Source organism: Mustela nivalis, assembly GCF_964662115.1.
Source record: "Mustela nivalis genome assembly, chromosome: 1".
In the NCBI taxonomy this organism is placed as follows: domain Eukaryota; kingdom Metazoa; phylum Chordata; class Mammalia; order Carnivora; family Mustelidae; genus Mustela; species Mustela nivalis.
Genome location: NC_139020.1, coordinates 117573953 through 117644327, shown reverse-complemented (window position 1 = coordinate 117644327; position 70375 = coordinate 117573953). Strand labels below are relative to the sequence as shown.

At 42.1% G+C, this 70375-nt stretch overlaps 2 protein-coding genes across 8 annotated transcripts; one reads left to right on the top strand and one right to left on the bottom strand.

Annotated features, from left to right (window-relative positions):
* Nucleotides 1–10356: 10356 nt before the first annotated feature.
* ROPN1 (rhophilin associated tail protein 1) lies at nucleotides 10357–38926 on the bottom strand. Of its 5 annotated transcripts, none has more exons than XM_082698244.1 (7): nucleotides 38704–38890; nucleotides 38142–38282; nucleotides 22583–22710; nucleotides 18245–18362; nucleotides 16780–16941; nucleotides 11043–11218; nucleotides 10357–10554 (listed from the first exon to the last, which is right to left on the bottom strand). In XM_082698244.1, exons 3-7 carry the CDS (start codon nucleotides 22696–22698, stop codon nucleotides 10488–10490), a joined length of 639 nt encoding a protein of 212 aa, XP_082554370.1. In that variant the 5' UTR covers nucleotides 22699–22710; nucleotides 38142–38282; nucleotides 38704–38890; the 3' UTR covers nucleotides 10357–10487. The 5 variants fall into 5 exon arrangements, with proteins under 5 accessions (XP_082554370.1, XP_082554369.1, XP_082554371.1 ...); XM_082698243.1 differs by having other exon boundaries at nucleotides 38138–38282; nucleotides 38704–38853; XM_082698245.1 differs by lacking the exon at nucleotides 38142–38282 and having other exon boundaries at nucleotides 11039–11218; nucleotides 38704–38926.
* A 126-nt stretch (nucleotides 38927–39052) lies between these two features.
* Nucleotides 39053–64379, top strand: LOC309856988 (uncharacterized protein). 3 transcript variants are annotated; one of them, XM_082718808.1, is made up of 5 exons: nucleotides 39053–39162; nucleotides 39574–39679; nucleotides 50792–50919; nucleotides 63449–63500; nucleotides 64184–64379. In XM_082718808.1, the coding sequence occupies exons 1-5, from the start codon at nucleotides 39092–39094 to the stop codon at nucleotides 64352–64354; spliced, it is 528 nt and encodes a 175-aa protein (XP_082574934.1). In that variant the 5' UTR covers nucleotides 39053–39091; the 3' UTR covers nucleotides 64355–64379. The 3 variants fall into 3 exon arrangements, 1 of the variants encoding a protein (XP_082574934.1); XR_014307429.1 differs by lacking the exons at nucleotides 50792–50919; nucleotides 63449–63500; nucleotides 64184–64379 and adding exons at nucleotides 42742–42895; nucleotides 48599–48879; XR_014307430.1 differs by lacking the exons at nucleotides 50792–50919; nucleotides 63449–63500; nucleotides 64184–64379 and adding an exon at nucleotides 48599–48873.
* The last annotated feature ends 5996 nt before the right edge of the window (nucleotides 64380–70375 follow it).

Here is a 70375-nt window from a genome sequence, read left to right as displayed (position 1 = left end):
CCATTTCTTTGGAAAAAATGGATGGGATTTTGATAGGGATTGCATTAAATGTATAGATTGCTTTAGGTAGAATAAACATTTTCACAATATTTGTTCTTCCAATCCAGGAGCATGGAACATTTTTCCATTTCTTCGTGTCTTCCTCAATTTTTTTTATGAGTATTTTATAGTTTTCTGAGTATAGATTCTTTACCTCTTTGGTTAGGTTTATTCCTAGGTATTTTATAGTTTTGGGTGCAATTGTAAATGGGATTGACTCCTTAATTTCTCTTTCTTCTGTACTGTTGGTTTAAAGAAATGCAACTGATTTCTGTGCATTGATTTCAGATCCTGACACTTTACTAAATTCCTGTACAAGTTCTAGCAGTTTTGGAGTGGAGTCTTTTGGATTTCCACACATAGTATCATATAATCTGCAAGGAGTGATAGTTTGACTTCTTCTTTGCTGATTTGGATTCCTTTAATTTCTTTTTGTTTTCTGATTGCTGAGGCTAGGACTTCTAGTACTATGTTGAATAGTAGTGGTGATAATGGACATTCCTGCCGTGTTCCCGACCTTGGTGGAAAAGCTCTCAGTTTTTCTCCATTGAGAATGATATTTGTGGTGGGTTTTTCATAGATGGCTTTGATGTTATTGAGTATGTACCCTCTATCCCTATACTTTGCAGAGTTTTGATCAGGAAAGGATGCTGTACTTTGTCAAATGATTTTTCAACATCTATTGAGAGTATCATATGGTTCTTGTTCTTTCTTTTCTTAATGTATTGTATCACATTGATTGATTCACAGATGTTGAACCAAACTTGCAGCCCTGGAATAAATCCCACTTGGTCGTGGTGAATAATCCTTTTCATGTACTGTTGGATCCTATTGGCCAGTATTTTGGTGAGAATTTTTGCATTTATGTTCATCAAGGATATTGGTCTGTAATTCTTTTTTTGATGGGATCCTTGTCTGATTTTGGGATCAAGGTAATGCTGGCCTCATAAAATGAGTTTGGAAGTTTTCCTTCCATTTCTATTTTTTGTAACAGTTTCTGGAGAATAGGAACTAATTCTTCTTTAAATGTTTGGTAGAATTTCCCTGTGAAGCCATCTGGCCCTGGGCTCTTGTTTGTTGGGAGATTTTTGATGACAGCTTCAATCTCCTTAGTGCTAATGGGGCTGTTCAGGTTTTCTTTTTCTTCCTGGTCCAGTTTTGGTAGTTTATATGGCTCTAGGAATGCATCCATTTCTTCCAGATTGTCAAATTTGATGACATATAGTTGCTCATAATATGTTCTTTTTTTTTTTAAGATTTTATTTATTTATTTGACAGGCAGAGATCACAAGTAGGCAGAGAGGCAGGCAGAGAGAGAGGAGGAGGAAGCAGGCTCCCCACTGAGCAGAGAGCCTGACGTGGGGCTCGATCCCAGGACCCTGGGATCATGACCTGAGCCGAAGGCAGAGGTTTTAACCCACTGAGCCACCCAGGCGCCCCAACTCATAATATGTTCTTATCATTGTTTCCATTTCTTTGGTGTTGGTTGTGATCTCTCCTCTTTAATTCATGATTTTATTTGTTTGGGTCCTTTCTCTTTTCTTTTTGATAAGTCTGGCCAGGGGGTTATCAATCTTATTAATTCTTTCAAAGAACCAACTCCTAGATTCCTTGATTTGTTCTATTGTTTTTTTGGTTTCTATTTCATTGATTTCTGCACTGATCTTTATAATTTCTCTTCTCCTGCTGGTTTTAACTTTCTTTGTTGTTCTTACTCCAGCTCCTTTAGGTGTAGGCTTAGGTTGACCCTTTGAGACCTTTCTTGTTTCCCTTTTTTTTTTTTTTAAGATTTTATTTATCTATTTGACAGACAGAGATTACAAGTAGGCAGAGAGGCAGGGAGAGAGAGGAGGAAGCAGGCTCCCTGCTGAGCAGAGAGCCCAATGCGTGGCTTGATCCCAGGACGCTGGGGTTCAATCCCAGGATGCTGGGATCATGACCTGAGTCGGGATCATGACCTGAACCATGATCATGATCATGACCTAACCCACTGAGCCACCCAGGCACCCCGACCTTTCTAGTTTCTTGAGAGAGGCTTGGATTGCTATATATTTTCCTCTCCAGAGCTCCTTTGTTGTGTCCCACAGATTTTGAACCATTGTGTTTTCATTATCACTTGTTTCCATGAATTTTTTCAATTCTTCTTTAATTTCCTGATTGACCCATTTATTCTTTAGAAGGATGCTCTTTAGTCTCCATGTATTTGGGCTCTTTCCAAATTTCCTCTTGTGATTGAGTTCTAGTTTCAGAGCATTGTGGTCTGAAAATATGCAGGGAATCATCCCAATATTTTGATACTGGTTGAGACCTGATTTATGACTCAGGATGTGATCTATTCTGGAGAATGTTCCATGTGCACTAGAGAAGAATGTGTATTCTGTTGCTTTGGGATGGAATGTTCTGTATATATCTGTGATGTCCATCTGGTCCAGTATGTCATTTAAGGCCTTTATTTCCTTGTTGATCTTTTGCTTAAATGATCTGTCCATTTCACTGAGGGGAGTGTTAAAGTTCCCTACTATTATTGTGTTATTGTCCATGTGTTTCTTTGATTGTTATTAATTGGTTTATATAGTTGTCTGCTCCCATGTTAGGGGCATAGGTATTTAAAGTTGTTATATCTTCTTGTTAGACAGACCCTTTGAGTATGATATAGTGTCCTTCCTCATCTCTGATTAGAGTCTTTGGCTTAAAATCTAATTGATCTGATATAAAAATTGTCACCTCAGCTCTCTTTTGGTGTCCATTAGCATGGTAAATTGTTTTCCACCCCCTCACTTTAAATCCGGAGGTGTCTTTGGGTCTAAAATGAGTTTCTTGTAGACAGCATATTGATGGTCTTTTTTTTTTATCCATTCTAATACCGTGTATCTTTTGATTGGGGCATTTAGCCCATTTACATTCAGGGTAACTATTGAGAGAGATGAATTTAGTGCCATTATATTGCCTGTAAGGTGACTGTTACTGTATATTGTCTCTGTTCCTTTCTGATCTACTACTTTTAGGGTCTCTCTTTGCTTAGAGGACCCCTTTCAATATTTCCTGTAGGGCTGGTTTGGTGTTTGCAAATTCTTTTTGTTTTTGTTTTTCCTGGAAGCTTTTTATCTCTCCTTCTATTTTCAATGATAGCCTAGCTGGATATAGTATTCTTGGTTGCATGTTTTTCTCATTTACTGCTCTGAATATATCATGCCAGTCCTTTCTGGCCTCCCAGGTCTCTGTGGATAAATCTGTTGCCAATATAATATTTTTACCATTGTATGTTACAGACTTCTTGTCCCGGGCTGCTTTCAGGATTTTCTCTCTGTTGCTAAGACTTATAAATTTTACTATTAGATGACAGGGTGTGGACCTATTCTTAATTGATTTTGAAGGGGGTTTTTCACACCTCCTGGATTTTGATGCTTGTTTCCTTTGCCATATTAGGGAAATTCTCTACAATAATTCTCTCCAATATATCTTCTGCTCCCCCCCCCTTCTTCTTCTGGAATCCCAATTATTCTAATGTTGTTTAATCCTATAGTATCACTTATCTCTTGAATTCTCCCCTTGTGGTCCAGTAGTTATTTGTCTCTCTTTTGCTCAGCTTCTCTATTCTCTGTCATTTGGTCTTCTATATCACTAATTCTCTCTTCTGCCTCATTTAGCCTAGCAGTAAGAGCCTCCGTTTTTTATTGCACCTCATTAATAGATTTTTTTATTTCAACTTGGTTAGATTTTAGTTCTTTTATTTCTCCAGGAAGGGCTTTTATTTCTCCAGACAGGATTTCTCTAATATCTTCCATGGCTTTTTCGAGCCCAGCTAGCACCTTGAGAATTGTCACTCTGAATTCTAGATCTAACATATTACCAATGTCTGTATTGATTAGGTCCCTGGCCTTTGGTTTTGCCTCTTGTTCTTTTTTTTTTTTTTTTTTTTTTGGAGAGTTTTGTCACCTTGTTATTTTATCCAGATAAGAATACATGAAGGAGAGAATAAAATACTAAAAGGGTGGTAAAGACCCTAGGAAAATGTGCTTTAACCAAATCAGAAGAGACCCCAAATTGTGGGGGGAAGAAAGGGAGTAAAAAGAAGTTCAGAGAAAAAAATTCAGAAAAGAAAAAAAATAAAGAGAAAATATAAAAAAGAAAATATATATATATATATATTAGACTGGTGAATAGAACGGGGTCACCCACTTAATTCTGGGAGTATTTTGGTCTCTTAGAAGAAACTGCCTCCCCAAATTATAAGAATGAAAAACATACATAAGGGTAAACATGATGAAGGGATGGAATATGACTATAAAGATGAAAAAAAAATTTTTTTTAATTTCTAAAAAAGGAGTTGAAAAGATAAGTTCGTTGGGAGAATAAAGAAAAAGAACGTGGAGAGAATTTGCTCAGGCTAGAGACTAGAACAAAGCCCTATGCTAGATTTAGGTTATATTTTGATCTATTAGAGGAAGTTGTATCCCAAATTTTTTTAGAAGAAAAAACCCTATATCTATACAAAAAATAAAGTTAGATACAATGAAGGATAAATTAGGACTATAATAATGAAGGTTCAAAAAGATTTTATTTTGAAAGGTATTGTTAAGATAAAATAGTTAAAAAATGTTAAAAGAGGAAAGGGTAAAAGTTAAAAAAAATTTAGCGGAAGAAAAAAAATAAAATTAAAAAAAATTAATTAACTTCACCAGACTAAAGAATCATGGGGAGAAAGCCATAAATTCCATGCTTTGCTTTCTCCTCCTCTGGAATTTCACTGTTCTCCTTCGTAAGTGAACTTAGTCATGGCTGGATTTCTTGCTGATCTTCTGGGGGAGGGGCCTGTTGTAGTGATTCTCAAGTGTCTTTGCCTGAGGCGGAATTGCACCACCCTTACCAGGGACTGGGCTAAGTAATCTGCTCAGGTTCACTTTCGGGAGCTTTTGTTTCCTGAGCACTTTTCCATAGATTTCCAGAGGACTGGAATGAAAATGGTGGCCTCCCAGTCTCTGGCCTGGATGACCCAAGAGCTCAGGGCCCCACTCCTCAGTGCGCCCTCGGAGAAAAGCACTCAACCACTCCCATCTCCCTGACCTCTGGCCGTGCTCCAAGCTCACCCAGCCTGTGACCAAGCATCTCTGTCTCTGACACACAGCCCTGCCTGGAGTCTCCAAACCCCACAGATCCCTGTGCTCTTCCAGGGGGGGTCTCCCCAGATCTTGTGGGATCCCTGCTCACAGAACAGTGGCCTGTGCCACAGATCACAATTTAAGGTAACTCTGAGCTGAGAGCTCAGTCCTTGGATCCGTCTCTGTAGCCGGCTTCCCTGCTATAATACCTGTGAGCTCTGCAACACTCAGACACTCCCAATCCTTCTGTGACCCCGCGGGACCTGAGTGCACGTTGACCCTGTGTGGGCTTCACCCTGGTTTAGCCTCTGGAGCGATGTCCTTCAGTGGCGCAGACTTTTTTTTTTTTAAAGATTTTATTTATTTATTTGACAGACAGAGACCACAAGTAGGCAGAGAGGCAGGAAGAGAGAGAGGAGGAAGCAGGCTCCCCACTGAACAGAGAGCCCGATGCGGGGCTCGATCCCAGGACCCTGGGATCATGACCTGAGCCGAAGGCAAAGGCATTAACCCACTGATCACCCAGGTGCCCCAGTGGAGCAGACTTTTAAAAGTTCTGATTTTGTGCTCCATTGCTCCACTGCTTGCCAGGAGCCAGCCCCTCCCTGCGGGGTCTATATTCCCGTTGCTTTGGATTCACTTCTCCATTGGTCCTACCTTTCAGAAAGTGGTCGATTTCCTATTTCTAGAATTGCTGTGCTTCTTCTCTTCAATCTCCTGTTGGATTTTTAGGTGTTTGGAATGGTTTGATAAGCTATCTAGCTGATCTCCTACTACCTGATGTCATCTCAGCCTGCTACTTCTCTGCCATCTTGACTCCTCCTCTCTTGTGATTTCTTTTTTGGTCCATTGGTTAAGAGTATGTTACTTGATTTCCACCTATTTGTGACCTTTCCAGTTTTATTTTTTTAAAGATTTTATCTATTTATTTGATAGACAGAGATCACAGGTAGGCAGAGAGGCAGTCAGAGAGAGAGAGAGAGAGGAGGAAGCAGACTCCCCACCGAGCAGAGCACCCAATGCAGGGCTCGATTCCGGGACCCTGGGATCATGACCTGAGCTGAAGGCAGAGGCTTTAACCCACTGAGCCACCCAGGTGCCCCTTATTGTTGATTTCTAACTTCATCCTGTTGTGGTTGGAGAAGATATTTTGGATGATAGTCTATTTTTTCATATTTATTGAGACCTAATTCATGGTCTAACATCTGGTCTTTTCTGCAAAATGTCCTGTGTGCATTTGAAAAGAATGCATATGCTGTTGTTGGTTAGAATGTTCTGTATATGTGTTAGATTTACTTGGTTTATTGTGTTACTTAAGTCCTGTATTTATCTTCTAATTGTTGTATCCATTATTGAAAGTGTAGTATTTATGTCTCCAACTATTATTATATGGCTGTTTATTTCTCCCTTCAGTTCTGTCAGTTTTGCTTTATATATTTTGATGGTCTGTTATTAGGATTATTCAGGACTCAGCCCTCTGAGCCTGATTGGAGCTTTAGGTCCCTCTAGTGTCATGGTTAGTGACTTTGCTTGGTCTAGGCAAGTGTTTCATAATTTAGAGTATTGGGCCAATGACTTTTCCCATTGGTTCTCTTCTGAAGTATGAAAGACTCTATTCCTGTTAACCAAGCTCCAGTTTATAGAAAACAACCAAAATTGCAAAGTATATGAAAATGTAAAAACACAATTAAGATATATAGCCATGATACAAGATTCAAAAAGAAAAAAGCTGTGGACTGGATTATAAATTAAATATTGGAAGAATGAACTTAGTTCTGCTTATGAAGATTTGAGGCTGCCCTGTTGTTTTTCCTCAAGCCATTCTGTGCCTTCTGGAATTATTTCTAATCCAAGGGTTCTTAACCTTTTTTGATCATATACAATTTTGAGTATTTGCTAAAAACTTTCTATTTTTCCCCAGAAGAATGCTAATGTGCTCATTTCATATATATATGTATATATATATATACACACATATATATATTTAACTAAGGACAGTTACAGAAACTACATGATTGAACAATATCAAGGAGAGAGGGGGCATGCAGAACAGAGAACATGGAATTGAGCCATAATCTTTGCATTTCCCAACGAAGTTTTAAATGTATCTGTAGTCTTCACTTTAATCAAAATAGTTTAATTTAGGAAAGAAAGAGCCCACTTCGTTTTCTTTATAAAATCTTGATTTTATTTCTTCCTGAATGTTTTTTTCTTTTTAAAGGAAAAAATATAAACCATATCTTTCCGGGGTCTCAGACTGACAGCTTAACTGAGGTCATGCTAGGATTCAAATATTTCTTTCTGGTCATGATAGGATGGCCAATGGGATGGATCTGACAAGGGTCTATTAGCAGCAAGGATGAAGAAAGTCCCTTTGGAATGATCTCATCATGGGGAAGAAACTGCTGGTTTGGGACAATGTGTCAGGTTTGAGGGTTAAGTGTGATTTCAACACACATATGTCACTTATTGCCCTGAAGGCCCTACTGACTTGAGTCTGACCCAAGGAAAGAAACAATTGTGATGAAAATGCTAAAATTTTGTTTTATTAAACTCTCTGTAAGGCGTTGTAGCAGATGTTTGTGGTACCCTATGCCAATGCCTTCAAAGGTTCAAAGGTTGGTTTTGGTAAACACCTATGACTTTGAAACTGAGAGCATTTCTTCTGCCTCAAAAGGAGAAAGCTCGCACTTTCAGCTGGGCAAGCTGGAAATGCCAGTAAATTAATGCCTCTGGAAACAACCCTCAGTCAATGACAGATGGGAACTTGGTGAGGAAGCAGCCCTTAGCCGATGATGAAGAGCTTCCTCATCCCTCTGGTTGGGATAATTCTTAGATGTGTTTTACCCTGTCTCCCAGATTCCTCCAGCACGACTGGGCTTTATGGATAAGTGGCTTGATAACACACTGTTTATTGGTTTCCTTTCCATCATTATCTTACTTTTCCTTCTCTCTTTCCACTCTTCCTGCTATTGTCTCCTGTATAAACTACTTGCACTTAAATCCTTATCTCAGAGGCTGTTTCTGGGGAGAAACTACTAAAAAGTGCACTGAGCAAACAAGGCAGCCCAAGCTTGGAGTCAGACAGACCTGGATTCAAACTCCTCTTACCAGTGCTTGTGAACAACTTAATTTCTCTAAGGCTGTTTCTTCATCTATAAAATAGGGACAATAACATTGACTTTGCAAGGTCAGGTTGTAAAGGTTATTTTTGACCATGTATAGAGAGCCTTGTGCATAGGGGTTGCACATAGTAAGTGCTTCATACATGCTGGTGACGATCATTAATACCATCTTTATAATACTGTGGATATAGAACAGCATAGGTGGAGGCCAAAGCTGGTTTTCACCTTCGGGATGACCTCTGAAGTAGGCTAATTTGGCAGCTGTGCTCTAGGAGCTGTTTCTAATGAGCATCTGGGGTTTAACAATCTCAGTAGCTTAGAGGAAGCAAGATAGAAAGATAGACAGCAGACAGAAAGATAGCAGACATCACGTGATGTGTTAGAAGCCAAAGAGGTAGCACCACCAGTTATGCTGAGTTTCAACCAGTGGCCACAGTGTCATCAGTGACTTTGTATCTGGGTCCTCTATTCACTTTGATGGATGTGGTTTCATTAGCCTCACTCTTGAGGGATTATGCTCAGGGCTACTGAGGTTTGGTTTCTAGTTTAATTTGTTTTCTCAAACATAAAAAGGCCCCTTCTGCTTCTATTATGATCATGACCTTGTTTTAGAGCCTTTCAAATTGGGGCTATTCCCTCTGCTCCCCTTCACTCCTCACCCCCAGACAAGATCATATTGGAATTCTTTGATCATAGTGAAAGAAATGGAGAGACTGGCGCAGGTTGAAGGGTTTCACTCATTCTTTAACCCCAATTTATTCCAGTGCCAGGATTTGCCTGCAGGGCTGCAGCCTTTTCACAGCCGAAGGTGCCAGGGTGGATATAAATGATAGACTGCTTTGGCTAAATGACAGACAGCTGGGGGAATTGGTTGTTGCTCGCCCCCTGCAGGTGTAACTGGACAGCCATGGCGGGTAGAATGTGTTTCAGTTCTTTTTCGTACTTCACTCTAAGCCAAATTAAAGGACCTATGGTGATGTCCCTTCATAATATCCTTTTACTGATTTAGACACTAACAGATGAATTTCTCGCCAGTTCAGAAGGAAGATAATGTGTAAAGGAAAAGGCACACTAACATGATTCTTATACCAAAACAACTTAAAAAAAAAAAAAAAACTTTCAAGAGAGAAGAGTATGGCAGAGAGAAGGAATCCAGCAACCTTGGTACACCTGACCTTAAGAACAATAACCCCACAGACTGTTCATCTCATCTGCTTCCTGGAAGAAAGAAAAATCTTTCAGAGACCTTGTCAGAGGTCTTAACCTCATGCAGGGCAATTCCCAAGAGGGTCCCATTACATCTGTATATAGTGTCAGAAAAATTTGGAGACATTGCTCCTTTAATACCAATCTCTGTAACACATAATGGTACCTCTCAGAGTGACTTGCTTTAAAATGATTTGTGTTCAGGGGTGCTTTGGTGGCTAAGTCAGTTAAGGGCCCCAGGTCAGGCTTTATGCTGTACATGGAGCCTGCTTAAGATTCTCTCTTTCCCTCTCCCTCTGTCTCTCCCCACCCCTATGTGTGCTCTCTTGTGTGAAAAAAAAAAAAAAAAAAGGTGATTTGAGTTCATGTCTTGCGTTCATGTAAGACGGTGTGAGCTCATTGAGGGCAGAATTCAGATATGATTCATTTTTGTAGGTCCAGAAGCCAGCATAGTTCCTAGGTGGGGTTGCCAGATTTAGCATGAAAACAAAACAAAACAATACTGAAAAGCTATTCGCTTATTCAAAATTCAAACTTAACAGGGTGTCCTATATTTATTATCCTATTCCTTGCACATAGCTAACCTTGACAAACATTAGTGAGTGTGTGAGTGACTAGCACCATACCGACAAATGGAGAGCCAAACTGGTGAAAATGTGGATTGACTACGTAGAAGATCCTTCATAATCACAAAACATCAGAACTGTGTCTGGTTAACATGCTACCTGTGAAAATCTTGACAGCCTGGGTTTGACTTGAGACACATTTTCTACCCTGCTTAGTTAGCCATTCTCAGTGTCCATGTGGGAAGGATACGCATCTTCTGTTCATTTAAGTGTTTTGTTCCAACAATTTTACATCTTAATTCCACACATTTCTTGAGTTCATAGGTTTGCTTAATTGTTTATTGGTGTGGACCAGTTGTACAAGAAAATTGACATTAGATGGTGCGTGGGGCTCAGTCATTCTGAAGCACAATCAACTCTGTTATCTTCCTTTAAAATGGCCAAAACTGCTTTTACTCCAGCCGAACCCTGGGGTTTTGGGTAAAGTCATTGACTTTGATTAAACCATCAGGACCAATTCTGTTTGGGGAAAATATATATCTGGGGTTAGTTCGTTGAACAATCAGTTTTAAGAAAGACAGTATATTAACTCTCTCCTTCCAAATGAATTCTTTGTGGATCCTGCCCTCAATGCCTTTCTTTTTCTTTGACTTTGGCAGCCTGCTCCTCCTCCCCCACTCTTACCTTACTACCTAAAACCGGAGTGTGAGTCAGTCACCTGAAGGGCCTGCTAAGATGCAGACATCTGGGTCCTGCCCCTGAGCTTGTGACTGGGTATTTTCAGGTGGCAGCCTGAGAACTAGCATTTCCAATTCATCACTGGAATCACTGTCCTACACCGTTCTTCCCTGGCCTTTCCCTTTCTCTTTTGGGTCTTTAGTTCTTTTTCTTCATCACATTTCTCTGTGCCTAGAGCAGTATAATATAGTAACCTTGCTATATCATGGCCTGCTAGATTTGTTTTCCCCTCTGATTCTTTCCCCTCTGATGGGTAAAAGTTTACTTACATTTCCTGTTCAATGTAGTTCAGCATTCGGCTGACATGTGAGGCAGAGATCTCCCCGTCCACCTCAGCAATATACGTGTAGAGAAACTGGAAGGTGCTAAATGGGATCCGGGGAGGTCCACTGTCATGGTCAGATGATAACACCTCGCACACTATCTTGAGAGTTTTGGCAATGGTCTATAAAGGCATAAGATAAAATGAGAAAGTCATTATTTCAAACTAAATTCCTAAGATTCAGTTTAAAGGTTTTATTTATTTATCTGAGAGGAAGAAAGAGAGTGTGTGCACCCACACGCAGGAGTGGTAGGGAGGGGTGGCAGAAGGAGAGGGAGAAAAGGACCCCCCTCTGAGCAGGGAGCATAGGTGGGGCTCAATCCCAGGACCCCAAGATCATGACCTGAATGGAAGGCAGAAGCTTAACAGACTGAGCCACCCAGGCACCCCCTGCAAGATCAGTTTAGATAAAAGAAAACAAATAAAAATACTGCTCTCATAAAATGAGGTGAGAATAATGTAATATTCTGGAAAGCTTGAACTTTTTACACCCAAACATCAATGAATTCCATCTGGTTTCTTTCTTTTTTTCCTTTCCTTTCTTTGTTGGAGGGTTACTCTCAAGGAATTAAGTTTATGAACTGAATATTTTAAGATATTTATTATTTTCATCAAAATAACCTCACTAAATAAGAATTTGATTTTACATTCTAAAAAATTAAAATTATTTCTTCTTATTGCTCTCTAATCTTACTTCAGTCTGAAGAGTTGAGGTAATTAGTCTAGCCCATATGCTCCTGTGGGACTTGGAGCAATGCTACAGTGGTGGGGGTGGGGGAGAAGGGTCAATCCCTGGGAAGACAGGAGTCCCAGATACAGGAAAAGTGACACTGAACATCAAAACCAGTTCTTCTAAAACATGTAGATCCATCTAATCAAAACACCTTGGTTGTTTTTTGTTTTACACCTTGTATTTTATATGACATGACATTCACCTCGTTGTTGCCGGGGAAGAACTAGGAGATGATGGATGCCCAAAGGTTTACAGTATAGGAGCAAACCAATGAAACTTCCAACATCAAAAGGTCATGTTCAGAATTAGCTTTTACTCACCTGTGTCTTTCCATAAACCTATTCTTTACATAAATTTCCCAAGTGAATGAGTTGGGAAATTACAGGGGTAAAGAAAAATGATTTGAAGAAAGGATTGTTTAGTTCTGAATTAGCAAACATAGGTCAGCGTGTCTACCAGGGCAATTCACCAAAACAGATGATGTGTAGATTGTCCTTAAACACCTTCCAGGGACCAGTGAACAGTGATTCCTGAGTGATGAACTGGGTGTGCCTGGGAGAAGGAAAAGGCAGCTGCTGTTATCTCCCTAGAAGGCTGGCTGGCACTGCCCTTCCTCTGCAGCTGCTGCGGGCTGCTCCGTTCCCTTCCTTCCCCTGAATATAACGGATGTCTACAGGATGCCTCTTTAACTTGTGTGTGTTACCCAGGGGTGTACACGGGGAGGTATCAGGAAGTATATGAGGGCGCTGAATCAACTTGGTCATCTTCCTAGAGAGACAGTTTTACCTGATGACAAGTGATTTAAACATTGTTTGCATTAATTATTAACTTTAATTGATTTAATATTTACATTTTGTTTCTTTATGTTGATAAACATTGCCACCTTATGAACTGGAATCATCAGGGTACACAAATTTTAGAATGGTAAAACGCATGATGTCAAAGAGATTTGGGGTTTGCAGCAGGCCCCTTTCATTGACCCTCCCCTGCCCTTGGGAGCCCTGCCCTGGAAACTGCTGCGAAGCACCATCTGTGGCAATGTGCCACACGCTTCCAGGGAGGAGGGTGAGTGGCAGGCAGACCAGAGGCTGGGGAAGAGGCTGTCAGTGAGATGGTGGGGCATGTGCGGGATGCGAGGTCAGCATGACGGGGGGGGGGGGGGGGGAGGTTGGGTAGATTTGCAAGCTTATATGCAAAGAACTCCATCATCTCCACTCATAGCTCATCCTCTCTCCTTCCTTTTCTTCAAAAACTCCCCTCCTGCCTTTGTTCTGCTGTCCTCTTCCTGCAGGCTCATCCATGTTGGGGTGCTGTTAAGGACTGAATTGTGTTCACCCCAAATTCATATGCTGAAGCCCTAACCCCAGGACCTCAGAATGTGATTCTATTTGGAGATAGGGCCATTTTAGAGGTAATTAAGTTAAAATCAAGTCTGTGGAGTGGGCCTTAAACAAATAAGACTGCTATCCTCATAAGAGGAGATTAGGACATAGACATGTTAGATACATACATATGCAGAGAGACAGCTGTATAAAGCAGCAGGTAAGGGCGCCTGGGTGACTCAGCCCATTAAGTGTCTGACTCTTGGTTTCTGCTCAGGTCATGATCTCAGGGTCTTGTGCTTAACCCCCCACATCGGGCTCAGAGCTCAGCAAGGAGTCTACTGAAGTTTTTCTCTTCCCCTCCTCCTCCCTCCAGTCACTCATCCTCTCTCTCAAATAAATAAATGAATCAAGAAGAGAAAGAAAGAGAAACAGGAAGACAATGGCCATTTACAAACCAAGGACAATGGCCTCAGACACCTTAATCTCAGACTTCCAGCCTCTTGGACTGTGAGAAAATAAATTTCTAGTGTTTAAGCCACCCAGTCTGGGGTACTTTGTTCCATCAGCCCTACAAGCTAATACAGGTGCTTTTTACCCCAAACAGTATCTTGTTAATCAAACACAAGCCTTTAAGTTTTATTGTCCTCTTAACATTTTAAAATATTTCATACATGGATGAATGGATAAAGAATTCTCTGGACTAGAACTTAAATAAATCTAAAGTAAACAAGGACCTGCGTTTTGTTGCCCAAGATTTTTTGATCAGATGGGGATCCGCTTGATAAAGGGAGCCTTAAAGCATCTTCTGAGAGTCACAAACCCAGAGGAGAAAGGCTCAGAAAGTGAATTATTTGCTAACAAAACACATCCTTCCTTCCAATGAACACAGTCTTCCTTTTCTACAATCAGTCCCCGTGGAACAGGAGGGAATAGAGGCTAGTCTAGAGGAAGGAGTGCTGATAGGGAAGAGAAATATAGGTCTGCATGCCACAGTCTTTTGAATCCTGGGTATAGATTGGGAGAGCTCAAGAAAGTCCCTGTCATTAGATGAAAGGAGGGAACTGGTTTTTCTACGTGGCACCAAGATCATGTCTGACTGGTGAATTGGCAAAGGAAGGAGGAATTCCTGCGCTTGTCTCTAAGAGTATATGTATATATATGGAGATTTTATTCATTTATTTGAGAGAGAGAGAGAGAGAGAGCGCATGAGCAGGGGGAGGGGCAGAGGGAGAGGGAGAAGCAGACTCCCTGCTGAGCAGAGAGCCCAGAGCAGGGCTCCATCCCAGGACCCTGAGATCACCACCCGAGCCAAAGGCAGATGCTTAAGTGACTGAGCCACCCAGGCACCCTAAGGATAAATGGTTTAACTAGACTGCAAAGCCTCTGCCAGATGTTGACACCCTCACACCTCCACATTTAAGTTCCCAGCAATAGTCCAATATGAAACAGATGGGTATAATGGGTCTGGTTCCTAGATTCACAAGGCACCCTTTATTTACAGACTAGCCCTTCAGGCTGACTTCACCTCAAGGTGTTCTGTGATGTTGGGGTGATGAGGGGCAGTTAGATACTTGAAGACCTCACTGTTATCCAAAGTCAGACCTGAGGATATCTCAGTAGAAGTAGAGAAAGCAGACTAGAATCATAGTCTGTCAGAGATGAAGGAACTTTTGGAACATCTAATCCAATCTCCCTGTTTTGGAAGGGAGGTAGAAAGATACAATTCACCTCATGGTTTCCCCCTCCCCAGTGCGGGAGGGAGACATACCAAAGGAAACCTACAGCTGCACTGTGAGCTCAGCAGAGGGAAGAGTGGAATTTAATATTCTGTAGTCACTTTTGTTACCGCAAGGCATGTGGAAGGAGAGGACTCACACATCTCACAAGGTGGTGAGGGTCTGTGAAGTAGACCACCGGAGCCAGGGAGCCGATGAAGGCAACCTGAAAGGGTTCAGAGAGGTCCTCAGAACCCACCAGAATGATGACGAGCTAGGGATGGGGGGTGGGAAGGAGCACTGTGCTGTGAGAGAGAAGAGACCTAGGACTTAGGCCACAAGCCCCTGAGACCACACGGACAGTGTTTATTCCCATGGATTTCCAAGGACCAAGACATGTAGGAAATCCTTTGCTTGGTGGTTGTGTGATCCTGGAGTTACCATTTCCCTGTTATACACTCTGCTGCCATCTTGAAGAGTGGAGTGGTGTGGAAAAAACCGAGAGACTGGGGATTTATGTCAAAGCTGTTTCTGGTACTGCATCGGACTAAAACTCCTGGATTGATTGAATCTACTTGCTTTCCTACTCAACCCTCTGTGGGTGGGGTAGATCAGGAAGCTCAGAATTAACTACAGATAAAATAAAGTACGTTCCCTCCTCCCTGCTCCAGATATCTCTGCATGTAGTGTGAGTATATTTGTGACCCTACGGGAATTTAATAAAATGTGTCTATTTTTAATTTGTCTTCCTGGACTTCCCCCAACCTTTGGGGCTATTTTCACAGAAGCGTGATAGTACTGATAGGCAAAACTTCTGCACTGGCTGCAATTTTCCTTTCCTCTTTGGAAGAAAGCAATTTATTCATTATATCGTATTACTATACAGGACAATGAAGATAAAAAAACTATGAATGGCTTCACCTCTCCTTGTCTCTAAAGAAACAATTATAATGAAAGTTGCAGGGGAAGCCTATAGGAAAAGTTGAACTTGCTAATAATATTTCTCATAATTTTTGTCAAACAAAAATGTCAGATATGCATCCCACGTGTATTCAAGATGAAGGAAAAAGATGGTGTTTAGAGTTGTTGACTGATTCAGACTACCTTTATGTACCATTTGCTTTTGGCAGAGTCAATAATTTTCTCATTAACTTTCAAACTTGCACATATTCCAGGATTTTTAAAAAAACCCATGTTTCTGATTTATTTTCATTTAAGTTATTATAAAGGTGTTTAATAAGAGTGAGTCCATATATAAGATGACGCCCAAAGCTTTTAAATAAGTGCATGAACTGGGTGCAATATCTTTTTCTTTAAAACAGAAACATTCCTTTTCCAATTGTAAATCAAGTCAAACTTAGAAAAGGCATGAATTTGTATGAGCATCCTACATCCATGATGATGTCGTAACGGTAAGTCTGGAAATAGCCTCATTTCTCCTTTCCTGATCTCTCAGCTCTGATTTTTGTATCCAATTATGCTTATCAAATAGTAGTTTTCTGTAAGCCTGCATCTCTTTTTCAAAGGCCCCGTTGGTGTATCTTCTAGGTGTCTGGAACCCAAGTAGAAGCGAATCTCTTGCAGCTGGCTATTGGTTATCTTTAGGAATATAAGTGGAGTGGTGACGGAAATAAATCCAAAGGAAATGATTGAAATTCATAAATAATCCAGAAGCCACATTCTAGTAAACTCTCCCCAGGGTCTGATGACAGGTTTCCCCTCTCCCCTCCTCCCCCCTGCTTCTGGCTGAGGAGCAGAGGAATGACCTAATTCAGAGAGGAAGGGAAGTAGACAAGACAGGTATGCTTGTTCTCAGCCCAGAAGACAGGACTGTGTGTGCAGAGGTACTCCTCTTCCAGGCCCAGACAGAACTTTTCCGGTAAGGAACAGAAAGCAGTAAAGCTCACTTACAACTCCAAGAGAACTGCAAGCAAGAGCTAAAAACTTCAGCCACTCGATCTCCTCTGTGAAACGGCCCACATTCATCACACTATTAAACAGGTCTGTTGGGAGACTCAGCACCTTCCACATCTGGGCCAGCTCATCTGCGTGGATAATCAGTCTTCCAGCAACCTGCAGGTCAGGGGACAGACGACGGACAGGGAGGGACAGGATGAGAGAATGCCCCAAGAGATACTGCCCAGCAAGGCCCACATTTTCCCAGCACCCAGCAAGGAGTTTGATGGTGGGAGAGGAATGAGGGCAGGACTTTGGCCGTCCTCTTTGTAAGGGTAGAGAAATATTCAGTGTAGTGTTAAGTGTGCTGAAGTATGATGCAATCATTTTAACTCTCAATGTCAAGATTATAGGGAAATAATACCTTTATTTTACATTTTAATTTTTTTCTCATACTTTTATCAGAAAAGTATTGTCTGCTGTTTTATCCCTAGGTTGTGCCTATAAGGGAGATAGGGCAGCCTGCAAATGAAACCCAGGAGCTGAGGACTTGTCTGAGACCAGTAATCAGTAGTGAAATTAGAATTAGATGTTAAGTCTCTTGCTTCTATGTTCTGTGGAGTTTTTTGCACTACACTTCACATGTAACCCTCGTGCTTTTCCAAGACTAATAAGGGGTCTGTGGTCTGGATGCCTAGTGTTGCTTGGTCCCAGTTATGGCAGATCTCTGATCTCTGCCATGTCTGTTGCGTAAGGTGCTTGGTGGTTAAAAGGAGAAAGGGAACAAGTCTTTGGCCAACAGTGTGATAAGGCTACAGATGCCCTAGTGAAGCATACACCTTCCCTGGCCCTCTGATTCTAGTGAAATGCTAAGCCTCTGGGAGCAAGGTAGTTGGCTGTCAGTCCTCAAATACCCCAAACCTCTCCATCCTGGATTTTAAAGCAGAGTATGGTGGTGCTAAACCACATTTCCTGGGAACTGGCCAAACTACAACTTTCTCAAGTCAGACCTTCCTCATCCATTCATTGGAAAGCTCCCAGAATGATATGGCTTTGAAGAGAGCGAGGATTTTCCCTAAAAGCTAGGTTATGTCTGCATCTGGGATAGCTCGGAAACTAAATTATACCCCTCTCCAAACTGTGATTGCCATCATATTATGTTCTTGATCAGTAAGTGTGTCACAGTCAAGGGACTGTGGACCTGCGCTTTTCTGAAGAGAAGGATTATTATTGAGTTGATTCCTTGGACATTCTGCCAGCTTCAGGGAAATCTGGGATGACCCCACTAATAACTCAGCTTGTAGCCTATTTCAATATCATTCCTATCCCTAAGAGAAGATTTGCTTTCAGTGAATGGTTTAGTGGATTTTATGATATTGATTGGCCAGCTGACTGCTGGGGGATGGTGGGCTTTTGTCTGTGCCCACCTGGCCTCAGTATTACCCCATCTTCCCCCTTGATGCTCTGGTACAGCCCTTACCCGAGAATGCAGGATCTTTAACAGCTCAGGTGTAAGCTCTGCCCAGTTAGACAAAGCCACTCGCTCAGACCGCTCTCTCACTGGAGGAATCTCTCCACGAGACATAGCCCCGAAATAACTACAAGAAAAAAAGTTAGGGGGTGGGGAGAAAATCCTACATTCCAGTGGCCTCTGGCTGCTTTGAAAACCCCCTCTCCTTTTTCTTGAGGGCAGGGGACAGAGGAAAGAACATTTGTTAGGGCCTCCTATATGCCAGACACTTTGTTTAGATCCTTTATGTACAGGAAAAGCCCGAATGTGTTACCTGCCATTCCAGGTATAAAGAACACTTAGTGAATAAAAAGATTTGTTTGTGTCTAAGGATGACAAATAATTGATAAAAATTTTGGTATGGAATTCCCTGAAGCATATAGAGTCTGGGATTTTTTTTTTCCCGGTCATCCCTCCTAAGTGTTTAATATACACATGTGTAGGTGTGCAACCACACATTACATACACACATATACATATATATAATAGGAGATACAGAGTATATACATATTATACATTATATAGAAAAATATATTATATATGACATATATACACATAATACATATGTAATACATCATATAACAGTAATTTGTGTTTCTTCTCTATTTTATAGAACACATAAATATATAATATGTACAAACATATGTACATGTACATACACATATACATAGATTATATATTATATACATTATATATGATATAGCATATATATAATAGGAGGGAGAAAAAGATCATTGTTATTTTAAATCCCCACTCTCTTTTAGGGAAGAAGATTCCTGGTACCTAGAGGAACGGTTTTTTAATCATAAAATCTTTATTTCCAGTAACATGGCTATTGACATACTTAAAGTTGATTATTAGGTAGTGAGTAATATGTAATATGTAATAGGTAGTCTCGGTAGCGGGTAGTCTAGGTAGTGGGTAATGTATAAACCTGGTAATATGTAATAGGCAATCTTGGAAAGAAGTTGGAAGAGCACTAGAGTGACTTGTATAAGAAAGGGGAGGAGGGCGCCTGGGTGGCTCAGTGGGTTAAGCCGCTGCCTTCAGCTCGGGTCATGATCTCGGGGTCCTGGGATCGAGTCCCGCATCGGGCTCTCTGTTCAGCAGGGAGCCTGCTTCTTCCTCTCTCTCTCTCTGCCTGCCTCTCTGCCTGCTTGTAATCTCTGTGTGTCAAATAAATAAATAAATCTTTAAAGAAAAAAAAAAAAAAAGAAAGGGGAGGAGAAGGAGGTGCTCTCGGGGTGAGTGAAGAAACGTTTCCAGCTGGAGATCGTAAGGCTTTAAGGGGTTTTAAGGGGAGAGAGAAAGAAGGTTGGCAGGGCACTCTGAGGGAGGCTGAGGTGAGAAGACAGGCCACGGAAGGGGTGAGACGATCTTATGTGGGGGTGTGTGAAGTAAAACTCTTCTCTATCTTTCCTCAAAAATTTTTAATAAAATCTGCCCACTCACTGACATTTTGTGGAGTGCACTCCGGGCGCAACACGGAAAAAATACTGAGTCCGGTTTCAGGATTGATATTAGACAAAAGAGCTGGGGCGCCTGGGGCTCCGTTGGTTAAGCATCTGACTCTCTTGGATTTAGCTCAGGTCCTGATCTCATGGTTCTTAGGATGGAGCCTCATGTTGGGCTCCTCAGTTGGCAGGAGTCTGCTCGAATATCCTCTCCCTCTGTCCTTTCCCTTGTTCTATCTCTCTCAAATAAATCTTTTTTAAAAAGATAAAAAGGGCTGCCTGTAGCTGGGAATGGACATAGGAGTTGACACATGGGTCATCAATGCTATCTGGAAGGTCTGTCTTCATCAAAAGCCTTGTTATTAAGAATCCCAGGATCACACACCTCTGCCCCTCTCTGCTTTAGTTTTCATGAATAAACAGTCTCATTATTTTTCTCCAGATCCAGTAGTATAAAAAGAGTAATAGAGGGAATTTTGTAGAAGCCCATACTAAGGTCAAGCCATACAATGATAGGGATGCACCACTACCTGTCTCTTGGTTCCAGAGCAATGTAGAGCTACAAGGAGCAAAATAAGACCTTCGAGGTACTGCCTTGGAGGTCAGCAGCAGGGAGGGCAGAAGAAATACTGTCTGGATGTTTACCATGTGCATGAGCAACTTCCACAGACAGACAGATCAGGGTTGGGATACGTGTGGGTTCAGGGTGACAACAGGAGTGGGCTCTAGTAACTTGGGCAGCATAAACAGGAGAGATAGAAATGCAGCACATCATGTGGCAGAAGTGACTGCCCAAATAGAGTGATACACTTAGCAGCAATGTCTTTGGACTTTTTAACCAAGTTGGTGAAAGAATGTGGAAGTCAGGGATTTAGTACTCTGTGGGTTATTTAGCTTCATTTGCAATGAACAATTCCATGGTTATTCACATATATTACAAATCCGTGCAGTCACACATACCACAAGACATGTTTACATCCTGCAGATGTCTTGGAGGTGATTTCTTCTCAGACAGCACATATGCAGGGAAATTCTTGCTTGTGATGAATTAAGCACATATTTTGTCTTGGGAATACTTCGTGGAGTTTCTACAAAGTGCTACGGGCTTGTGAGTCTCATAAAATCATCTGATAAATGCTTTTCATGTATTAATAGATGGAGAATGCTCTGGGGTCATGCTTTCCTTTCTCATTGTAGCTAAACTACAAACTGATTCTTCGTGGATATCTAAAAAATTTATAGCACATGATACAAAAAGGGAGCAAGCAGGCTACAACAGTGGAATGTTTTCTCCCATAAATGTCAGGGACAATGGCAAGAAATGTCATTTTCCTTGTTATAAAGCAGTAGCATAATAAAATGGGGGGGGGGGGTTAAACTATTGTGTGGTATAAAACAAAGTCTGAGTATGCCAAAAGAAATTAGTCTTCTGATGCCAAAACACAATCTTGGAGGTAATTTATAAAATTTAGAATGGAAAACTAAAGTGTTCATTACTAGCAAAGCAACCCCATTATGTCCCTTATTTACGAGCACCACTGGCTTATTTTCCCTCCATCTGTAAAAGCTTCATCCTGACTCAGCCCAGCACCAGGAGTGCCCTGGCTGTGACTGTGAGGCTGATCTTGGATAACATTGTGTGCTTTCTCAAGGTGTCCACACCTTCCTCCCACCTGCTCAATACATCTCATGCTGAGGACATTCTCCCTTCTTCCGCACCCCCCCCCCCCACCAGCTAGGCTCAACAGCATCTCTGACTCCCCTTCTCCCGCTGAAACGCTACAAAGGAGATCATCATTAAGCAGTAAAACTAGCCTGAAAATGATCCAGGAGGTATGGTTAGTTCTCGACCCCTACCTCAAGTCCCGGATCCCCAGTGTCAAGCGGGCATGTGTCCCTAAGAAGCCATTTCATAAATGAGAGGCTTTCCGTGCAAAGCTGTTTGAATACGGGCCAACAGCTAGCTCTCGCTGTGCAAGCTCTTTCCACGGAACAGCCTCTGGAGGTCGCCCCTGCAAGGGGGCACCTGAGTTTGAGGCGCAGTGTTTTCAGCCTGGCCCCTTTTCCTGCCCTTGGCACTCAGGGCTGCCTTCTCTCTCCAGAGTGCAATGTGCAGTGCGTGGACATGTACATTTTGAAGGAACGGACGAGTTCAAACAAACACAAAATAGAATTTTCCCAAAGACAAGCCACAGAATGTCTCTGGTTGAGGCAAGAATGAGCTTGATCTGCAGTGGAAGAAGCGGGGTGGGGGTGGGGGGTGTCCTCAACAAGGCGCAAGCGCAGAGGTGAACCAGCTGGGACCGAGCGCGCACTGCCCAGCCGGCGGCCTCTGCGCCCGGCTCCCCGAGGCGCGCTGCTGCTCTCTAGTGGTGAGACCCGAGAGCGGGCCCTACTTCGGACCACGGAAGGCAGGCGGGGCCTTCCTACCCTCCCTACCTACATCCCTCTCCCCTCCCTACCCTACATCCCTCTCCCACCCTCCCCCCCACCTCCGCGCCTGTTTCCCCTGGGACTGGGGAGCGGGGCGCAGGGACCGCACCAGGTGCGTGTGCGGCCGGGGTGTGGGACTCTAACTCCTGCTGATCGCCCCAGGAACCTCGGCCAATTGCTCTGGGGTCCTATCGCTCAGTCTGGGTCGCTTAGGGGAGGGCGACCCACCCTCACCCAGCTTGATGTATTTATCGGTGGATTTTAAAGCACCAGAGCAATTCGAGAGCTGAACATCACAAGATGATGCTAATCGGTCCCGACTCCCAGGCTGCAGCCATGACAACCTCCTCAGTTTTCCCGAGAACCTCCCCTCCTCCACCCGCAAGGGGCACCCGGGGCTGAGGTGAGAACGAGTACGTACTCCGCAGCCCACTGGATGAGATCCTGCGGCTGGGTCCGAATGGCGGCTTTGGTGAATTGCTTCAGCAATTCCGGCAGCTCCGGGGGGATGCATATTTGCTTATCTGTCTGAGGCATTGCTTGGTCGACCTGACGGCAGGGGAAAGATAAATAAATTGGGAATCTTTGAGTCATATAATGAGAGGGATCCTGGGCAGGATACCACCCTGCCTCTGTTTGATACTCTCCATACTGGGGAGAGTTCAGTCCCTCATAAGGTGTATGCATTCTGTTGTTACACAACTCCGAAGTTAGAGAATGGGTTACTAATCGTTGCTTTTCGTTCTTGTAAATAATTATGTCTTTTACATAAAAACCACACAATACTTCTTCATTTAAAAAGTAGACATCAGGGGCGCCTGGGTGGCTCAGTGGGTTAAGGCCTTTGCCTTCAACTCAGGTCATGATCCCAGATCCCTGGGATCAAGCCCCGCATCGGGCTCTCTGCTCAGCAAGGAGCCTGATTCCCGCATCCACCCTGCTTGCCTCTCTGCCTACTCGTGATCTCTGTCAAATAAATAAGTAAATCTTTAAAAAAAAAAAAAAAGTAGACATCAGCAAGAGGTAAACAAAAATATCCCTTAGCGATGTCACCCCCAAATATTGAATATCTCCTTCCAGAATTTTTTCAGTGTATATATATGTGTGTTTGTATAAATAAAAACGGGGTTATTAACATCTTCCATTACACACACACACACACAACTGTTATGGCAGAATAAATTGTAGCAAAATTTACTCTGTGAATCCTTTATTATTTGATATTAGGTTATTTCCAAATAAAAATAATCACTAAACAGCCATTTGGTGAATAACTCTCCTTACATCTGCATGTATTTATCTTTTTAATTGTAAAAGAGGAAACTTGTACATTTCATTCAAAAGGTTCCAAGACAAATTGAAGAAAAAAACATAAAAATCCATAGATAATATGCGAACAGCAAAATAAAGATTTTGCCTGCTGTTTGTAGAGAAAAAGAGACTAGATAATCCAAAAAGCCCCCATCTTCACACCTACATGTTAGACAAAACCCAGCAAACACACCTTTCAGATTAGATTGTCTTGCTGAACTTGAAAAAAAGTGAGAGAAATCCTTAAGATCCAAACAAAGTGAGTAAAGTAGAAAGGAGACTGGTAAGCAAATGCAGAAAGTAAGGGGCAAATGTAGATGCCAGGAAGACGAACCTTTCATACAAATGATTAGACAAGTTGAAAACAGACCAGGTAGTAGGCCCACAAAAGTGAACAAATGAACTGCTGGACTGAGATCCTAGAGGATAACACACCCTCAGTGTAAGCAGTAAAAATATGTGCCTACAGGCAGGGGGAAACAACCGAGAAATGTGTCTTCATTACTGCTTCTTGTTGGGGGCAACATAGTTTCCCACAAGTCTGTTTGCCACGAACTAAGTCTAAGTTTTAGATTTATACCACTGACCCTGTTGGGAAATCCCAAGAAAAGAAACTAAAGTGGCCTCAGGTTGGTGGTAAAGTGGCCCCAGCCTGGTGGTACTCCATTCTCATTTACTGAATGTTCTTTTGTTTGAAGGAAGAAGAGTTCAAAGATGTTGATTGATTTCAGACTTTGTAAAAAGTCAAGAATGCATAGTAAATTTCAAGAATAATTACTGCAGAAATTATATAACCACCAAACTAGAAGAAAGGAGAAAAAGAATTAACAACAAGACAATTTGATCAACCCACATGAAGGAAGGCAAGAGAAGAGTGGGGAGAACATAGAAAAAGTGGATGAACAGCATGATAGAAAGTAATCCGTGTATATCAAGTAATCATAATAAAAAGCAAGTATGGCCATCAAAATGCAGAAACTATCAGACCAGATTTATAAAAAATCCAACTATGGGCACATCTGAAAAGACCTAACGACACAGAAAAACTGAAGGTGAAAGGATATATGAATAAATAGGCAAATAAAACCAAAAGAAAATGAATGCAGACATGTTAATACCAGAAAAGAAACTTCAAGGCAAAATGCACTATTAGGAGTAAGGAGGGTCAGCACGTAATGATAAAAGCTTCAATTCATTGAGAAGACAACAAAGTTCTCATTGAGTAGACCACAGACACCACCATGGGTGAATCTAGCAATGCTGGATGGAAAGGAAAAAATACCGTTTAGGATTACATGTATATGCTATTTATTTATTTAGAGAGCAAGTGGGGGGAGGGGCAGAGGGAGAGGAAGATAGAGAATCTCAAGAAGACTCTGCTCTAAGCACAGATTTTTTTTTTAAGATTTTATTTATTTGACAGAGAGAGATCACGAGTAGGCAGAGAGGCAGGCAGAGAGAGAGAGAGGAGGAAGCAGGCTCCTGCTGAGCAGAGAGCCTGATGCGGGACTTGATCCCAGGACCCCGAGATCATGACCTGAGCCGAAGGCAGCGGCTTAACCCACTGAGCTACCCAGGCGCCCTAAGCACAGATCTTGATGCAGGGCTCGATCCCATGACCTTGAGATCATAACCTGAGCCAAAATCAAGAGTCAGACACTTAACTGACAGAGCCACCCAGGTTCTCCCATGCATTTTATTTTCTATGTATGAAGTATTTCATAATTTAAAAGTAACCATTAAGAATGTCTTGTTCTGATAACTTACCAATCCTTTTTTGCTCCTATTGTCTAGAAATGTGTATATATATATATATATATATATATAGTCATTAAATATACAAAATTTACCACTGTAACCACTTTTAAGTATATGGTTCAGAGGCATTAAATGCATTCTTCTTGTTGTGCGCCCATCACCACCATCCACCTCTAGACTTTTTCATGGTTCCAAACTGAAACTCTACCCATTCAACAATACGTTTCCATTTCCCCATTCCCCTGAGCTCCTGGCATTCTGCTTTCTGTATTTATGAATTTAACTACTCTAGGTATTTCATGTAAGTAGATTCATACAGTATTTCCTCTTTTGTATCTGGCTTATTTCACTTAATATAATGACCTTAAGTTTCACCCATGTTGTAAGAGTGGTCTGATTTTCCCTTTTTAAAGCCGAATAATATTCCATTGGATATATATACCACAGCCATCTGTTGTTGAGCGTTTGGGTTTTGTTTTGTTGGTGTTTGTTTTGTTTGTTTGTTTGTTTGTTTGTTTGTTTTTTGGTCTCTTGGCTAGTGTGAATAATGCTGCTACGAACTGGGTATACAAATATCTTTTCAAGTACCTGCTTTCAATTCTTTTGGACATATACCCAGAAGTGGGATTGCTGGATCAGATGGTAATTCTATTTTTGATTTTTTGAGGCAGTGCCATACTGTTCTCAAAGAGGCTGCATTTTAGACTATTCATATATATTTAGAACTTGTAGTTGTACAATTGTTTTATTTCTATTCTAAAGATTAAAATGGCCTTATATAAGTGAGAAGATGGCCCAACCCTAAATAACTAGGCTTCCAGGATGACAATAACAATGATAACCCTTGGTCAGTATAGAGCAAATTTAAGTAAAGCCTTTACCCCATGCCTCTTCTAAGAACATTCCATGCTCTCTCTCCATTTTTGGCCAAACAATCTATTTTTCTCCATGATTAGTCCTTCTTCAACCTCTTGCAGTTCTTTCTGCTCTCCTGCCCCACCGTTTGCCCCTTATAAGCCATCGGTTATATCTATTAACTTTTGTACCAGATGCTATGTTAAGTATTCTACATATATTTTCTCACTTAATTCTCAAAATATCCCTAAGAGGTACATTTACCACAATTTTAGAGATGATGAAACTGAGAGAGAGAATAAAACTTTTGAAATGACATGTAGCCCATAAGTGACAGAGGCAGGATTTGAACACACACAGTCTGATGCGGGAGGCATGCCATTAAACATGACTGTCCCTTCCTTCTTGAGGCTTTCTCTTCCTTTGACGGCAGATACCATTCTGGCTTTTCTATTTTCCTTCGCATGTCTCCTGTCACCGTAACTTTTCCCCTCTTTTCTTGTGTTAAGCAGGAGTTTGCAATCTTCCCAAAGCTCAGTCTTCAGCATTCTGAGTTCATGTCTTTCTGTCACTCTTTTTGAAGAGCTCACATCCCTTCACGGCTTCCTCCACCACAAGATGGTGGTGATTGTACTTGTTGTCCATCCCTGACCTTTCTCCTGTGCTTTTGTTGTTCACTTCTTACTGCTTCCGGGATACATCTCCACCAAAATTTATTCTCCATCTCCCAACTAAGTCCCTTTCCCAACTTTGTGTCTGAAAATCACGCCACTATTTTCTCAGTCATTTGGCCTCAAAGCCTGGGCCATCCATTCTCTTCAATGTGTTGAATCTCATGAAATCCCATGGATAAATATTTCCTCTGAAATGTGTCTTCCATTCATCCCTTCCTCTCTATGTCTACTTTTTTCCTCCTGGTCCAGCCCCTCACTACCTACTGTGCAGGCTCCTAACTGGTATCCCTGTCTCAGGTCATTCCCTGGTCTATTCTGAGTGTGTCCAGATCAGTCTTCTATGCTGCCGTTAATAGATCCGAGAGCCCTGTTCACAAAATGACAATCATATCCATCCTGACTTTCAAGGTTCTCTATACTTTACACACAATTTTAAATTAGAAATTTTCTGCTAGTATTTACCAATACAAATTTCCAATGTGTAGTCTACTCTGGCATCCTTCCAATCCTTCCAGATTTTGTATCTGAAGGTTGCTCATCCATTGTTAACAGAACTCTGTCTTGCATTTCTAGTTCCCTCGGGATGTTGCTAATTCTGGCTGGTTTACTTGGAAGTGCTCTCTTTTTTCTCATCTATTCAAACTCCACACACCCCTAAGGTTCATCTTGAGTTCTACTACGTCATAGGTCTTCCTAGAAAACTCAGGAATCATCAGATATTATGTGTAATACACATTTTGCCATTTCATCCCATTCTGCCTTTTACAGATTTCTACAGCTGAGCTTTCCACAAGTGGCCACAGCAGAATGGGTTACAGGTGTCTCCAGGATAGATGGATGGTTGTAAACTTTTTATAGTGATACAAAATTTACAACCATTTTACAACGATTCACTGATTTATAACAGTTGAAATTATATTCGGAAACAGTTGGGCTCAGTCAGTAAACTTCCAGATTTCAGTAATTATTGTTTTTGTGCTTAAGGTTTTATGCATAACACCTGCCAGAGGAGATGCTCGTATAGGGTTTCCCCCTTTATCCATCATGTTAGAACCATCTCCGTGAGTCTGCTTAATATCGCTTAATTGTAATATGTTTATTACCAGTGATAATCATTTGTGCATACATTTCAAATGTGTAGTACTTTCATTTATTTTGCACTTATTTTTTATATTTTTCTCCCAACAAAGAAGGCATATGTGCTTCATCATTATCATCACCACTTGCTCATTGTTTGAAATTGTGACTTGATTTATATAGTCATTTATTCTTGGCCTTTGATGTAAAATATTCAAAATATGATTCTTTTTTATAAAGATTTTATTTATTTATTTGACAGAGAGCGAGATCACAAGCAGGCAGAGAGGCAGGGGGAAGCATGCTTCCCGCTAAGCAGAGAGCCCAATGTGGGGCTCAATCCCAGGACCCCGAGACCATGAGCCGAGCCGAAGGTAGAGGCTCAACCCACTGAGCCACCCAGGTGCCCCCAAAATCTGATTCTTTTTTTTTTTTTAAGATTTTATTTATTTACTTGAGAGAGAGACAGTGAGAGAGAGCATAAGCAAGGAGGTCAGAGGGAGAGGCAGACTCCCCATGGAGCTGGGAGCCCGATGCGGGACTCGATCCCGGGACTCCAGGATCATGACCTGAGTCGAAGGCAGTCGTCCAACCAACTGAGCCATCCAGGCGTCCCCCCAAAATCTGATTCTTAATGAAATTTTGTAATGACATTACTTGTTTGTAGAAATAAAAAAAAGTTTCTAAAAACAAATAATAGAAAATAATTTAATTGGTTTAGAAAAGGGATTTGGAGCTCTTCAATATTGCTTGAAAAATATTTTCCAAAATATTAATTTTACTTCATTATATGTAATTGCTTATATTCTTAGAAATCTAGCACTTTGGGGTGCCTGGGTTACTCGGTTAAGTGTCTGCCTTCAGCTCAGGTCCTGATCTCGGGGTCCTGGGATTGAGCCCTGTGTTGGGCTCAATGTGGGGCTCCCGCTCAGCCAGGAGCCTGCTTCTCCCTCTCCATCTGCCCTTCCCCCTCCTTTTGGCTCACCCTCTCTCTCTGTCCCTCAAATAAAAAAAAATTTTTTTTTAAATCTAGCATTGATTATTAAATCATATTTTCAAAAATCCAACTTATTTGCTTTGGTGAGTGCTGTGAAGTGTGTAAACCTGGTGATTCACAGACCTGTACCCCTGGGGATAAAAATATATGTTTATAAAAAATAAAAAATTAAAAAAAAATAAAAAAATAAGTTAAAAAAATGCTTAATTTTTCAAAAATTGTATGTAATTTATTTTAAAATCTTCATAAGGAAATGGACAACCTTATCTTCTTTGCAAATTGATTTGTTATGGTCAAAAAGGCCCATAGTTGTCTTAATACTTCCAATATATTATTTATTTTCCTACCATAAGGTATAATTTAAGATTGAGTAGTAATCATTTTTATTAATATCTATTATTTTTAGGATTTTTCAGATTTAGATTTGTTTGCTCTGAAAATTTTTCCTTTGTCTGCCTAAATATCTTATTTTCATGGAAAAGTTATCAAATGAAGAAACTGGTGCCAGGAAAAGTACGCCAGGGCCTCAACAGAAAATGTCTGTGTTACACAGATAGTTTCTTAAGAGGATAATTCTTTAAGTTTCTGGTCTCTGGACCCTTTAAAAGTTATTGAGGACCCCCAGGAGCTTTTGTTAATATGGGCTTTATTGATCAATATTTATCATTTTAGAAATCAAAGTAAAAATGTTTAAATATTAATTTTAAAATAAAAATAAATCCCTTACATAATAAGCAACATTTCGATGTAAAATAACTATAGTTTCCAGAAAGAAAAAATCCCTAGTGAGAAAAGTGGCATTGTTTTACATTTTTTGCAAATCTCTTAATGTCTGGCTTAATAGAAGACAGTCAGATTCTCATATCTGCTTTGCATTTAATCTGTTATGATACCACACATCATGTAGCTTCTGGAAAATCCCACCAAATACTCTTTTTTTTTTTTTTAAAGATTTTATTTATTTATTTGACAGACAGAGATCACAAGTAGGCAGAGAGGCAGGCAGAGAGAGAGGAAGGGAAGCAGGCTCCCCGCTGAGCAGAGAGCCCGACTCGGGGCTCCATCCCAGGACCCTCCGATCATGACCTGAGCCGAAGGCAGAGGCTTAGCCCACTGAGCCACCCAGGTGCCCCCTCCACCGTGTACTCTTAAGGAAAAGACCGAAGAAGGCGTATCATGTCTTAGTATTATTACAAAAGCAGTTTTAACTTCATGCATTCCTACTTCCTAAAGTCTCAAGGCTCCTCTGAAGTCCCTCAAATCACACTTCGAAAACCACTGTTTTAGGAAACCATTTACAACAGTATTTACAACAGTAGTTTACATCCGACTGGATTGAAGAAGCTAATTAAAAGGTCTCATAATTAGGAACTAAAGCCAATATATCTCCCACAATTATGGGCTAACTCATTTTACCAACCTGCCAGGAAAGTGACCACACATTTGGGACTAAATAAAGCCAAGGAAATATATAAAGGTTACTCTGGAATAATACTATTAGAAGATGCATCAATGACATTCTGTACAAGACAAATTAATCACAGCATTTCCTTGCAGAATGGTGAACCTGCAGAGGTTAAGTCACTGTGCTCAGTTAATGGCACTAGTTAGAACCCCTGGGGAGGAATGCTTGGAAGAATATGGACTGTGTTGCCAAAAAGTACCAAAACAAACCACTCAGGGTAATATATGTGGAGTAGTAACTAAGCACTTTAACACAAATCAGATGTTCTAGATTATGCAAGCCCAGCAGTTCCTGCACTGGTGGGAAAACTGTGACGACAGGAAGGCAGGAAGGCTTTCCCTCGGATCTGCTCTCCATGTTCTCAATGCCTGAGATGCAAGTGAAGACATTGTTTTGTTCACAATAAGCTCTTGTCTGGAGTTCCCTGCGAATGTGAATTCCACCTTAAAGGATGTTACTAATAAAAATCCAAGCCATCCTGGTTCTGTTTCCAGCTTTTTGTGAAGAGACCGTTTGCTGTTTCCTACCAACGTACCTATCAAAGGAAAAGCTCTTTCTCTGGAGATAAGGAGCTAAAAGAAAATTTGAAAAAAAAAAATGGCAATGATCTTTATTGCGGAGTTGTCGAGGAGAGTATTGTCTTCAGGAAATTGGCTTAGTTGACATTTTTGAACACCAGAATGAATTTAATCAAAATCTCAGGAAGTGTGTGAAAATAAGTATACCAACAATGCTCATGGGTTGAAAGGAAATGTGAGATGACATGCAGTTCAGTGGGGAGTTTAACTGGTACTCTAGCTTCAATCCTAAAGAAGACTAGCAGCAAAACATCTGTTAAGTGTCACATTATTTGGAAATACATGATATGAAACACTTGAAGCACGTTAGAAATCTATTCATGTAATCACGAGAGTTTCAATGAAAGAAAGAAGGAACTGAATGATCCAGATTCTGGTTAATAGTGAGAAAGGAGTTTCTATCAACTGGAGAAAAATCAGTAAATACCCTTCTACTACTTGCCAAGATGCATCTGTGAGGCAAACTTTTCCACTGATGGTAGCTATAAGAATTTGAAGAGAACATCATTACAAGATTGTTGTTGGGAACCTCATGTATTTGTTTCAACACAAAACTTGGTATAAAGCAAACTCGTGATAAGACAGCAAGCTTGACTTCTCTTTAAAAAGCTTTAAAATGTTTATTTGGGAGTTTCATTCAAATTAAACAATTATATCTTTACTGTTACTCTGTATTCTACTTTTAATTATAATTATGTAATAAACCTATGTTGAATTTTTGTATAAGCTCCATATATATCTCCCAGTACGCTGCAGTTTGCTCCAGTGTGCATTACGTATATTCCTTTGTGTGCTAGGACACGAAAAAGGCTGAGGAAGCTCAAGTGCTTCTGTTGGAAAAGCTTTTGAGTTTTCTTCCAGTGTTGAAGTTGTAGTGTTTCAAAGATAAAATTTCAAAGATGAATTTCAAGGAAATCCTGTTGGTTATTGAGATCAATTTCTAGTAAAAGCTGAGATTTATATATTAAAAAATATTTATTAGAAAGTAAACTATAAAAATGCTGCTTGTTAAAGGAAACATTAGCTTCTAGCTTAAATTGCTCACCTAGAGTATTAGAAGCCAGCAAGAAAATTTAAGACAAATTAGCAAAGGGAATAAACTTCTTTCGATTGCAGGGAAAGAGAATTCACAGAATATCCTACAGACCAAAGACAGCTGGTACTTTCTAAAGAAAAGAGGAGCCAAGAGAAAGAAGCAGGAACATCTGACTAATGACTAACAGAAACTCCTTTACTAAGGAAGCATTTGGAGGCAGTGGAACTTTGCACTAATTTATTAATAGGAGCTGGGATCCCCTCTTGAGAATTGAAACTGCTTGCTGGGTTGTTAAGGGGGGATGGTCTTTAAGATTTCTGACACCTATAAAACACCAAAGCATGAGCAAATTTTAAGATGGTCATATGATTCTAAGATTGAGATCTGCTGATTGAATTTGAAAGAACAGAAAATTTCTAATCTATTACAAATGTATTTTTATTTTATAAAATGGTAACAGCATAGCAATCTTTACAATATCATTCAGTGCAGCATAGTCCAACAATGCTTCACCTCTACTCTCAAACTCCTTCACTCCTGCTTCTGCCTGGCTTGATCTTCACATTCCCCAACAACGTGATTCTATTTCTTAATTAATTTTCAGTGAATGACTTTCCGCCCAAGGCTGCATCCCACCCAACTATTATCCTCACTTGGAGAACGTGCAGCCATTCCCAACCTGAGTGAGACCAAGGAAGTCAGAATGAATCCACACTGCCATCCTTTTGGTATGCCCAGTGTTTTTTAAATTATATGTTAGATGTCTAAAAACTAAAGTGTGTTTGGGGTGCCAAAAATTTCTAATCTGTCATGCTACTGCTGTTTGACTACCAAAAGCCTTGCAGGTTTTCCCCTTTTACCCAGTATAGTTGCTCTGCAAGGGTCAAGCACAATCCTCAGTCCACAGGCAGGGTTGGCAAATGGCCCCAGGGGAAAAAAATGGCTCGTGATCCTCTGCTTACCTTGGAGGGGCTCCACACCCTCCTGGAATTTTAATCCATCTAGTCCTCATTGCTTCTAAAGCTCTCCACTTTATCTACAATGTTTTTAAAAATGTATTTTCTAGGGGCATGTGGGGCTCAGTCATGAAGCTGTCTTTGGCTCAGATCAAGATCCTAGGGTCCTGGGCGGGGAGCCCCTGAGTGGGGAGTATAAATATATACATATACATATACATATACATATACATATACATATACATATACACATATATACTAGAGTTTTAAAAGTTGTTGTATTTGAACTCTAGAGCTACTGCACCCTACTATCTTCTAGCTGGAGATAAGGCCCATTTTCATGGCTTCAACCAGAGTTCCATTCTGATGCCTCCCAAATTTCCCAAGGTAGGCTCCCAACTACACAGCAATGTATTCACCAGCTACCTACTATAGGGTTCTCCTCTCCCATAAAAGTGCCCCAAACAGACTTTTACTCTCTCAATTGCCTTATCTGATGTATCATGGCCATTTTTGATCCGTCTTTCTCTTTCATTCCTCAGTTCAGTCCTTGATGAGCGTTTTTAAAAAATATTTTTAAAAAGGTTTTATTTATTTATTTATTTGACACAGAAAGAGAGATCACAAGTAGGCCGAGGCGCAAACGTGGCGGGGGGAGGGAAGCAGCCTCCCTGCTGAGCAGAGAGCCCAATGTGGGACTCGATCCCAGGACCCTGAGACTGTGACCTAAGCCTAAGGCAGAGGCTTAACCCACTGAGCCACCCAGGTGCCTCTTGATGAGCTTTTTAAAAGAAAACTGTCTGTTAGGAAAAGAAAAAGGAACACCTTTTTAAAAAGGAAGGGGTTTGGGGCGCCTGCGTGGCTCAGACAGTTAAATGTCTGTCTTCGGCTCAGGTCATGATCCCAGCGTCCCAGGATCCATCCCTGGGTTGGGCTCCCTGCTCAGCAGGGAGCCTGCTTCTTCCTCTCCCCACTGTTCCTGCTCTCTCTCGCTACCTCTCTCTCTCATTCTGTCAAATAAATAAATAATCTTTAAAATAAATAAAGGAAGAGTTTGACTTACATTGTTTACAAACAAGAGAACTCATGTACAGAGAAGTGGAGTGACTGGCATAGGGTAACAGTTTATGTCGGAGCAGATGCAAGAATTTGGGTCTACATATACCATTGCTCTCTCCATGGTATGTCTTACTGCCTCCTTCTCCCTAAATAATAATAATGCACTGACACATGGATTTTCTCTAGGACAACCCTCATCTCCTTATGTCCTGCTGTCTCCCTAAATCCTGGTTATTCCCCTTTGCGTCATGAAAAGTATATTTTTAGCACATTGAAGCAGAACAAAAATTATTTGCCAGAGTATGTCCTAATGTTTTGTCCTGAAAATATGGTAATTAGTCCAACTATGTTCCATACAGTTGCAAAGAATGGAAGGATGGACAGAATAAGAAAGGCCTATGAGCAGTCATTCATTGTTCGTTCACTATCTCATTTAATCTTCACAACACCCTATGGGTGGGAAGGTTCTAATAGTATAATAATTTTCCCAATGCCAGGAAACTGAGGCTTACTTTTCCCAGGTAACATGCCTTCGCCACTCATATTATCACATCACTCTCAAACACCTTTAGAGGATCTTCAGTTCTTTTCTCATCAAAATGATGTCCTGTCTGACTTCCAAGTTCGCCACAATTCATCTTATTCATATTAGCTTTGCCTCTCCAACTTTATTTCACGGAAATGTGGATCATTTTCTATTCTGCGCTTAATCCACGGTCAAGCCAACCTAGCACTAGATGCCAACAGCAATATTGCTAAGAGCTGTCCTCCCTGACCTTGTCCTTTTTTGTTGAGCAGGGGTTTTTGGCTTTGTTAGCAGCAAATTTATCAAAATTGCTTATATATCATGCTAATACCACTCTTGGAAATTATATGAGTTCCACATATTTATTATTTCGCAAGTGAACAGGTATCCCTTTTCATTTATCTTAACTTAAACATGCTCCTATTTTAAATCCCCATGTTCATATCATGGTCCACAAGCCCAGGGACACCATTTACCGACTGCCATATTGACTGTGTTCCCAAAAGTTGTGCAACACGTCCCCTAATATGGGGATCTGGTGTACAAACCTGGGGCCACCTTAACACTGTCTTTAATTAGTTTATTAGGCTTCATTTTTTCAGGGTGAAACATCAGAATATCCTCACATCATTTTCCTCCTTTTACTTGTCCTTTGAACTTCTGACTTCATTATAACATTCCTATGATTCGGAAACTCCAATATGAGAGGGCTCGGAGGGAATGCACTATAGTTTTCAATATGAAGAGAGGGCTATTGGGACTCCTGCATAGCTCAGTCAGTTAAGCATCTGTCTTTGGCTCAGGTCATGATTCTGGGGTTCTAGGATCAAGCCCCCAATTGGGCTCCCTGCTCAGTGGAGAACCTGCTTCTCCCTCTGCCTCTGCTGCTCTGTCTGCTTGTGCTCTCTATCTCTCACTCTATCTCACATAAATAAAATCTTTTAAAAAAGGAGAAGTCTAGGATTTTTTTTTCTTGTTTCCTTAACCATTCCTGATTATGTTCAACACTGTACTTGTCTCTTCCAACACAAACTGTCCTACACAGCGAGGTGAGCTGTAACACCCACAGAGCAGAGCAAATGTTAGTGAAGAAGAACTCCTGGCTATTAGATCGGAGACCAGGATTCTGGTCCTGGGCCTGTTTTTGACTAATTATGTGACCCTGAGCAAGTAATTAATCCAATAAAACCTTATGTATCAGGACTAGTGCTGATTACTGGAATACAGAAATAAATGAGTCATACACCCTGCCGTCAGAGAGCTCTTAGGCTAGAAGAGACAGATAGAAAACTAAGTGATTAAAATAGGACAAGTGTTGGGGTGCCTGGGTGGCTCAGTGGGTTAAGCCTCTGCCTTTGGCTCAGGTCATGATCTCAGAGTCCTGGGATGGAGCCCCATATCAGGGTCTCTGCTCAGCAGGGAGCCTGCATCCCCCTGCCTCTCTGCCTACTTGTGATCTGTCATATAAACAAATAAAATCTAAAAAAATAATAATAAAATAAAATAAGACAAGTGTTAAAAATGCTGTCCTAGCTATAGGAAAACAGAATCTCCCAGATAAGACATCTAACACTGGCTGGTCGGAGAATGTCATCGGAAAATACGTAAGAATAATGATATTGAACAGAGACTTGGGGAAACCTGGTTTGCTCATTGCTGTATTCTCAGTCCCCAGAAAAGTGCCAGGTATATAATAGGTACTCAGTAAGCATCTGTTTACTGATGAAAGCATGGAGGGAATTTATTTGTGGCCAGACTCCTTAGACAAAGGTGTGGAGGCATCAGAGTGCGTGGAGAATTCAGGGGACTGGGAGTGATTATGGAGGATTAGGGTGGGCAGAAGTGGAGTAATTGTACCTTGGCCTGGAACTAGAACCCAAGACAAGAATATAGAAGGCCTTGTATGCTGTGCTAAGGCTTGAGAACTTTATCTTGAAGGCAGTAGAGAGCCACTGGAAGATTTAAGCACTAGAGTCACACAATCAGATTTGAGTGTTAGCTTGATAAGCCAGTTACTAATTTACTGCTGCTCCGCTCCAAAGGTACCCTGCATGCAGCTAGCAATGCCCAATGGCCACCAGCTTCCCTTGACCCCTCTCTGCCCAAACTCAGTGGCAAAGAGCAACAATCACCCATGTTCATGTTCTTTTCATAAATGGCTTCTTTGGGATTCTAGACTGTGGATTTTTGCCTGCCTGGCACCTCATGAACCCTGATCACACACTTATTGACAGGCTCGTGGGAGGTCAGCTCCTTCTTGGGTGATCTGTCTCAGGGGTAGTGGTTGCTCCTTATGTTAGTATACCTGTACACTTTAGATCTCTCTTTACAGCTTGCTAGCCAATCTTCCATTACTCCAATCCCATTGTAGTTAAAAATTCTTTATGTTGAAGTTTCCTGGTAAAACTTGTATATTATTTCTCTCTCTTGAACTCTGGAACACACACTGATTCATCAACACCTGCATAGATGGGCTGAGGGGAGTGGAGTGAAACTTTCGGCAGTGCATCTGGTTAAAAGAATATGGCAGCAGTTTTGGCAACAACTCTTGAGAACCTCATTGTCTTTTAGGGGGTGCAGTGGGGAGGGATAAGAGAGGCAGGAGTAATAGGACTTGGTAACCACTGTGGGAAGAGGAAAAGGAGTGTAGGTTGACTCCCCACTCTTCAGGCTTGGATGACTAGATAGATGGTGACACTGTGGTGCAAATGGAAAACACAGGAGGAGGAGCAAGTCAGATTTTCCTGCCATGTTCCTTTTTACTCTCAGGAGTTCCATGTACTTTTGAACCACAGAGACTTAGTTAGAATCACAGATTCCTTAGGTTGACGAGGCACCAAAGCCCAACTTTTCTGCCTTTGAGCAATATAGACTGTTCACATCAGATAAAAGAAGTGAGGAAAGGCCCATTCTGTCTTAATAGTCCATGATTCTAATGTTTTATAAAGTGCTTTTCTGGGGCTCCTAGGTGGCTCAATGGGTTGAGCCTCTGCCTTTGGCTCAGGTAATGATCTCAGGGTCTTGGGATCGAGCCCTGCATCCTGCTCTCTGCTCAGCAGGGAGCCTGCTCCCCCCTCCTTCCTGCCTCTCTGCCTACTTGTGATCTCTCTCTGTCAAATAAAAAAAATCTTTTAAAAAAATAAAGTGCTTTTCTACTCTTAAAGCTCTCGGGAGGGTAGGTCTTCTCATTTATTTATCCCAGGCCCCCACAACTCTTTAAAATTCAACAGATTTCCTTTTTTTCGTGAAGCCTACAGGACTCCCAATATAGAATGACAGGTCAACACATATGTGTTGGATGCTGAAGAATATAGGTTTTATCAAATATGTAGTATAGATTTGGTCCTGGAATTGCTTTTTTTGGTTTTATTGGTGTAGGCTAGATAGAGCTTCAGTTATAATAACGAAAGGCTGTAGTTACATGTATAAAAGCCTCCAACACCAGAATCTCAGAGGCAGTTGCTATGAACAGCTCTTGGATCTAAGGACCAGGCAATTGTATAAACTTGTTTGGGCTTGGAATAGGAGATGGTGGGTTTTAGACACATGGCTATCCTTGCATGAAATGAACCTCCCACTTTTTGCCTTTTTGGGTTTTGTTTTTTTGGTTTTTTTTTTTGCCTTTTTCAGCACAGCTTTCTCTGACCTGTCAGTTCCATTACACCTTCTCAGAGCACCACTTACCTACCTCTCCTTGGCAGCACGTAGCTCAGCTCTAATTTTACAGTATTTGTATCATTCTTCAATTAGCATCTGCCACCACCAAAAGACTTAACTTGAGGGTAGGGACAGTCAGTTTCTGCTCACTATGGAATCCCCAATGCCTAGCCTGGAACAGTCAGTGATCAATAGATATTAGGAAAATGAATGATTGATAGCAGCTGTTAAAGTTTTACTCACACCCATTAATCCTCACGAAAATCCCCCCCTAAATATGGGGGAAAAAAGTGGTTTCGCTAGTCTGGAGGAGGCTCTGATCCCAGATTCTGTTCTGGTTTCAAATCACTGCCCTCTGTGCAAGAAATCATAAAACAGTGGCTTTGGGAACAAAATACATACTTTGGGCAGAGAGCAATAATCACCCATGATCACATTCTCTTAAAGATCACAGCCCTCTTCTCTTGCTCTGTGAACAAGGAGGGCTTCAGAATCCAGATGGGCCCATGGGCACGACTCTTCCCTCAGACCCGCGCAGCCCTGGAGGCGCTCAGAGCACTTCCCTCCATCCACTTCCCCTCTAGGGTAGCTACCTGAGGCTCGCTCCCAAACCGGCTGTCTGATACGAGGCGACACCTCGCGTCTGGCCTCAGGCAGGAGGTGTGGGGACAGAGCTAGTCCCACGCACCCTTGGCGGAGGGGAGAGCCGCAGAACCCGGGCGGGGAAAGACGGTACCGGCTTCGGGCTCAAGGGACCGGGGAGGTGGGGTGGGACCAATCGGGCTTTGTTAGCTCTTGGCCTTCGCCTGGCAACCTGGACGCGGGCCGCGCTGCCTGGCAACCGCGGGGGTGGGGCCCGGGCGCGACGTCACAGAGCCGCCCCCCACCCCGCCCCGCCCCACCCCGTCACGCCCCGCCCCGTCCCACCTTGTTCCCTCCCACCCTACCTCCTAGGGCTTCCCGCAGAGATTGGGTTGCGGAATGTTCGAACCCACCGGGAACTGTCGGGGTTTTGCTCGGGGTGGGAGGACCGGATGGCCGGGTTGTTTAAGGTTAGGGCGGGGGCGTTAGGAAACCTGGGGGATTTACAATGGGCTTTGGCAAAGTGGCAGTTTACAGTGGGCTTTGTATATTAGAGAGTGGAAGTGGAGGAGCTTAAAATGATCTTTTGGCTTGTGGAGTGTGGGCAGGTGAGGAGGAGGCAGGCGAATAATAGTAGCCAGCATTTGCAGTGCTTTTGTGTGTGTGCCCAAATGATTCCTAAGTGCATGACACGTATTAACTCTTACAATCTCCCCGTGAGGCAAGTGCTATTACGATCTCCGTATTTACAGGTGAGAAGGCACAGAGAGGTCAAGTAAGTTGCCTAAGATCACATGAAGTGGTAGAGTTAGGATGTGAACCACGTTGCATGGTTCCAGATTCCCCTCTCTTAATCTCTATAATGCTAAAACAGGGGACAGAGTTAGTGTGGAATCCACAGAGCTCGAGATGCCTGAGGCCACAGGGAAAGAAGGAAGATATTCGCCAAGAAGCATGGCATTAAAGTCTCACACAGTAACTCTGGAGGTAGGTATTAACCTTCACTTTAGAAATAAGAAATAGGTTCTGGGCGCCTGGGTGGCTCAGTTCCTGAGGTGTTCTACTCCTCTGAGGTCTTGATCTCAGGGTCATGCCTTAAGTCCTGCTGCATTGGGCTCCTTGCTGGGCCTAGAGTCTACTTAAAAAACAAAACAAAACAAAACAAAAAGCAACAAGGTTAAAAACAAAAAATAGGTTCAAAACTTAAATTTGAGTAACTTGACTGTGGTCAACAGCTGGCAGTAGCGACAAATTTGATTCCAGGTCTTCTGATTTCAAGATTTTTTTTAAAGCTCCCAAGGAGGCAAGAAAAGCCCCATCTTTTCCTGCTACAGCTGTTGTCACTTAACACTCATTTTTAAAGTGGCCCTTGCATCATCAGGTCTTTCAGTCCTTTTACACACTAGTGTGTGCTAGTCTAAATCATTGAGTTAGTTCATCCAGGGCCTTCAAAGCTTTCTCCAGTTGTGAGATGAAAGCCGTTGTCTCTCCTTAAAGCAATTTCAAGCATCAGCGAGTAGACATGGAGGCTGGGTGTTTGGCTTATGTATGCAGAAGGCTTTTCAGAACCTGCGGTCATCCATTTGTGAAGGGCTCAGTCTGTTGGCATTTGTCAAAGTTTTGCAGGTCCTCATTGTATACCTGGAGAGTCCTGGCTGATCTGGGGATGGCCATTTGCCCATAGCTGATTTGGGGATAAAAGGAACCTAACCACTGGCCATCACCTGTCTTCCTGAGCTTGTATGAACGGTCTACCAGGCATTGGCATCTGCCTTAGGACTAGGGCAAGGCTGGAGGTTTGAGTGCTGCAGGGGCCTCTTCCAGGAGAAAAAGACCCCAGTGGGGTCCATTCTGTGTCATAGGAGGGAAGAAGTTGTGCTTATCTCTTCCTGCTTTCATGTGGAGGACGTTATACAGAGAGGAATGAATAATAATGATCTTCATGTTAAAGAAGGAGTGTTTCTGGTAAAGCAGTGGCCTGCTGGAGATAAGATGAGAAATGGACTTTTAGTGTGGCAGGAATTTTGTGATACTGACCAAGGTGATCTGATGTCTGCCGAAGGTAGGTTGAGGGACAAAGGTGAGGTCATCCTTGATCTATTAGTAATAAATGCAACAGATTATGGTGAAGAGAATATGACTTTACAGGAAATGATAACCACAAAATTCAGGAAGCTGCTTTCTTTTGAGAGGCCTAGGGTGGGAGAGCAAGGAGCCCATAAATGGAAATGGTTGGTGGTGGTCCGGTTCTTTGTGAGATTGGTGGTTTTGTGGGTGTTCATTGTGCTTCAGAATTTATATGTTCTCTCTTATGTTTCAGCTATTAAATAAAATCTATGTAAACTCATCAAATGGGTCACACTATTTCTATTTTCTTGTGTAATTGAGAATTGACTGTATACATTTTCATGATTTCATTTTCCCTTCATTCACATCAATGTCCAGGTATGCTCTAATTTCTCCCATCATCTTCCCCGGCAGCTTTATCCCACTGCTCTACTCCCCTTTACTGCAAAGCTCGTTTAAAGAGTTGTCTGCACTTGCTGCCTCTAATTTCTCTTTCCAGTCTCTCTTGAATCTACCTGAATCAGGCTCTCAGTCTCATCACTCACTGAGACTATTCTTGTCAAGATCCCAAAATGACATGATGTTAAATCGAAGATTATCTCTTAGCCTCAACTCAACCGTCAGCAACACTTAACCCTGACGATCGGTCTCTAATCCTTGAAACCCTTTCTAGGACATCACACACTCTTGGTTTTGCTCCTTTCTCACTGCCTCTTCCTTTTCGTCTCTTTTGCTAGTTGTTGAGGACTCTATGTTTGTGCTCCCTCTCCCAAATGCATATGCTAAAGCCCTAAGCCCCAGTGTGATGGTATTTGTCAGGAGGACTTTTGGGAGGTAATTAGGTTTAGATGAGGTCGTGGGAGTGGAGTCCCTATGATGGTCTTAGTGTCCTTTTAGGCAGAGAGACCAGAGCTTGCTCTCTCTGACATGTGAGGATACAGCAGGACGGTGGCTCTCTGCAAATCTTGATAAGGGCCCTTCCAGGAACCATGCTGCCAGAACTTTGATCTTGAACTTCCAGCCTCTAGAACTGTGGGAAATTAATGTCTATTGATTAAGCCCCCCAGTCTGTGGTATTTTGTTATAGGAGTCTGATCTCTGACCTTGATTCATTCTTCTCTCTGTGATACCTTAACGTCAGAGAGTTGCAGGATTTACCCTTGGACTTCTTCTTTATCCACATGTACTCCTTTTTTTAATCTCATCTGGTCTTGTGTTTTAGATACTAAATTTATATCTCCAGCCCCAATTTTTCCCCATGCTCCACACTAGAATATCCCATTCTCTACTTGATAACATCACTGAGTGTCCAATAGAGTTCTCACACTTAATATGTCCCAAATTATACCCTTTAAAAAAAAAGATTTTATTTATTAGGGAGGGGGAGAGCACAGAGGGCAAAGCAGACTCCCCACTGAGCAGGAGCCAGTTCCAGGGCTCAATCCCAGGACCCAGAGATCATGACCTGAGCCCAAGGCAGATGTTTAACCAACTGACCCACCCAGGCACCCCTCCAAACTCTACTCCTGATATCCCTTTCCAAACCCTACACCCTTCCAGCTCCTCCTCTGCTTCAGTATCACTCCATACTATATTTTTAAATTTTTGTTTTATTTTTTAAAGATTTATTTATTTGACTGAGAGAAACACAACACAAGTAGGGGATTGGGAGAGAAGCAGGCTTCCCTCTGAGCAGGGAGCCTGATGTGGGTCTTGATCCCAGGACCCTGGGATCATGACCTGAGCCAAAAGCAGATGCTTAATGGCTGAGCCACCCAGGTACCCCCAATTTTTGTTTTATTAATTGGTCTATATTCTCTCACTGGAGTGCATGGGTTTTTGTTTTATTCACTGTCTGTTGCTGGGGCCTAGGATAGCCTAGGATAGGGCTACACATGTAATGAACCCTATAAATATTTGTTTGCTGAATAAAATTCTTTTTTTCTTCCACCTTTCTTCCTTCTCCTTCCTGCTTCTAAAAGGCCCTCCTGAAAAGTGATACATCAGTGTCTGTTCAGCTTTGCTAGCTCAGTATCTGAGGGGCTAAAGTTATACTTGGCCAAGGAAGGGACGGATCAGGCAGCAGGGGTAGGATTCCTGACCTGCCTTAGGGCCATGGCCATCTCAGCTCAGATGGTAAGTTCTGCCTATCCTGTGTGGCTTATCTTGCGGTTCACTTTTTCAGATCTTGAGTTGGCCATTTCCTAGGAGGAAATGAGTTATGGCCTGCTAGGATCATGGGGAAGCTGGGACCAGGGAACAGCAAGGGTCACACCGCCACCAGTCCTCCCAGGTCCCCCATACTTATGGAGCTCAGCTGTGTGGTGTGGTTTTCAGTCTCCTCATGGAGCCAGGCCACCCTGTGGACATAGTCTCTCTTCATTTATATATTACTGTTCTCTTGCTACATAACAAATTACCACAAACATAGTAGCTAAAACAACACATATGTATCGTCTTAGTGCCCCCAGGGCAGGACCCTCTGCTAAGGGTCTCACCAGGCTAAAATATAAGTATTGGCTGAGGCTATGAGCTTGCAGGAGGCTTGGTGTTCTTTTTCACACTCACCGATTGTCGGCAGAATTCAGTTCCTTGTTGTTATAGGACTGAAGTCCTGTCTTCTTGTTTGTTGTTGGCTAGGAATCACTTTCAGCTCCTACAAACCTCCCTCTGGTCCCAGAAATGCAGTTCTTTCATGAGAGCTCACAACATGGCTGTTTGCTTTCTTTCAGTTGGTTTTAGTCTCAGCGGATCAGGTCAGGCTGGCCCAGGACAATATCCTTTTTGAGAAATCCAAAGTCAACTAATTAGAGACCTTAATTACATTTGGAAATTCCCTTTTGCCACATAATCTTAATCCTGGGATTGATAGTCCACCCCATACTCAAAGGGGTGGGATTATATAAAGGGTGTACACTAGGGGCTAGAATCTTGAGGGCCATCTTAAATTCTGCTTACCACAAACTGTATCTTTGTGAAGGGGAAAAAACACATGAAGGTCCACCATCTTTCTTCAGAGAGAAGGACTGACAGAGAAGTATGGCTACCCTTTGTTGGTCTGGATCCTTGGGTCTTCTGGCTGCCTCTGTGTGTAAACTTTCCCTCAGGACTCTAGGGGAACAACACTTCCTCACTTAGGAAGAACAAACTGGTCCATGTCAGTGAAAATGTCCACCTAATCAAAGTCGACTTCTTTCAGGATTTGAGTGATTTAAGAAGATAAAGGACTATTAACTCTGTGGGAGCAGGGGGTGGAAAAGGCTCTGCTCTTGTCTTGACATTTGTGGCTTCTGTGGCACTGTTGATTCTCCTCAGGTCTGCTCCCACATTAGAGAAAGGAGATCTCTTGTGGTAGACGTATCCCTGGGGTGGATGGGCTGGTGAGAGGGACAGGCTGAACTGCCTTCCCCACAGAAAACTGCCTGGTTTTCCTGCCTCTGGTGCCTGCTATTTCCATCTAACTTTATTCTAAATATGCACATCACCATGTCCCTCGCCAAAAAAAAAAAAAAAAAAAAGAAAAAGAAAAATAAAAAGAAAACTTCACTGGTTGGCTTCTCCACCTTCCTCCCAGAGAACTTCTATCCATAGGAGGAGAGAAGCCTGTCTCTCTGTAGATGACTCAAATTCGCACCTCCAGTCCCAGCCTCCCTTCTCAACTTAGTCCCTTGTCTAAACGCCCCAGGCTTCCTTCAAACAAGTTCACAGAAGACATCATCCTTCCCCAAGGCCAGCCTCACACATTCCTAGCTCTGCCAGTAGAGACATCATCCTCCTTGTTATCCAGGCTACAAACCAAAGTCACTTTCCGACACCCCCTCTGCCCTCCTCATGCAGCCTGTCTGCTTCCCCTACACAGGGTCTGTGGCATTGGTCCTTTCCTTGTCAACATCACTGAGCCACACTGGTTCCAAGCCCTTAGTGTCTCCTGCCTGCACTGTTTCAGTAGTTTTCTACCTTCTTAACTCTCTTTCCTCTCCTCCCCCAGTGATTCTCAGTTAGGGGCAATTTTGTGCCCCCCAGGAGACATTGGTCAGTGTCTGAAAATAACTTCGGTTACCACACCGTGGAGTGGGTGCCAGCATCTGGGGGTAGAGGCCAGGGATATTGCTAAAGATCCTACAGTGCTCAGAGAAGTCCCCAAACAAAGCCTCATCCAGCCCCAAATGTCAATAGTGCTGAGACAGAGAAACCCTGCTTTGTGTCCATTCCTCCATGTTTCCTGAATGTTATAGCCTAACTCTTCTTAAGAAAATTCACTTTATGGGACGCCTGGGTGGCTCAGTTGGTTAAGAAAATGCACTTTATATACATTACTTCCTGGGAGAAAAAAATTTAAAAATTCCCATTTCCTATATATATGCCTGGCTTCCTCTGCCTCAGATGCCCTTCCCCTTCTATGGCAAGAAATCTCCCCTTTCTCTTAAAGCTTGTAGCATGTTGTCCAGCTTGTAAGCTGGGTTAGTCCCTCTGGATCCACACTCTGCTCTTCTCTCTCCTTATCTATGCCCCAGGACTGTGTCTCCTGGCTCCTTTGCCCTCTAGTTCCTGGCTGGGATTGGCCTGTGGGAGGTATCTGCAGGTGACTGCAGGTTGGGTCTTTGCTTCCCAAACTCAACCTGAGCTTCCTGTCCATCTACAGCTTCAGCTCACTTAGAGCATCTCCTCTTCTATTGTCCCCACCCTTGTGGGGCTCCAGAGACACCATCCTTGCCTTATGCCTTCAGGCCAATGGTGGCAATGACTTCCCACTGTTGCCAGTCCCTGCATTCACCACTGTGCTGGGTTGGCTTATGTTCTGCCCACACCTCAGTCAGTATTTCCTTAGTTAAACTCTCTCTAGTTAAATCCTTTGAGTGTGCCATCTGCTTCCTGCTGGATCCTCAGTGCCTCGGCAGTCACTTGAGGATTCGCCTTTCCCTTTGTGCCCACACACAACTTACAGCCGGGACTGCTCCCATGTCACTCAGGGTGTACTCCTGATACTGCTGTGATCCATTTACATCTAGAATCTCCTGTGTTTCCCAAACACATCGTAAACTCCTGTGGGTGGAGGCTATTTTAATATGTCACATACAGCCTCTTGGTGTACAGCGGTCTCAATGAATATTTGCCAAGGAAAATCATGGTAAAATGTGTTGAAAAATCACCTGATTTCATAAACAAAGTGTTCTGAATTTAAATTACTTAATTTCATACCATAGGTGTTTGGAGTGATTTGAATCAACTTTTATACCACGTTTTAAATCCAGTGGAGGCATGGGCTTTGAGACATGAGACTGGCTGCTCGGCGGCTTTGTGTTCTCACTTCTTGGTTTCTGGTGGCATTCTGTGTATTCGTGGCTCCTGAATGAGGGACTCAGAGTGAAACTAGGGGTTTCCGCACTGGCGTCCTTCCTTGAAAGCAAGATGCTCTCCCTTCTGAACTCTCTCCCTTCAGAACTCAGTTATTCTATTGCTGGTCTGCAGGGACCAAATGTTCTACTTGCTGCCGGAGTCTAAGACTTGGTGCTGCATTGTGCCCAAATGTGTGCTTCGTAAACGCCATTTTGTCCCACAATTCACTTCGAGTTTCTATTTAAATATTTAATGATGCAAAAATTGTTGTAAGTGCCTCCCTAGGGAATCTTGGGAAAGTACAGGGATGTAATCAAATGGTTTTGCAAATTGTACTTATTTATTTATAACTCTAATTTGAAAAGAAGGACCGGAGTTATTAAAGAGGATATTTGCATTTCACAGACACCTCATCCTAAGGAATGAGGGGTAATCATTCTTAAGAAGAGGGGAAAATGCCAAGTCATTTCTTAGAGTTATTGCTTCTTATCCTTCCTGTGTTGTAATGGTTGTTTGTGTGGGCAATTAAAAAAGCTATTTCTTCTGCTGTCTGCTAAATATGTTTTCATCTGCCTAATTCTGCTGTGGGGTCTCAGTCTGACCTAAGCGTTAGTTATTTTCATGCCAAAAATCCACACCCAAGTTCTGGGTGGTTTTTTGTTGTTGTTGTTTGTTTTGTTTTTTTCATTTTTTGTACTAGAAAGATGAAGAAGATGACTAGAGAGGAGTGGTAAGCGTTCCACAATCTACCTTGACTTCATGGAAGGGCTTGGAAAATATGAGGTTGATATGGACTAATCAGGGCCACATTATGGTTTTCATGGGCCGTAAGCACTTTTGCCTTCATGACAAAAAAATATGAAAGCTTATATTTTATGACTGTGTTGACAGAATGACAACTATAATATCCATTAGAACATTTCTGCGGACCTCTAAAAGTATTGTGGTCCCTAGGCACCATGTCTCTTACACCTAATGAATGATAGCCCTGTAAATAGACAGTGGGAAAAGAGGGTGGCTTGACTCCCTTTTTTCAAGATCTAAAGATACCTGGATTCCAGTCTGTTCTCAACAGTGCCTAAATTGGGAGATTTTGACCACAAATAAGGTGAATGAATGATCTTCTTTTGACAGACCTGGGGTCTTTGGAGGGATGGGGAGCAGTAGATCATGAAGCTCAGCCACCTCCCAGAAATGGGCTGCTTCTCTCTCCAACTTATCCAAGGGTGACGTCACCTTCTGTATAGGTTACAGATGGTGTTATAGTCTCTACTACGGGAGGGTCCAGGGTGACTATTCCATTTCACAGATGGGGAGCCTAAGGCATGATAAGATGAGCCTGTGTGGCTTCTTCACTAAGCTGATTCAGATTCTGATGCCTTGCTGCCTTCTTGGCAGCGGAAGGAGGAAACACTTAAAATAATTTTTTCTGACTATAAAAGTCATACTGGTTTTTTTTTTATGAAATTTGGAAAATAAAAGAAATTGAAAGAAGATTAAAAAAAAAAAAGCCAAAATCTTTTAATCCTACCTCCTAGAACCAACTACTGCCCACTGCTCCCTGAAGTTGTGTAAATGGGTGAACCAACCCCTAGTAGGACAGAACCACTCAAGTTCCCAGGAGGTAACCCAGCAGTACTGGTCATTGCTGCCAATTCTGCCTGATGTCACCCTCCACTGCAAAATGACAAGATTTCACTGCACCCTTCACCCCCCAAGGCTTACAAATTACAATGTTAACTAGAAGAGGTAGATTACAAAATTTACATACAATATGACCTTAGTGATAGAGAACCATGCATAAAAAATTGAGGAAGTCAATAGATCATTATGTCAGCAGTGGTGCTACCCCACAGAAGCTCTTTTATCCATGAGGAACAGCTTTCTGGGGGGAGGATGGTGGGTTTTCAGCAGTACACAAACCCTCCCTCACACGCAATTTCCCATGCATGGGAAATTTCCTGTGCAGTTTCCAGGCAGCTTCCTATGAATAATAACACAGCTGCTATTTCTAGCCCTAGGAGAGTTCATTGGGGTGGCAACGCCTCTATGCATCAACCCCAGACCTTTGGAGAGAGCTGTCCTCCCTCATCTCCTTTTCCCTGTGCCCACCCATGAAGCAGCATTTTCAGCAGGCTCCTATTTGTATTCCATGGCTGGCAATGGGTTTTCCTAGCTATCCTCTTGGGAAAATGATTCTACTCTCTACATAAAAGCAAGGATACAATTAAAGCTACGCATCCCAGAGCAATCAAGGGAACTAACAACTCCATGTTACTATGAAGAGGATGCCACTGAATGAGGACAGTTTCTGCAGCAGCAAATGCAGGAGAGAAGCTCCTGGTGCCCCTGTGGACCCTCAGAGGCAAAGTCTTCCCAGCAGCTACTCCCAGAGAGATGGGGCAGACAAAATATATGGTCTTTTGTGGTGGCCTGCTCTGATGTCTTATAAGTTTTCCTTTATTTCTCACCTAAACCCTGCCTGTTCTGCTCTCATTCCAGATCTGTTTGCCTTGTGAAGACGGAATGTTGGCCTGTGTGTCCTCATCTGATAACCTTCTAAAGCTGGAGGGTGGATTTCCTCTGAAGTGTCTCTCTCAAGCTCAGAATTTTAGAATACCATGTTAAGAAACTAAGATGGGGGCGCCTGGGTGGCTCAGTGGGTTAAAGCCTCTGCCTTCAGCTCAGGTCATGATCCCAGGGTCCTGGGATCAAGCCCCACATCAGGCTCTCTGCTCAGCGGGGAGCCTGCTTCCCTCTCCCTCTCCCTCTGCCTGCCTCTCTGCCTAATTGTGATCTCTGTCAAATAATAAATAAAATCTTAAAAAAAAAAAGGAAATTAAGTCGAAATGGCATATCTGACCATTCCATTCAAATTTTTTGCTTGAGCACCTACTATGTGTCAAGCCAGGAAGAACTAGGCGGGGAGACACAGGCTGAACCCGAGATGCCATGTTGAGAGCATTCTCTTTCGGTTTTTAAAGTGAGCTTTGAAGGCAGATAGACGGGTTGAATCCACTTACTCTTTTAGGGCAAAGAGTGCTCCCCTACCTGAGCCTCAGTTTTGTTACCTACACATGGGGATGAAAATCCTGTTTCAGAGGTTGTACAATAAATGAAATAATTTAAGCAAAGCACAATTCCTAATAGTGGAAGACATCCTATCAATGTTGCTCCTTCCTTCAGGTTTTATAATGATTTGGTGATGGGGACACCAGAGACATTGGGTGGAATAAGAAACTGGGTTTTGTTTTATAAATGTGAATTTTTATATGTATTGCTGACTTTCTGGATCAGCTATAATTCTTTATTGGCATTCCACAAACCCAATTATGACCTGTTCTTAATATACCAACATTCGTTCACCCAACGAATATTTCTTAAGTATCTTTGATGGTATAGTCAATGTATGTTAAGGGAACAACACCTACCTTTAATATAAGCTTGGTCTAGACATAATCAGGAAGGGAAATCTGCCAGGAAGAAAATCCTGTATGGAAGGAATTTCCAGGATAGCGGAAGATAGGCTCAGAGAAGCACAGCTGCCATCAGAGACATTTCTCAAATGCTGGCAAAAAAACTCCTAACCAATGCCTGACTGCAGAAGAATCCTGGGAGCCTGGACTTGTCTCTTATTCTTGAATTGCATTTATTCTGGGAACCAAGCAGAATGCTGTGTCAATCCGCTAAGAGGGAGGCAGAGTTATAAATAGGATATGTGCTAGAAATAGGAAATAAGATGAAAGATGGCATTTGGGGCTTTCACGGCTTGTCCCCCACCTTAAGCAGAGGGAGAAAAGCCATCCAGTTTGGGTGGGGACCAGAAAGTCAGGAGCCGTCATTCCAAGGGAAGTGGAAGGGAGAGAGGAAGTGGGAAGTATGACGGTGGTAGAAAGTGGAGCTGTGGGAAGAACTGCGTGAGCTGCCAGTGGAGGGGTAGGAAGGTAAGCCGGCCCCCCAGGCAGACGACATGATATCCAAAGAGAAAAACCCAGTGCCAGGACAAAGACTGAAGATTTTACCCAGCCGGACAGAAACCTGAAATAGCAAGATAGTAATCGTGCATGGGAGAGAGATTAGGTAGGGGAAGAACTAAAAAGCTTAAGCCATAAAAAATGGAATTAGGTGGCAAGGTAAATAGGACTCTGGCCAAGAAGACCAGGTGCGATCAGTAGCATTCCCAGGTAGCTCCACTGATCCCCTTCCCCAACACCCAAGCTGGATCTCTTCAAAGGCATTAGTGAATCCATAACTGGGGTGGGGAAAGGGTGTTCTAGCTGTGGCTGAGGGAGGCTGTCATGGAAAAAAAGTCTTGAAGTTGGAGGCAAATCTAGTCCCAGCATTGCCATCAATGAGGCATACGGCCTCAAACTTACCTGACCTCTGTGAGCTGGGTTTGATTATAGACTCTGCTATGAACTGACCATTTGAGCTTGAATGATTTTCTTCCCTTATCTAGACTTCTTTGTCTTTTTCCTTACAGCGGTATATGTAGACTGGGTCTTAAAAGCTGCTGCCAGGTATAAAATTCGACACCTTAATCCTTGGATGAATTCTTGGGCTTGGAGAGAAGAGTAACGCCTAATTCAACCTGTTCTACAATAGGGAACAGCTCTGCTAGAGAATATCCAGCTTAGATGCTAGTTGAATGGGTTGCCTTAAGTCCTTTTCTAGCCAGAGTATGCTTTCTTTCAGTTGCAGAGTCATACCTTTTACCAGCTTTCTGTTGCACAACTGCCAAGTTTGGATCTGTGCTGTTTGCATCAGGGAGGTCCAGCCGCATTAGGCCATGCAGGAGAGTTTTCAGCAATTACCCACCCAAGGTAAGGTAGGAAGGAGGCCCATAGGTAACATGAAATGGAGGGTTCTCAAAGAGGCATTGAGGGAAGCGCCACAAAAACACTCTGCCAAGAAGATGAGATATACCTAGTTATCTTGCAAATAGAAGGTAGGGAACTGTAGATCTGGTTTTGCTTCATTTTCTCAAGTGATCTCTTTCTGAGACTGAAACAAGGGTGTAGGGAAGAGTATACCCAAGTACATTCATATTCAGAAGTGTACTATCAGGGAATTTTGTCCAAACTCATTAATCAAGAAGAGCCATGTGGTATATATGGGAACTTGCCTCCTTTTACCACACAAATTACCTTATCAATTGACTTCAGGCCGTGATGTGTCCTCCCATTGGTCCATAAGCTTAACTAAAGTTTCATCAGCCCTGTAAAGACTCTTGAAGTTACCTAACAGAGATTCTGTTGCTTCTACTCTGCCCTCCTGCCCATGTCACGCCTTCACTCCACAAAGGAGCAAGTCTATAAAACTGAATCCCCATTAGAGAGATCAAGTTGAATCTTATCAGCCTTTTTTACCTTGTCTGGTAGGCGAGTCCTGAAAGAATTCGAACCTTACAAATTTTCAAGAATAGGCATGAATTTGGGTCCTGGGTCACTTAGTCACTGCCCGGGGGTGGGGAGTATAAGCCTTGGATGTTGTCCTAGGAGTCCTGGAGATTCATTATTATATTAAGGATTGTAAAATATAACCCCCACTCCTCCCCGTATTGGGATGAATGTGAGTCTTGGTCAGAAACCATCCTTGCAGGACACTATGACCAGAAGACAGACTGTGTCCTCTGCTGTGGGTCTTTGGTCATAGTGACAAAGTGTGATGCTGTGGTTGACTTATTGACTACCATTACCTCTTTGGAGGTAAGCCTTCCTCAGGATGAATTAGTGGCAGGATCAGACTGAAGACTGCTTAGGATTAGAGCCATACTTGAGTTAAGGGCTTGTTCCTCCACCTGCTTTCCTGGATAGACAGTGGCAGTAGTACCTGGGAGCTTGTCTGAAAAGCAGAGGCTCAGATCCCATGCCAGGCCACCTGGATCAAAATTGCATGTGACGAAATTCCCGTGTGACTTGTATGCCCATGAAAGTTTAAGAAGCCTTGGGTTAGGGTGCTCCTTTAAAAAGAATGTAAATGTGTCCTCTAGAGGGTTTCTATAGGCCAGTCATTTAGTGTAATGAGGACAGCTTAATCGGATTACTTCTCATTTATTCCTTAACTAAAATAAGCCAGGATGGGAATTTTGTTGGAAAGAGAAGAAAAAATGACCAAACTCCCAATCTCTGACCCAAACTGTAACCTTAGGTCTCACCACAGAGATCTGGCACATAGTAGGACTCAAGAGTTTTTTTGTTACTTGGCTAAATAACCGATTCACAATAAGAAAGAGTTTGTGGTTTTGTGGTTTCACTCTTTGCCATATGTAAAAGGTGTGATAGGCAGAATAATGGATCTCAAAATGTCCATGTCCTAATCCCTGGAACCTATGAATCTATTACCGTATGTGGCAAATGGGAATTAATCAGCTGATTGTCAGGAAGATTATCTTGGATTACCCAGGTAAACCCGATGTAATTACAGTGGTTCTGAAAAGTGGAAAAGGGAGGCAGAAGAAGAGGTCAGAGTCAGGGAAAGAATGTAAGAAGAATTAGACCTACCTTTGCTTGCTTTGAAGCCAGAGGAAGGGAGCCCAGAGTGGAGGAATGCAGGGCATCTGCAGAAGCAGAAGGCAAGGAAGCAGATTCTCCCCTGGAGCCTCCAGAAAGCCCTGCCCACACTTTGCTTTTTGCCCAGTGACACCTGTGTTAGGCTTCCTACCAACACTGAACTGACACTGAAGTTATCCTGTTTTAAGCCCCTAAATTTGTGATACTTTGTTGCAACATCAATAGGAAACTAATGTACTTCACGGGTAGTATAGTTTATTTTGAATATGGAAACAAACACAGAAGCAGCATGTGTGTATGCCTGTGTGTGTGTGTGTGTATCTGTGTGTGTGTACATGTGTACGTGTGTACTGATCATCTGTCTGTAACTGTTTTCTTCTTATATCCTTTGGAATTCAGGTGCATATGCTTGTATTAATCCCATTCTCAGTTCACAGAATTTAATCATCTGTCCATGTATCCATGGAAGGACTCTCTTTTTATAAGAAAAATATGTTTGCTTTCTTGTTTTTTCCCTTCATCCACCATTCCCAATCTCATTGTCCTCCCCTAGGCATCCATTCAAATGTATTTAATATAGTCTTTCCAATCCATCTGACATGTTTATTTAGCTATATGAGCACCCTTACAAAAATACACAAGACTGTTTTATGTGGGTGTGTAATATATAAATATGAATTTAATTCTGTTTTACTTTTTCCTCTCAACTCTGTTCTTGAGATCAATCCAGATTGCTGTGTGTAAATCTAGTTCATTATCCTGGTGTATTCAGATACTACGTTTTACTTGTACATTCCTTAGAGATGGACACCTAGGTTACCCCCGACGGTGTGGCAGTGAACTTCCTTCAGTACACCTCTTTGTGTTCCTAGGAGAACTTCCCCAGGTATATACCCAAGGGTTAGCTTGCTGGATTTTAAGGTCTTCGATTGCTTTTTAGAATTGCCATACCAGAGTGAATGAGGGGCTTGTTTTCCCAGGAGGGGAAAGCCTTTCAGTCAGGGAGGATGTGTGCAGGGCTCACAAGTGCTCTGACTGATCACCAATGAGTGGTCCTCAAGGGCAGAAGAGATCTCCCTTCTTCTGAGTGCAGCTGGCTGGCTCTCAGTCCACTCTGCAGCCTCCTATCCACCCTCCCACCCAATAAAGAGGTCTTCTCTGAACTTTGCTGAGGACATGAGGGCTCTTAGCTTCCAACTCCCTCCCTTCTTTAACTCCCTTTGCCATGTTGTAAATGTATACAGTTTGACAAAATGTATACAATTGATAAGTTTTGACAGATGCATACCCCTGGGAAATCACCAGCACAGTCAACACCTAGAACATTTCCATCATCCCCCAAACATTCCCTGTTCATGTTTGCAGTCCACCTTTCTCTCTTTCCCTTGCCCCACAGATCCATGGATCTGCTTTTTGTTACTATAGGGAAGTTGGCATTTTCCAGAATTCTGTATAAATAGGATTTTAAAAAAGATTTTATTTATTTGAGAGAGAGAGAGCACGCAAGAGGGATGAGGGGCAGAGGGAGAAGGAGAGAGGGAATCTCAAGCAGACTCCACCCTGAACACAGATTCTGCTGCAGGGCTTGATCATGACCTGAGATCATGACCTTGAGATCATGACCTGAGCCTTAATAGGAGTCTGACACTCATCCAACTGGGCCATCTAGATGTTCTGTTTACAGTAGGTACTTTTCTGTGTCTGAATTTTTTTCACTCAATATAATTATTTTGAGATTCATTCATCTTATTGACATATCAATAATTTTTTTCCTTTATACTGCTGAATAGTATTTCACTGTATGAATATATGACATTTTATTCAATTGTTGAAAAACATTTAACTTATTTTCTGTTTGGAGCTATTATGATTAAAGCGGCTATGAATATTCATGTAAAAACTTTCATGTTTGCTTTAGTTCTCTTGGATATATAGAAGTTCAACGACTGGATCAAATGACAGGTAGATGCTTAACATTTTAAAAAACTGATACAGGGGCGCTTGGGTGGCTCAGTTCATTAAACAGCTGCTTTCAGCTCAGGTCATGATTCTGGAGTCCAGGGATCGAGTCCCACATCAGGCTCCCTACTCGGCAGGGAGTCTGCTTCTTCCACTGACCTCTCTCCTCTCATGCTCTCTCTCTCTCTCTCTCTCAAATAAACAAATAAAATCTAAAAACAAACAAACAAACAAACAAACTGATACACACTTTTTCAAAGTGCTTGTACAATTTTACATTCTTAACAGCATTGTTAAAAGAGTTCTGGTTGACCCACATTCTTGCCAACAGTTGGTATGGTCAGCTTTTTAAAATATTTTACCATGTGAATGGGTGTGTAATGGTATTTCATTGTGGTTTTAATTGGTATAGTGACTAATACACAATACCAACTAATGATGTTGAACTTTTCTTATGTGCTTATTAGCCATTCATATATGTTCCTTGGTGAGTTGTTGCTTCAAATTTTTCACCCACAGTAAGATTGTTTTGTTTGTATTTTTAATCATTGAGTTGTAAGCATTCTTTATTCTGGAAAAAAGTCCTTTGCCAGATTTGTGTATTGCAAATAATGTCTCCCATTCTCTGGCATAACTTTTCATTTTTTAAAACCATCTTTCAAAGACTAACATTTAAAAATTTTGGTTTAGGTCCAATTTATCAACTCTATTTTTTTTTTAATTTGTTCCTGTTTTCTGTATACTAAGAAATCTTTGTCTACCCCAAAGTTGCAAAGTTTTTTTTCCTGTTTTGTTCTAGAAATTATATAGTTCTAGATTTTATATCACTTATGCGTAATTTTAGCTTCTTCCTTTGACCCCTGAGATTCTTGGATCCATGAGTTTTTCATTATTTATAACGGGAACAAACTTCAGCTGGAGTCCCATGAAGACATCATCAGCCATTTGGGCTCAGAGGTGCATTAACATATAGAAAACAATTTTTTTTTTTAATCTCACTGAGTGACTTTCCCCTATGTAGCTACTACAATGTAGACGATTTATAGCTGTCTGATCTGGAACCTCAAGGAGATTCCTATCTCACTGAAAAAAAGTTGGCAGGTGTGCCAGGGGGCTGATTTGCCTAAAGGAAGAGGGAAGGTTTTTGTTTAAGTTTCTGGGGAAAAAGGGGCGAATGAGGAGGGGGCATGGTGTCTCTCCTGGGTATTTATGATGAGCCAAGTTCTAACAACTCAAGCAGGATCTGAAGAATAGGATCTCACGACTGCTGTTGTGAGCAGAGGAACATAAACAGAGGTGCTTGGTAACCCTGGGGTAAGTGTTCTATATAGGTGAAGTGTCCCCACTGCATGTAGACTCAGTAAAACTTTAACCAGGGCGGACTCTGGGGAGTATAGGACCATGGATTCCTTGAGGTTTATAGCTCTAGGAGCTCCTACAGCTACCAACCAGCCTTGGTACAGACATCAGTGTGGTCCCAGAAAAAATAAGTGGGAACAGAGATGAGAAACAAGAGAAAAGCTCTTGAGTGCATAAGAGACTTCCCTTGGACTTGAAAATCTGTAGGGGTAGAGGGTTATTGCCAGTAACAAGACAGATTCCCATGTACCACCTCTGGGGGAATGTGGCTTCCTCCTACTTTTGGCTTTTGAGAATCACTGCTTATAATGAGAAATAGCAATGATGTAGAGCCAGAAGAAAGTCTGAGAGACACTGCCTCAGGGGAAAGAGGAGGCAGTGGCCACCTGTGTCCTTGGCTCAGTCATCTTGGCCTGGGACTATGGGCTCAAGTTCACATTTAGCATTGTATTGTACCTCAAAAATACCTGAACAGTTACTCGGAGTGGGGGTAAAGGTACACTTAACTTCTTTCCAATCTGGTTTCTGTCTGGAAATATGGAGCAAGTGTAAGAGACACAGAAGCAGATCCATATCACTCAGGCCTTACCATTTCAGTGTGCTCCACACCTCCTCCTCCTGCCAGTATTTGCATCTTGGTGCTTGAGGGCCAAGCATCTGGAAACCTGGAAGGTCACGAGGCCTGAGATCCATGGCAGTTCAGACATTCTGGAAGATGAACTACCCCCAATCCCCCAGAGCATCTTTCAACCAATAAGTGATGGGAGCTGATGCATAAATATCCCGGCAACCTCATCCTTTGAGAGGGGTAATTCTGAGGTGTACGTTTTATACCATGCCCCAGCAAGATTAAGCAATAGTTGTCCACTGTGTGGTTGGCTTCATGATTCACTTTTTATTGGCTGTCTTCCCCTCCCTGACTCATTTCCTCACTCTCTTACTGGTATTTCCTTGGATTAAATCCCAAATAAACTACTTGCTCTCAAATCCTTGTTCCAAGGTCGGCTTCTAGAGGACCCCAAACTAAGACAATTCTCCAGGATTCTTAGCATCACTATGCACACATGGCCGGAGAGCTGCTGAAGAGAGCCACACTTCCTTTTATTCCTGTCTTCTCGTCTAAGGCAGTGCGGCCTGCATCCAGAGATCTGGGGGTGTGCTATGCGTACTGTCCTCTGCGCAGGCCTGGTATTGTGCAAACATGGTCACAGGTGTTGGGGAATCTCCTCACTGTGATGTGATGTGAAATTTAGAAGGAAAGAGTTGACGAAGATGTTGTACTCATGGGGGCTAGGAGAGCCATCTTTATGGAGAGTAGCATCTCCTAAACTGTGTTCCATGGTGTTCTGGGAGATGCTTGAGAGATGGAAACCCAAAATTCAAGTTCCTATGGTCATGCGTTTAGGAATTGCTGGGTAAATCAGAGACTATTTTATGGTAAGGCTTCTCAGGATCTTTAATACAATAAGGTGCATTGTGATCTCTGAGAAATGGAGTTTTCCAAATTTTTTTGACCATAGACCTTCTGAGAAAACATCTATTAATAGCCCCCAATAATAAAACAGTTTGGGAAATGATGGCAGAAAGACGTATATTTTCCCTCTTCCAAATGCATGTCTTTCACTCATGAGTGTTTTGAAGAGTTCCGACTTTCATCCCAGTGGTTCAAATGTCTTCTCTCTTCTCTCTTTCCTGTGAAGCTAGACTTTAGTGGGGCTGTTACTCCTTCTTATATTTAAAGTACCATGATCATTGTAAAACCCAGCAATTGCCTGGCCTTTGCCATCTCCAGACTGTGTTCCTATATATTAATCCTCCCAACAACCCAGAGCATTGGTCTTCTAGATGCTTATTTAGTAGGTGAAGAACTCTAAACTACAGTTCAGAGCTTTTCCCAGTATCCCTTGGTAGTACATCAGTGCAGGAAAATTGGGATTTGAAGAAGGCAACGTCAAGTGGGGAAACTGATTTTCTCTACAGGGTCTGAACTTTGAGTAAAGATTCAGTTAACAGAGCAGACTTTTCTAAGGCTTTGGGGTTTGAAAAGGTCATTGGACCAGGTCCAGAAAGAGATGAAAGCACATTCGATCTCAGAATATGTTATTTGGGATTCATCCAGGTGGTCTGTGGGCTGTCTCCATTACACCACAGAAGAGAGGTGGCCCTGTAAATAAGATCAGGGCTTCCAAAGCAAACCCTGGGTCTGAATTTTTGCTCCATCATTTACCAGCAGGGTGACTTTGGACGAGATACTTAAACAATCTGAACCTCAGTTTCCTTATCTATAAAACGGAGAGAATAGTATTTCTCATGGGGCTGCTGTGAGGATTTAATTAGAGAGGATATCAAGCCCTCTTCACTCAGGGAGGGCCTGGCATATAGTAGGAATGAAAAAGAAAAAGTAGCCATTACTAGTAGAAGCGTATCCACAGTTTTTACTTTCTGGCATGAATTTAATCATTTAACAAAAACCAGACATCATTTTTTGTTGGTGCCTTACTAGAAATAGTGCTGTTTGCTAATGACTTCTGGCAGTAGTTTTTAAAAATTGTTGTTGTTTGTTTTGGGTTTTATTTTGTGTAAAAATAGGACTAAGCAAGATAGGTCTTTACAACTTTTTTTTCTCCAGCTACACAGCTCGTCAACACTCCCTCGCACTCCACCCCACCCCCTGAAAAAGGAGGAAAAAGAACAAATTGAGAACGTATGGAACCACAACTCAGAAACCTGAGCATTTTCCATTTCAGCTTCTCTTGGAACAATTTGATGAAAAGCCTGTGCTGTGGTTTTAAATGGCATTAGGGTGCCCATCTTCTGTCCCTACCCCTAAGCTCCTGAACATGATTTATATTTCCCTATTTTAAGCTAGTGCAGATTTATGAGACTTTAAACACCATAGTTGAAGTTATTGGAGATTTAAAGAGATTAAGCTGGTCCAGCAATACCTGGCGGGGGTGGGATACTAGTTGTTTAAAAGATTCATCAGGATTTCCATGTTAAAATCCACTTTTCAAGGATTCTCATAGCTTGGGTCTGAATCTACTTATTTTGGGCAGAGGAGTGATCTCCCCCCCCCCACCAGAGGAGTGAATTTTTAGGATTTCGCTTAGATGGAAAAAAAAAAAAATCCATCCTCTATTGCTTACTGCTTTGTTTTTGGGGCTGTGCCTCTGCCCTTCACCTCTTCATCTTTCATGTCTAGCTTGCTCTGTCTTCTCTGGGATTTCCTTTCTTCTGTTCCTGTCTTCTCTCAAGCCGTTAATCTCTTGGTATTCCTCTATGTTCATGTATTCACAAGTTCAGCCTCTGACCCAGGAACCCAACAGCAGCTGGAGGGAGTCTGACACTTCCCTACTCTTGGATTCTTGCTTGAGGGGGCCAGGGGAATCTAAAGCCTGGTGGGGGTTTGGGGCGGTGGGGGTGGGGATGGTGCCCTGTGGTTGGCAATAGATGGCCTTGGAGGTGGGAATGCCTCAGGCCACAGGGGTGACAGATCCCCGGGTTTACACCAGAGGGTGCAATGACTCCGTGGCTGAGAGGGTCTGGCTGGAGTCTGGAGTTTCCAAATAAAGTGCCCATTCAAGGCAAAGAGCACAAAATTCCTAGGCAGTTAGGTGTAGGAAAAGCTGTATTGAGTGACATTGAAAATAGGTTCAGGGCACAAAGTGGGCACACACTCTTTGTCATATTCTACTAATGCCGTTAAGAGCCAACATTCTTCTCATTGCCAATTATATTCTCACCGGCCTCCGCTTCTTACCTCTCAGATTTCTTCCAAATCCTAGCTCTGCCCACCTTGTCAAATCACTGTGGGTGTAGGGAACATGAACTCATTTTAATATCAGCCTGAACCAGACATCACTGGGAAGGAAATCAGAGAAGCTATTCCAAAGTCAAGTAAAAATAACTTTGGTGGGTGCATTCTCTATGATTCTGTTCATATGAAAACCCTACAAAAGACAAATCTAATCTATAGGGACAAAAAGTAGATTGTTGGTTGGCTGGGGTCAAGAGAGGGCAAGATTAACTGAGATGGGGCACAAGAGAATGTTTTGGGATGCTGGAAATGTGCTTTGTCTCAATTACAGTGATGGTCGCACAGATATACAATACCTTAAAACTCATTAAAATGTACAGTTAGAACAGGTGTAAACTATACCTTGATTTTTTAAAATGTATCTTCTGTGTATCCACACTCCTCACCCCTCTATTATCACGGACAATGGAGAGCTGAGTACCAATCTTAGAAGGTCCCCCAATGTGTGGATTGTTGTTCAAATAGCCTGTGCTGTGTATCTATATAGGGAATGGAGATAATCCACACTAGTAGATAAACACCCAATCAGTTATAATTGACTTCAAAATGCTTTCTATGCCTTTATATTCCCTGAGTACAACCTGACTGACAGGGCAGGAGTGAGCAGGCAGCCAAGAAATGTGGTGGGGAAGCCAGATTAAACAATCACCAGGGAGAGACAACAACAGGGTGAATGACCACACATGATAAGGAACTGTTGACTTTGTAATGTGAACTGTGCATTGTATGAAAGAGGGAAGGGACTGCTGAGGGGAGCAGAGGCTCATTAGAAATCAAGCCAACCACGATGAATGGTCCTGGCATCTGGATAGCAGGAGGGCTTCACCAATCCCATCTTTTCCACGTCTCTAATTTAATTTTTGACATTGCTTAAGGTAGGCACAGTGCCCTATTCATTTTGACATCCAAATATCCACTTTAAAGTTGGCCAAGCTCACCTAGAGGATGATGTAAATAGATCAAGGATCGAGTTAAGATTTAGGACATTGGAGTTTTGTCCCTGCTGTGTGACCTTCTGAAAAACCACTTAGCTTATTTATTTGTTCATTTATTCAATAAAATTATAGAGCACCTGCTATAAATCAGGTGGTTTGCTGGAAACTAGGGACACATGACTCTAGGCATCCCTTTACTCATTTGTAAACACTCCTACTGGGATCCCTGCACCATCCCACCACTGCATTGGTGGATCATATGGGTAGTGATGTAGTTGGGCTCTTAGCCCCTCAAGGTTGCGCTTCAATGACAAAGCTGACCAGGAGGATGCCCTCCCTTCTCTGATCTGTATCTTTCCAGAGGGTAATTCTAGGCTACTTAGAGCATCTTTGCCATAAAAAGTTCCATGGAAATGAAATTAAGCATTTTAGTTTTGTTTGTTGAAAAAAAAAATTGCCCTTAAAAAAACCTTCTCAGGCAGTTTTAAAATTATTTCTTATTGCTTCAAAGCACAAACTCACATATAGCTACAAACTAGGTTTACATTTGATCTAATGCAGAGCAGTAGACCAGGGCTTTTGTCCAGCCTTCCTTCTGCTTTGCAGCATTCTCTCCGCCCCCTCCCCAGGCAAGATTTAGAAAGCAACAGACACTAAATTGCTTTTCTTCCTGCAGACATTCTCACACTTACCTTCAAGCATACAAGATCTGTTCCTTTTCTGGTCATCAAACCAACTCAGAAGAGTCTGACAGAGTAGGATTCAAATTCTACTTTGTCCATGTATAATATGTGACCCTGGGAAAGTAGCCTAACCTTTCTGGGCCTCATCTGGAAGTGGGAATAACAATTCAAATAACAATTTGAATTGTTATGCAGTTTAAATAGGATAATGGATATAAAAATGACTAGCATGGTGTAGAAAACCAACTGGTAGTTGTTATTAAAGCCTACCAGAATGGAAGTCTGTGGACTGAAAGGGGAAAAGCCCCCCATAGAGTCAGAAGTATTCCACTGGTTCTTGGAATGGAGGAACCAGGACCCTCAGCCTTGTTGAGTGGATGGTGATTATGGGGAATAGGACCATTGGATTGTTAAATTCATACTCCCAATCTGGAAGAAGGGTTGACAAGGTAAACTAAATCATCCATAGGCCTTTGACGCAAGAGTAGAGGAGTTTTTCTCTTTAACCCAGCATACAGTTGTAGGAGGATTGCAAATGGAACAATGATGGAAAAAAAGTCACGTCCTAGCTAGCTGTGATAGTCATATCAGTAGACGCCACAGTCAGATTACTTCCACATTCCCCCAGAAAGGTTCAGATCTCTCAGCCTTTCCAAAGAAGTCACTGTTCCACCCAACAGGTCAAAATTAGTGTCACAAAGAGGATTGAGAACCCGAAGATAGAGTATGCCTGCTGATCCAAGAACAACAGACAACTGGCTCAGGCTGTGATTAAAGTTGGTTGGAATTCACAGCCGGCAGAACAATGATCACATTCATGAACTGAACTTCTGCTTACTCTCCTATTCCAAAGTCCTTCATCTTCTTTCCGCACAGACAGCTAGCTGTGCTGAGAGATTTGTGTGTTAGCACCTGGAAGTGTTGGATGGACTTGATTATTGTGTAATAAAATCTAACATGAATGACTTGATATAGTTAAATAGTTACAAAACTATTTGTAATTGCTGGGAACCCCACCCCCCCCAACACACACACACAAAGAAAAGCCCGCTAGACTATAGAGATCCCTACGGGCAGGGACAATTTCTGTCTTTTTTTTACTGCATTGTATCCACCATCAAACACAGAGCTTTTTGGAAACCAGCCATTTTGGTTTGTCTGGGACTCTCTGGTCTTACTATTAAAAAGTCCTGCATCTCAGGAAACCCCTCTGTCATAGGCAAAGTGGGATGATTGGTCACTCTAGGCTTGGCACATAGTAGATGCTCAAGAACTTCTTATCAAACAACATAAATTAAATCAACTATTGGAATCATAATGTAATACATTAACTTCGGTGGATAGGAGTCTACCTTCAGGAGATACAGATTTAAAGTTGAGTTTGGTGAAACCAGCATGCTATTTTGATGGTATGTAGGTCCAGCCTTGCTTTAAATATCATCTCCTTTCCATCCCTTCTTTTGAACTTAGTTTATACATCTGGGCTTTCCATCAGCAATAGACTGCACAGTTTCAAAACTGTCAAAACATAGTGAAAATATGATGGGGATTTCTGAAGTCTTTTCCCACTGGCTAACTTTCTCACCCTATCTACATAGAAGCCAGGTGTTTTAAATTGACCCATAATATACACTTGGGAAGGAAGGAGCATTTCTCCAATCAAAGTAAACAACCCTTTATTGAGTGGCTGCTCTGGGCAATGTGCTGGGTGCTGCAGGACATTCAAAATGAGTGAAATATAATCCTTGCCTTTAGCAGATCTCAACCTAGCAGGGGTATTTGTGAATAAACATACATAAATATTTATGACATCAAGCAGACTTGATACATGCATGCTATTTTAATGATTTCAGTTGTGCCCTATGTGACTATGAGAGAGATGTCATAGAATGCCTTCCAAAAAGAGGTGGGATTTAAGGTGGGCTTTGGAGAAAGCATAGGACATCTAAAACTGCCTATGGGGTGAGGAAAAAGCAATTTTCCAGGTAGAAGGAAGAGTAGGAGTATGACAAAGAGTTGCATTATGCTACTCATCAATAAACCTGACTCTAGGGCTTTAACTAAATGGAGGCATATTATTTTCACAGAGAGAGAAGTCCAAGACTGTGCAATAGCTCCAAGATGGCATCAGTCCCCCAGGTTCCTTTTTTCTTTCTGCTCCATCATCCCTAGTTTATGGCTTTGTTGCCTCCTGGCCTCAAGATGGCTGCTTTATCTTCTGCCTCCTGTTTGTGGACCAGACAGGAGAAAGAAGAAGGAAGGAAGGAAGGAAGGAAGGAAGGAAGGAAGGAAGGAAGGAAGGAAGGAAGGAAGAAAGGAGAGAAAAAGGAGAAAGGCATGTGGGAGAGAAAGGGAGGGTCTGCATGAAGAAGGCAAATACTTTCCCCAACTCCCAAGCTGACTCTTTCTGAGTCATATCTCATGACAAGAAATGGATTACATGACCACCCCTATTACAAAGGAACTGGGACAGGTGAGCATTTTAGCTGGGCACATTGCTCTTCTGAATAATATGGCCATTCTCATAGTGAGGAGGTATGGATTTGGGGTAGGTAACTAGCAGTGTCTGTGCCTTTGAGCAGAAAGTTAGGGATGGGTTCAAGGCAGGGACTGCTGGATAAATGAGAATGAAATGTAGAATCTTGTGCAAGAGGTGAAGCATGAGTATGTGTGTAGGCAGGACAAGATAGACAGGGATGGCTATGGGAAAGATAGACAGGAAGGGTATGGGAAAGAGTCATCTGAAGAAGATAAGATTGGAAAAAAATAAGCCAAATGGAGGGGACATAGGGATTTTATCTGCCTCTTTAATTTCTCTGCAGAAGGTCCAGAACAGCCTCGATGACCCTGTTTCAAGTTGTGTGAGGTGGCATTCTTCCTTTGTTCTCAACCTTTGTCCTCCTAAGTCTCCAGTATCAAGCATGTTGTATAGAGATACAAAAAACACCACTTTCAAACTGGTACACTCATGTCATAGTAATGGAAACTCTTAGACTATTTTCTTTCCTTAAATTCACCTGTTATCCATATTTCAGTTATATATCATTATTATTCACATATTCTATTGATCAACTCCTTTAATTCCCTTGGATACCATACTAAACAAACTTTCCACCATGGAACAGTTGGAAATTGTGTACTGCTAACTGCTAGTCAGAAAAAAATGTATATCAGAAATGTAACACACATGTATTTCTGTATATAGATTTATGATTAGTATTTAGCAATGCTAAAATTATATTTTCCACACACATATTTCCCATCCCTAACAGTTTTTTGAGAGTCAGATTTGTTCTTCAGCTTTGACATTTCTTTTGTATCTTGGTGAGATTTGCTTTGGTCACTCTCTAAGCTACAGCTCTAGATAATTTTCCCATTGCTTGGCTCCAGCCTTCGTTTTTTTCAGCATAATAGTTTTTGAAGGTAACTTTTAGCATTAAGAACAGTTGAAGAACCATAAAGAGTTCACTAGTATTAGAGGAAATCATGACATTATTTATCACTTTAAGTTAGGAGTCATCAAAACTTCTTTTTTTAAAAAATATTTTTATTTATTTATCAGAGAGAGAGAGGGAATAAGAGCGAACACAGGCAGACAGAATGGCAGGCAGAGGCAGAGGGAGAAGGAGGCAAGGAGCCCGATGTGGGACTTGATCCCAGGACGCTGGGATCATGACCTGAGCCGAAGGCAGCTGCTCAACCAACTGAGCCACCCAGGTGTCCCTCAAAACTTCTTTCTTAAAGGACCAGATAGTAAATGTTTCCAACTTGGCAGACCCTATGGTCTCTGTCACAACTCCTCAGCTCTGCTGTTACAGCACAAAAGCAGCCACAGACACTAATTAAATGAAAGGGCATGGCTGTGTTTGAATTAAACTTTATTTATGAATTCTGCTCTAACTGAACAGCAGGAAGAAATTTTCTCCCTTACTCCACATCTTTCTCAACAGCTCTCGCTCTCCTATCTTGTTTTCTTCTTATCGACATCTCTCTCCCACTTTCATTTTTATTCCTTTTTTACCCTCATCTGTTTCTCTTTCTTTTCGACGTCTTGATTTCTTTCTTGTCACTCGCTACAAGATGTGTCCCCAAGGTACGCTTGGCAGATCCTCCTAGACTCTGAAGATGGCATCAAAGAGGAAACTTCTTAACTCTTCACTGAGTCTACTTAGTGACACAGAGAAGCTCCTGGGGCTGACTGGATTATGTATCTGGTGATTAAAAGTGCTTGTAACTTTTCTTAGGTAGCTTAAAGATACGCTTCAGTTTATTAGCTGCAGAATTCTTTCCAGCTTCCTCAGATCTGAATCTTTGAGATGACTAAAGAGGTCCTTCTCTTACAATATCAGTGGAAATCCAGGTGCATTTGCATGTTCCTTAATCTTTTGGAATACCCCACCTTTTCAGTGTAGGCAAGGCTGGTGGGGAATGTGGGTATGCATTCTATGGGGACAACTTCCTTAGGATCTGGAGAAAATCCATATTACTTTACCTGCTGCTAAAATTATATTTTCCACATATTGGATATGTGGAAAATATATTGGATATATTGAATATATTGCAGATTTCCTCATCCAGTCAGGTTTTTTGGCCACTGCGGGCTTCTCCTCGAAGACAGGATGAGAGGGAATTCTCTTCAGTTGCAGCAGGAAAGATTAAGAGTAGAGGTCAGGAAGAACTTTGGTTCTGTCACAACTGTACATTGAACAAGGCCAAGACCAGGGGATGTTTTGGCGTTCCCTTGGAATTGTTAAAAGAAAAGAACAGATTATTTCCTATGCTTACTCCAAACAGAAAATAGTGTGACAAAGGAAGCAGCTTTGTGTTAGAAATTTCCTGTGCCGCATGGGCTGAGGGCTGGGAATCAAGATTTGAGGCCCAAATATCTTCCACCGGCTTCCTCTCGCAGGCCAACCCTCAGGATGCTGGCTGATCACTACAACAGGGAAGGTCACCCGCCCTTCCAGTTTTGGAGGGACTCTGATCATTCTCCAGCTTCAGAATTTTCTCTTTTCCTTTTTCTCTCTCAGCTGTCTTTCAAGTCTGCATAGCTAGCTTCATTCTGAAAACTGAAATGAAATGAATATTTGGAAACTTGATCATCTTGGTGAACTATGCTGTCTGTCTGTCTGTCTTTACTGCCCAAACTTCATAGAAATATGATTTAGCTCTGCTGCTTCCAATCCCTTCACTACACACTGCCCACCCCATCTGCAGCCAGGTTCTGCCCTCCACTTTCTCTCTCCAGGCTGCCTGTAGCCTGCACTCATCAAATCCTGTCTCCATGTCCCTATCCTTGCTGCCCCTCACTTCTCTGTGGCATCTGACATTTTGCACCCATCTGCCTCCCGAAACAGTCTTGTCTCCTGTCCCCATGGCCAATGTGCTCCTGTGACTTTTTCTCAGTTTCTTTCCGGTATTGGCTTTACTTCCACACCTTGCCTGGGGAAGCCAGTTGGCAAGCTATTGTAGAAATTCAAGATTACAGAGCCAAGGACTGGGCTAGGATGACGTCGGAGGGAAAAGGGGCAATGGATGCCATTTCAAAGGAAAACTTTGGCCTACTGACAGCATGGATGCAGGACGTAGAAGAGGCAGAGGGACCAAGCAATCTCCCAGGGTTTGAGTCTGTGACACTGGGATAATGAAGTCAGAAAAGTCGGGAAGAGGAGCTGTTTCCAAGGGAAATTTAATTTGAGTAGAAAGCAGGACATACAAGTGGATAATATAGCTAAAGAGGGAAAGTTAATGGAAATGGATAGAAAACCTTTTATCTCATTTGCTGTTGCTGCTTCAGCCAACTCCTGGCTCCTTAATCAATATTTCCAGCTCCCAAGCCATCCCAGGGGCTGCACTGACTGTTCTAGTTGCTGGTAGGACATGAAAACCTGGATGCCCCTCACCCCTCAGACTCCTCAGGTAGGAGGACACGCATTACTGGGAAGCAGCCTGGAAAACCAGCCTAGGAGTCATGAGTTCTGGGGTCTGCCAGGTGACATTGGGCAAGTCACTTTACTCTCCAGTTAGCAGTTTTTCTCATCAGTGAACTGAGGGGTTAGACTAAATAATATCTTATTTAATTGTTTTCCTCTTTTTCCCCAGTGTGATTTCTCACCCAGATTCTTTTTCTCCTATTAGTTGTGCCAGCATTCCTCCAGTGGCCTTGTGTCCAGAAGTGTCCTGAACTCCTGTTTCCCATCACTCCCTCTTTCCTGACCACATCTTCTCCAATCCAGATACAAGCCTTCAACACATGCTACAGCTCCGTCCTTCCCATTGACTTCCACATTCTCCTCCTTCCCTCCTCCTTGACAAGCTTACCTCCTGCTCCTAAACTGTTGGTATGGACTCCAGACTCCTCCTGCGAGTCTTTTGGGTACATCTTCCTTCCTAAACATTTCTTCCACCTGTCCCATTCTTCCCTTCCTCTTTAAATCTTCAAAGAGGAGTGGAGAGAAGGGAGTGTCTGTCAAGATTGATTTTTTTTTTTTTGAATGCTTGTACATGGATATATCTCCTTCCTCTACTGTGATGTTCTTGTGCTCCATGTAAGAAAGACTCCCCAGGTGATGAGTCTCTTTCATTGTAAAGAATCATGTTATGAAATTTTAAATGTTTAAATATAACGTCTATATTTTGAAACCATGAAAACCCCATTTAATTCCCACAAGATAACTTGCTATTTCCTTGTAAGCACGTAGAGTTTTACTACATTCTTTTTAACAGAAATTAGTATTTTTTAAAATAGCTTTATTGCTAAATGTTTGACATTTGATAAATTACATTTATTTATTCATTTAAATATTTTATTTATTTATTTGACAGAGAGAGCACAAGCAGGGGGAACACCAGACAGAGGGAGAGGGAGAAGCAAGCTCTCCGCTGAGCAGGGAGCCCGATCCCAGTGTTCTGGGATCATGACCTGAGCTGAAGGCAGACGCTGAACTGACTGAGCCATGCAGGAGCCCCTGACCTGAATGTATTTAAAGTGCACAATTTGATCAGTTTTGACATAACCATACACTTATGCAATCATCTCCACAATGAAGAACATATCTGTCACCTCCAAAAGTTTCATTGTTCCCCTTTGTCATCCCACCCTCCTGGTCCTCCTCTCCCAGTATGCCCCTCTGGTCATCTCTAGATAACCAGAGATCTGTGTTCTGCAAGCATAAGTCACTTTGATACATTTCCTAGAACTATATATAAATGGAATAATTTAGTATTTACTATTTTTGGTCTGACTTCTTTCACTCAGCATAATTAGTTTGAGTCTCACCCATGTATTGTTGATGTAGGACTAATTCATTCCTTTTTATTATCCAGTAGTAGTCCATTATGTGCATATATGGTAATTTGTTTATTCTCTCACCTGTTGATGGATGTTTGGATGGCTTCCAGTTTTGGGCTATTATAAATAAAGCTGTTATGAACACTTGTGTGCTGGTCTTTGCATGGATATATGCTTTTATTTCTCTTGGGTAAATATCAAGAATGAGTTATATGGCAGGTGCATGTCAAATTATTTTCTGTCAAACTATTTCTGTCAAACTGTCAAACTCTTTTCTGAATTGTTTTCACCATTTTACATTCTCATCAGAAGTGCAAGACAGTTCCAGTTGTTTCACGTTTTCACCAACATTTGAGATGAGCAAGTCTTTTTAATTGTACACATTTTATTTTATTTTTTTAAAGATTTTATTTATTTACTTGACAGAGAGAGAGATCACAAGTAGGCAGAGAGGCAGGCAGAGAGAGGGGAAGCAGGCTCCTCGCTGAGCAGAGAGCCTGATGCGGGGGTTCCATCTCAGGACCCTGAGGTCATGACCTGAGCTGAAGGCAGAGGCTTAACCCACTGAGCCACCCAGGTGCCCCAAATTTTAGACATTTTAATAGATTGTGACATCTCATTGTGGTTTTAATTTGCATTTCCCTAAAGACAAGTGATGTTGAGTATTTTCTCAAGGGTTTATTTGTCATCCATAGATCAGCAAAGGAGGGATCCATTTTGAGTTAATTTTTTGTATATTGTATGAGATACTGATCTAAGTTCATTTTCTTTTTGCATACAGGTATTGTGTAGGCAGAATAATACCTTTCCCCAAAGATGTCTATGTTCTGGCCCCCAGAACCTGTAGATATGTTGTGTTACATGGCAAGCAGGAATTAAGGTTTTAGATGGAATTAAGATGGATAATCAGACGACCTTAGTCTAGGGAGATTATTCCAGATGTATTTGGGTGGGCCCAGTGTAATCACAGGGATCCTTGAAAGTGGGAGGGGGAACAGAAAGAGAACCAGAGAGATGGCAGTGTAGGACTGACTTGGCCTGTATTGCTGATTTTGAAGATAGAAGGAGGGAGACACAAGCTAAAGAAGGTTTCTAGAAGATGGGAAAAGCAAGGAAGCAAGATTCTCCCCTAGAACCTCTAGAAAGAATGGAAATCCCTGTTAATACATCGATTTTAGCCCAGTGAGATGTGTTTCAGACCTCTGACCTCCACAACTGTAAGGTAGTTACATCTGGATTGTTTTAAGTCACTGCGTTTGTGATAATTTGTTACAGGGTTACAGAAACTAATACTGCTTTTCAGTTGTTCAGACACCATTGTAACGACTATCCTTCTAACACCAATTCCCTTTGATCATTGTTGAAAATCAGTTGAACATAAGTGTGTGGGTTTGTTTCTGGACTCCATTCTATTTCATTCATCTATTTTTCTGTCTTTATGCCAAAATCACATTGTCTTGGTTACTGCAATTTTATAGTGAGTGTAGAATTTGGGTAGCGTAAGTTCTCCAACTTTCTTCTCTGCTGTTCTGGCTTTTCTAATTTCCTTGCATTGAGTCAGCTAGTCAATATCTACCAAAAACAAAATAAAATAAAAAAACAAACAAAAAAAAAACACCCCCACAAACCCCTTTAGAGATCTTACTTGGGATTGCAATGAATCTACAGATCAATTTTGGGAAAATTGATGTCTTCAGCATTTTGAGACTTCAGACTCATGAGG

Excerpts from the sequence above, each read along its gene's own strand:
- ROPN1 (XM_082698242.1), bottom strand. The coding sequence starts at position 22,698 with ATGCCTCAGACAGATAAGCAAATATGCATCCCCCCGGAGCTGCCGGAA. Across the intron at positions 18,363-22,582 it reads CTCATCCAGTGGGCTGCGGA|TTATTTCGGGGCTATGTCTC; the intron begins GTACGTACTCGT and ends TTTTTCTTGTAG. Across the intron at positions 16,942-18,244 it reads TAAAGATCCTGCATTCTCGG|GTTGCTGGAAGACTGATTAT; the intron begins GTAAGGGCTGTA and ends CCTGACCTGCAG.
- LOC309856988 (XM_082718808.1), top strand. The coding sequence starts at position 39,092 with ATGTTCGAACCCACCGGGAACTGTCGGGGTTTTGCTCGGGGTGGGAGG. Across the intron at positions 39,163-39,573 it reads GGATGGCCGGGTTGTTTAAG|AGTTAGTGTGGAATCCACAG; the intron begins GTTAGGGCGGGG and ends AACAGGGGACAG. Across the intron at positions 63,501-64,183 it reads AGATGGCATCAGTCCCCCAG|AAGGTCCAGAACAGCCTCGA; the intron begins GTTCCTTTTTTC and ends ATTTCTCTGCAG.